Source organism: Ochotona princeps, chromosome 9 (assembly GCF_030435755.1).
Source record: "Ochotona princeps isolate mOchPri1 chromosome 9, mOchPri1.hap1, whole genome shotgun sequence".
Lineage (NCBI taxonomy): Eukaryota > Metazoa > Chordata > Mammalia > Lagomorpha > Ochotonidae > Ochotona > Ochotona princeps.
Window position 1 is genome coordinate 65353949 of NC_080840.1, and position 72089 is coordinate 65426037.

Here is a 72089-nt window from a genome sequence, read left to right on the forward strand (position 1 = left end):
GATTTGCTCTGAAGATAGAAAAGCTCGAGATGATATTTTAAAACCCAGCTTTAGAGGAATTTGAACCATTTTCACACACGTTTGTTTGCTGAAGAGCTTCGCTGGCAGGCGCTGGAGCGCTCTGCCGGAGCCAAGGGCTCCCGGGGCTGCCATGCTTGGAGTCCCCTGCAAACTTCAAAGCACAGTGTAGCTTGACTGGTAACACAGACACTCCTGGCTGCCCCGAGGGTCATCATGAGCTCAGGAACTCCTTTTTTTGCTTTTTTCTCTCCAAAGCATCTTGCCTTTTTGGGTGTCTGTAAATATTTAGTATAGTGACCCAGGGACGCCGTGGCTCAGATTCGTGTTTAAGGAGATCTGACTGTGAAATGAAGAGCCCTGCATGAATTCCCTTCAATAGAGTTCAACCAAGCAAAGAATGATTGGTGAGCGAGGCAGTCCTCAAGAACCAGCAGGTCCTGTGTGCTGGGGCTTCAGAAGGCCTCTGTGCACACAACAGAAAGGAGGAGCGGCAAGAGCCCACGGATGGCTTTGCACCTGCCCAGCTGGAGCACCGTCTCAGCACCTGGCCACCTGTGACTCACTGAGACAGGTGCATTCATTGGAAGAGTATAGTCCCCAGTTAGATTTTCTGTTCGATTTTTGCCTTCATTTCGATGTTGTTTCTCACGGAGTCTTCTTCGGGCTAAGGTCAGCCTAATACATTGTTAAAATTTGGAGTTTTAAAAAAATATCCATGATTAAGAAACCAAGTTTAGGATTTTTATGTATCATTCGGAATGTGCTTATCATTTGTTGGCTCGATCCTAAAACTATGAGTCTCATGATTTATCTGTTCCGTCATGGGCAATAGGTTCTGAACTAATTGAGGGCAAGAATTATAAACACACTATCCCACCCCATCCTACTAACTCCACCCCTCAAAGCAGGGGGAATGGTGAACTGACGGCTGCTCGGTGAGCCCTGTGCTTTGGAACTTGGAGTCTGGTTTCCCATAGGCGGTGGTGAGGAACGACAGGTCAGGAGCTGCACTGCTGCCTTGCGGTGTCTGCTCACAGACTGGCTCCGGGAGTGTGCAACTCAGATCCCAAGGAAGCAGGCTGTGCATGGCCAGTGGAAGGCAGAATGTCTTTTTAAAGAATTTCCCTACCTTTTGCTCGATTTAAAAAATTGCTACTATCTTCCATGTTACAGTTTTTCCATGGTAAAGTTCATTCAGGACCAGAGAGTGAGAAGAAATCCAACCCAACCAAAACAAAAACCCAAAAAGGTGGTGCCAGAATTCCTAACACCCGGGAGTAACAGACACATTGCAGCACGAAGTTTGCATTCCTACTGTGTGAGGGCGAAGAAGAAAAAACCCCCAAATATCCCACAGTAAACGACTGCAGTCCAATGGTGGCTGTTTGAGATCTGGTTCGGGTCTGGCCCTGGCTGGGGCTGCGCATTTGGGTGGGGCAAGCATTGGCGCTGAGCCCTCACGGTGTGCCACCTGTAGCTTTCCTGACCGCTCCACAGAACGAGGCTTTGTGAAGCGCTACCCCTCGTCGTGCCCACCAGGCGGCACTCTAAGCTCATCGCAAACGCCAAGACGGCGCAAACCAAAATTTGCAGTTGGAAGCCTTAGCATTGAAAAATGATTTATAATCGAGGGGAAACCTGGTCTCAGGAGTCTGAGAGCAGACTCCTCAGAAACCTTGCTTTGCTTTCTGTCGCTCTCTGATGCATTCCTACCGACCGTCAAGGCCAGGTGCCGGTGACAGTAACAGTGGTCTTCCAGGTGGTTTGGGGTCGCCAGGCCTGGGAGTGGGATGCCTCAGACAGCCGCGGGGTTTGCTCTTGCTGCTTCTGAGCGGTTTGTAAGACTCGGCAGTCTTGCTCCTCCCTCACCCAGCAGCCTCACAATGCAGCAGTGACGGGGAGGGCTCCCTTGCGATGAATTCAGGGTCAGAGCTCTTCCTTCTGCAGTCGTAGGCATTGTTACACCACTACGTCAGCCTCTCTGCTTTCCTAAATCAGAGACAGAAGCTCCGAGAGCTTCATTGCAGCTTGAGATCGCCTAGGATTCAGTCATGTTCCTTCGGTGCTGTGCCCAGGGACCAGCAAGGAAGTGGTTTGAAATGACGCATTTCTCACCTTTCATTTCTCCAGGTCACATGTCCTGCCCGGTTCTCCTGGCTCCCTGTGGGGCCGTGCTCGCCAAGGGAAGAACCTGTCCCCAGTCGTTTCCAGCTCCTGGGAGCCACCCGGGCTGCCTGTTCAGGGTCGCCTTTGTAACCCTTAAAGCCAGCTCTCAGACCCTTCTTTCCTCCTCATGCCACTTACCGGTCGCAAGCGGGAAGTGTTCTCAGCTATGATGGACCTATGTAACACGGCCCTCACAGGCAGACCACGACCACCTCCCCACCTCAAGCCCTCACTGCAACACAGCTGCCAGTTTCCTTTTGTCCTATGGTTACTGCAGACTTTGACAAGGTCACCTTGCGGCGGATGGGGATGGGCATTAGTGTGGCCGCAGCAGGGAAATTTACATAGACACTGTAATCTATTTTTAATGATACCAAGTTTGGTATTTTGTTTTATATAATGATGGAGATGGATGTAAGAAATTCATCTTTTTTAAAAAAAGTATCTCCATTTTATCTGAAAGGCAGACAGACGCCATCTTCCATCTACTGATTCACTCTCTAAAGGCTCCCCAGCAGCCAAGGCCAGGACAAGCTGAAGCCAAGCGCCTGCAGCTCCCTGTGGGTCTCCCTTGCAGGTGCAGGGACCCCAGCTACCGGGCAGCATCAGCACCGCCTGCTGCCTCCCTGAGGGCACGGTTGTGGGGGGCTGGACAGGGAGAGGAGCCAGGACAGGAATGAGGCGCTGGCACACAGGGCACAGGCAACCCAGGCCGTGACCTAATCATGGAACCAAGTGTCCTCTCCGGAACGGTTAGATCATGTAAGAAAGCTGCGCAAGGGCCCGGCGGCGTAGCCTAGCGGCTAAAGTCCTCGCCTTGAACACCCCGGGATCCCATATGGGCGCCGGTTCTAATCCCGGCAGCTCCACTTCCCATCCAGCTCCCTGCTTGTGGCCTGGGAAAGCAGTTGAGGAGGGCCCAATGCATTGGGACCCTGCACCCACGTGGGAGACCTGGAAGAGGTTCCAGGTTCCCGGCTTAGGATCGGCGCGCAGCGGCCCGTTGAGGCTCACTTGGGGAGTGAATCATCGGATGGAAGATCTTCCTCTCTGTCTCTCCTCCTCTCTCTGTATATCTGACTTTGTGATAAAAATAAATCTTTAAAAAAAATAAAAAAAAGAAAGCTGCGCAATAATTTCCAGAAGATGATCATGCAGGCACCGTGCAATGGTTTAAGCCGGGATTGTTGGCGTTATGATGCTGCCGCAGCGTGAAGCTGGCAGTAAAAACCGCATCTCCAGTGCTCCATTTTGTTCTGTTTCCAGACTAGCTGTGTGCAGTCCGAGAGTCTCTCTGGAGCTGGCTGTGTGGCGCGCTGCTAAGCCATGGTGTTTTTTAGGGTAGACGCCTCTCCCACCAACTCACACTGGTTTTAAGAGGACCTACCTGCACCGCAAGAGGAGGAGCATCTACGCAGAAAGAAATGAAGTGTCATGAAGTAGTACTGACACCTTGAGAGAAAACCGCACTAAATAAAGTGACCTTGTGGATGCGTTTAAAACTAACATTTTCCAAGTTCTAAAATAACCAGGAACTCGCTCTGCTTAGCTGAATTTTCAGGGGTAGCCCTGAGACACAGAGGAACAAATCTTCCTAGAACATCTCACATCCACAATGACCTGAATTCATTTTTGAGAGGAGATATGAGATCACTTTACTGTTACATCTGATGATGTTTTCACACTGACATTTTTTGCTACTGCCTCACCCTAAACTCCTGGTCCCATTGCAGCCTATTGAGAGTCTGTGGCGAAACCCTAGCAAGTGAGAAGACAGAGTAGGGGCATGCAGATACGTCTTCATTTTATGAACTGGAGGGCCAGAGTGATTGTGTGTGTGAGAGAGTCAGATAAAGAGAAATAGAGAGAGAAAATGAAAGCAGGGTCAGGGAAGGGGGCGGTGGCTTTCATTTGCTACTTCATTTCTTGAGCGTCTGCCGCAGCCAGGGCTGGAGCGGCCCTGGACTCACAAGCTGTGAACACAGTCTCTAAGGGTGCCGGGAGCCCTCGTGACTGCCTCCCAGGCTCTGCACTGATGAGCACAGCCGAGTCAGGAGCCAGGGCTGGGAAGCAAATGCAGATACTCTCCTGTGGGGCGCAGGCATCTTATTCGCCAGGCTAAATGGCTGACCTGAGAGAGCTCACTTTTATTGCAAAGCCATTCCCTGGATAGTCACTAACCCATTCACAAGGGCAGAACCCTAATGATTCCAATCATCTCCGAAGATTCCACCTCCACATAGCGTTGGCACATGAATTTGATGAAGTTTGCAACACTGACATTTTGGGGATGTGTTCACCTAGGACCTAAACCACAGCAAGATGAATTATGGAAATCCTTGTCATGGCAGTACATGTTAAACACATGTGCAATCATGGAGCAGAATGGCAGTAATAATTGTTGATTAAATGCCCAACGCATGTAAGTTATAAAATGTTAGGTAATTGAGAGCAACTCCTGAAATGTTTCTGAGATCCTTCTGTAAGCAGAATCCAGGATCACAGCACGTTATGTCTTTATTGTCACCATGGCCCCAGCAATTCCACAGTCATGGACAAAAATCTCAGCCAAGGACAAGTGGATTGGTTGACCTGAAGGAAATTCCAGTTCCATATCTCTGGATTCAACTGGCATTCTTACAGCATACCCTCTCACTCCTGCAGCGGCTGCTGAATAGCTTACTCCTGTTTAGTTTCAAGCATTAAAAAAACTCCATCATTTATTTGTATGAATGCCACCGAAGCGAGCGCATTTATTTATTTGTAAGGTGGAGTTAGAGAGAGGAGAGGCAGAGACTGGGAGATCTTGCATGTGCTAGTTCACTCCTTAAATGGCTGGAGGTCCCGGGCTGGGCCAGGCGGAAGCCAGGAGCTAGGAGTTCCATCAGGGTCCCCCACATGGGTGTAGGCAGACACTCGTGTCTAGTGCTGCTGCTTTCCCGGACACATTAGCAGGGAGCTAGACTGGAACTGGAGCAGCTGCTGGCTCCCAGTTTTCAATATTTTTAACAGTTTAAAACTTTCTGTGAGACCGAGTTAAGGAAACACGCATCACACAAAGGCACTTGTTTAGTTACAGTGACCATTTTGTACTTTGAAAATAAATTGAGGAAGTGTCTCTGTATCAGTTTTTTACGCTTTGACAGTACAGAAAATCAATACTGCTCCCCTGACATATTTGAAAAATGACATTGAGCCAGAAGAAAATGGTCTCTAGAAAAAATTTAAAGAAACCGAACACCTGGTCACAAATAGTTCTACTTTCTTAATTTCTCTATTTCTTTGTCTTAAATAACCTATTCCTGGGCCTGGGCCTAAGAGGATAAGCTATTCCACTGCAGTCCCAGCTCCTTGCTGATGGGAGTGGCTTGGGTCCCTGGACCCACATCTGACGTCCAGACAAAGCTTCTGGCTCCTGGCTAGCCCAGCTCAGGTCATGTCAGCCATTTAGGGGACAAGCCGGTGGATGGAAGGTCTGTCTGTCTCTCCTCTAAAACTCTTTCAAATAAAAATACATAAACCTTTAAAAAAAATACTATTTCAAGTCAGTAGATAAAAAAAAAATTGACCTATTTCTTTGATGCCTTTACGGCATCAAATTAAAGTGTCACTTTAATTTTGTGTTTGTAAGACTATTTGCAAACACCTCTTGAAATTTCCTGGAAAGGCACCAGGAGCAGGAAGCTGGGATTTCCCAAGGTAAGTACCGACTTCACTCCTCCACAGAAAGAAAATGTTGTGCTGCAGGGTTCGGAGGTGGAAAATGTTTGGAACTCCCAGTGAACTGTAAAAGGCCGGGATGGCCAGTGGTTCGGGAGAGTGAGGGGAGATGCGGTTGTAGAGGTGAGCTTCAATCCACTGTTAAGTTGGATACATTCAAAATGTATTTCCTTGATAATATTTATTCAAAGGTTCTATCCTTTTTAAATAGGCTTACAAAAGTCAGAAATATAGATGGTTCAGCATTGGAGGTAGCTTTTTTTTTTTTTTTTTCGGATCTTCATACCGTAACTAAAATTGTTCTCATTTTGTAACACAGCTTAGTAGGTCTAGGCGAGGCATGAGGTCTTGGTGGGAAAAAAAGAATGTACCTTTACACAGGCACAGAGGATGGCACACGCCCGGGCCCCCACAGAAGCCAAGCACTCCGTGGAGTCCACCATATATTCCTCACATGCTTCCAATACGGCAAGCCAGACTGCTGGCACCGATGGTCTCCGTTGGCACGGATCCTGAGGCTGAGCAATGCTAAGCAATTTATCCTGCCTGGTAAGAAGCAGAGTCCCAACTCCAAGCTAGGTCTGTCCAATTTTAAAATATATCCTGAATCACAATTAAAGATGGAAAGGCAGGTGAGCTGAGAACATTTGGGGAATGTAAAAACTGGCGAAAGAAACATTTGGCAGACATGAAGGCTCAGAACAGCAAATCCAACAGACTTCTGAAAAATATTTTGAGCAAGGTATTGTAAACACCAGAATATATCCATCAACCCTTAATCAGTAATTACCATCTGGCTGGAAAATGAGACCGCTCTAATGTCCTTTATGTCACACCTTTCAACACACACAATAAAGGAGTTTCAAATATATTTCTTTCAAGATTTATTTTTATTTGAAAGGCCAAATTAAAGCAGAGACAAAAAGACTTCCATCCACTTGTTCACTCCTCAAATGGCTGTCAATGGCCACAGCTGAAATGACCCAAAGCCAGGAGCCAGGAGCTTCTTTTGGGTCTCCCATGTGGGTGCAAGGGCCCAAGGACTTGGGCCATCCTCCCCTGCTTTCCCAGGCCACAATCAGGGAGGCTAGGTGGAAAATGGAGCAGCTGGGACTTGAAGCAGTGCTCATAAGAAATGCTGGCACCGCAGATGGAGGCTTAGCCTACATGCCACAGCACTGGTCTGAAGGTGCTTAATGCAGTTTTCTAAGAACCTACTCAATAAATCACCAGCCAAGCGTTTGAAGGCTGGGTGCTAGGCTGGGTGCCCTTCCCCTTTGGTCTGGCTATTTGTCATAATCCTCTGTTATTTGTCTTCTCAGATGCTTGAGTCTGCACATTGCTGTAATGTTTTGAAATCATGCTGAAGTTAATTCAGATGGAGGCCAACTCTTACTTCCCGTTTCTCTCCTGTCCAGCTACCACAGGCCCATTTTTATTCCCTTGAGGAAAAACATGACCCTTATTTTTGATGGTTTTGCCTAATATTAGAGTTAAGGACTGACAGACTAATAATGCCAAACAAGTGAGTGCAGTCAGCCATAAGTGCTTGGACGAAAAGGTCATGACCCAGCCTACTCCAAGTACAAAGGTGCTTAACAATAGAATTACTAGGTACTTGTAGCCCTGCAAGGACTTCTCTGACACAGTAGCAGACACGCCCTTTAGGGTCGAGGTGGCCTCACTCACGCGTGACAGCACACAGAACAGGGAAGGGCCAGAGGCTTCTCTCTCTGCTCTGCTGATCTGATGCACTCACTCACTGCCCAGTGTACCCTGCGTGAAGCCCCAAGCCCCCGCTGGCCTCCACCACCCGGCTTGGTAAGCCATTTCTCCACTTGTATCCTGAAGGCACACAGCTTCTGCCCTGCTAATCGGCTTGTTTAGTGGAGTTGTCAACTTTCAGCAGATTTAAGATCTCGACCGATTCTTTCTGTTTGACCCAGCTCACTCTGAAGGCTCCCATCGGAGTCTTTGTAAAAGTTTCTATTTACCTTTCGTCTCCAATTGCTTCCCTGAAGCTGGACGCATCTAATAAGGATCTGCCATTACATTATTTTTGTTTAATGAATGCTTTCAACGATTGTGTGCCATTGAAAGCAAACGTTTTCAATCTTATGTAGATGAAAAAGATATTTTACGTCGCTTATCATCATTTTTCAAATGCATTATTTGGAAATGCAAACAGAACAAAAACTGCTTGTAAACTGGATAGCCCCTATTCAATCCCTTGAAATGTAAAACATAGGGTAAATGACTAGCAATGTGGCTGGTTAATGAATGCTATAAAGCCTGTCATCAATATCAGCTCAGTAAGGTGTTTTTACACATGGCTGTGTCTGAGCTGTCAATGGCAGTGGTACTCAGCGAAGGTTGGGATATCTACTTCTCCTGGTTTCTGAGCGCCTCTGATGAGGTAACCTACCCTGAGCATCCTTACCCTTCAGTGAGGCTACAAGGCAGGCACAGTTTAGGTTGCACTGTCTTCCTCTACAGGACACACATAGGCTAAAGAATTTGCTGTAAATTCAAAACACGGTGGGACAACATGTATGAGCTATTAGTTTAGATCGCTCTATTCAGAATAGATTTTTTAAACATGCAAATACATGTTTGTGCTAAAGAACTAAGGAAGTACAACTTCATGAAAAAAATTTCTGGTAAGTCTGCTTAGTAGAGATCATCTTGACTATTTTACTGTTTCTATTCTTTCCATATGTAAATCCACCTGACTTATAAACCACACTGCTTTGTAACCCGCTTCTTTTAATTAGTGGTATGTTATGAATGTTTTTAATACTCTTCTGCAATATACCAGTTTCAAAAAACACTTTTCTTCCCCCTTTCGCAAACAGTATTTAAGAAATCTCCGTAACACTGGAAACTTTGTGTTGAAGTTTTTGTAATAACTTGCCTGTGTATTTGTTGAGCTAAATCCTTACGTATCACGTCTGCATTTTGTTTACAGAAATGACAGCACTGCTGAGTTCATTTCCACATGCCATAATGAAAGTGCCAAGAAGAAAAATCCTGACTCCATATAGTGCCTTCTAATAGCTAGAATTATTTTTTTCTTGATTACTGGTGACAAGGAAAAATGACATTAAACTTTTTCATTGTATAGTCTGAATTTTCCTTCCACTTTTGCTTTAAATATTAAATGTTACTGAAATAAGAACAAAACTCTAGGATGACAAAAACATAATTAATTGTCTGTGGTAACAAATGACTTACAGAATGAAAAACAAATTAACTGGCTGAGGCACCCAGGGCCATCAGATCTACCTCCATGGTGCTTGTCTCCATGGCACATACAATCAGGAGGTTCTGGTCTTCTAAACCTATTTCTTTTCAAGGCTGCATTTTATTTATTTAAAAAACAGAGTTCCAGAGAGAGATAGATTTTCCATTCACTGTTTCACTCCGCCCAAATGCCACAACAGTTGGAGGTGGTCAGCATGAAGCCAGGAGCCAAAAGCCTCTTGAGGGTCTCCCACATGGGTGCAGTGACCTGAGCACTCTGGCCATTCTGCACTGCGTTCCTGGGTACATGAGCTGGGAGCTGGTTAGGAAGTGGAGCGGCTGGGACTCACACCAGCACCCACAGGCGATGTGGGCATTACAGGCAGCCCCTTTGCCAGCGATGCACAATACCTACTCTAATTTTCTTGTCTAAGCCTGTCTCCTTCTCAGTAACCTAGGGAGTGGTGTTGGGGAGTACTGATCCCCCGGGTGGCTGCATTTCGAAATGGGACCAGAGAAGGGTCACAGGGTGAGGCCTTTATCTGATCGAACAGAGACATGCCTGGCGTGATGGCTCAATGGCTATATACTCACCTTGCAAGTGCTGGCATCTTTTTTTTTTTTTTTATTATTATTTAACTTCATTAATTACATTGTATTATGTGACACAGTTACATAGATACTTGGGTTCTCCCACCCCTGCCCAAACCCTCCCACCATGGTGGATTCCTCCACCTTGTTGCATAACCACAGCTCAAGTTCAGTTGAGATTCCCCCATTGCAAGCATACACCAAACATAGTAGTGCTGGCATCTTATATGGGTGCCGGTTGTGTCCTGGTTGCTCCACTTCCCATCCAGCTCCCTGCTTGTGGCCTGGGAAACTAGCAGAGGGCAGCCCAGAGCCTTGGACCCTGCACCCGTGTGGGAGACTCAAAAGCTCCTGGCTCTGGATGGGCGCAGCTCTGGCCATTGAGGCCATTTGGGGAGTGAACCTGCGGATGGAAATCTGACTTTCCTTCTCTTTGCAATTCTGATCTGCCTTTCAAATAAAAAATAAAGAATTAAAAAAAGAAAAACCTACTAGCATGTCTAAGCTAACACAAAAAAGAGATGATCTGAATACACAGTAAGATGGCAATTTCCCCAGGCCAGAAGAGGCTTCTGAAGGAACCTACCTTGCCAGCACCTTGATTCTGATTTCCTAGGCTTCATACTTTTAAGAAAATAATTTTAATCCACTCAATTTGTGGCATTTTATTCTAGCAGTTCCCCCCCGTAGTTAACTCTCCAAATGGCCACAATGGCTGAAATTGGAAACCAACTCAAATGTTGAGGGGAAGCAGACACCCAAAACCTTAAGACCTTAAGCCATCACTATTACCCTCCTGCCTTCTTGGGTCTGCACTAACAGGAGCCTGGAGTCAATACTGAACTCAGGTATTCTGATGTGGGATACAGGCATTTTAATGGGTAGGCTATATGCCCTTTCCTGTGCTTGTCTTCTTATAGGAAATTTTTCCTAAATGACTTCTGTATATGTCATTGGCTGTAATTATGACTCAGGCTCAAATTTAACTGTGAGGGAAGCTGAGAAAACAAACATTTAGGAGCTGGCATTGCGGTACAGCGGGTTAAGTCACTGCCTCCAGTGCTGGCATTCCATATGAGCACAGGCTGGATTCTATATCGCTTCACTGTCAATCCAACTCTGTACTAATGTGCCTGGGAAAACAGCAGAGTCCCACATACTTGGTCCTTTGTCATCCACATAGGATATTCAGATGGAGCTCCTGGCTCCTGACTTCCACATGGCCCGGCTCCAGTCATTGTGATCATCTGTGGCATGGACCAGTAGACTCTCTCTCTATATAACTGTCTTTGACATATATAAGTAAATTAAGAAAAACAAAAAGGAAACCAAGAATTTAGTTTTTCCAAATTTTCTCTTGGAGGTGACAAAACAGAAAAGGAATGCAAACACCTGTTGGGTTAGCCAGTGAAGAATCCGATCCCTGCAGGAACTCCAAGCGTGGATCGGCAGGTTAGCCAGTGAAGAATCCGATGCCTGCAGGAACTCCAAGCGTGGATCAGCAGGCCAGCTAATCTGAAGGACCCTGCTGAGGCCCAGGCTTCATAACCCAACTGGGCTTCACAGTTCACATTTTAGTGACCGACTGTAGCTACTCATGGACCAACACTATCTACCTGGATTACCATGCTAAGGTTGCAAATGCTGTATTACGGTATTTAAGGTTTATACCGATTTCCACCAGCACTTATGACAACAAAGCACTACTTTATGTTTTTATTGAGTATATATTAGCTGCATTTTGCATTTTGTTTTGTGCAGGGAAGACACTGGTCTACTTTTCTGTAAACATTAACTCTAAGAAAGTGGCACATAAGGTCTGACTTAAAGTGAGGCTTTTGATGGAACCTGACTTTATTTGCAACTGCTCTGGAATAGTTTTATACCTTGTATCATTTTAAAGTCTCAGCCCATGTTCACTGGTCTTATTTCAAGGTTTTTGTTTTTTCATATACATATACATAGCACGTTTAAAATAAGAACAAGTCAACTGTTTTACTGCTTTGGAGATCAAAGAAAATGTTCTCCTGTGAGGTACTGTACCATGTAGTAGCTATGAGCCTTAAAAATACACCTATTGAAACACAAGTTACTGACGCATGCCCTCTGTTCCCTACTGGAAGCACTGCCAGTTGAAACAGATCACACAGACGATTCATCCGAGGCACACTTCCCTAAGTCACCGTGTGCTAAGAGGCTAATCTCAGCCAATAGGCAAATAAAATAAATCTTACATGCTAACTTCCACAGTTGTACTACCTATATATATGAACTTAAGAAAAGTTAAAAGTCATCCACAAAGTGTTTTCCGCTTCTGTTACATCCTATATTTTATTAATGTTGGTCACATTTGAAGTGCACTGCCTCTATTCACAAAAGCTTTAAAAATGGTAAAATGTAAACTTAAAAAGATCACAGACTCACTTCACGTTTGTGAAATGCAGTACACTGATCGTCATGGAAGCCAGGGAGGACACTGAAACAGGAGGGGAAAGATGGTATGCAACATGGGAACAACACAGCTACTGCTGCACTGAAAAATAATTTATTAACTGGATAGAACAGTGAGAGTAAAATGCATTATAAAAGTAAAAAAAGCTGAGTTCTTTCTCTGTATATATATATGTGTGTGTGTGGTTTGCCTAATCAGCACAGTTTTCTTTGCTCATTCAGAACTTTAAATACAATCCGAAAATCCAGATTTTAAAAGCATGTGACTCATTAGAAAACAGACTCACAGCACAATCTGGAATTTGACAAATCCTTGTTCCATTAGCATCAAGATGGTATTGATTTAAATGACCTTTCTTTATGAGCCTTCTGTGAAGCCTAGAATAATTTCAAAATGGATAAGCAGACCATTATAATATATTTATTTTTGTCAATAAGGACACTAAACACATTTTCAGGACATTATGTGAAAAAGTTTTTTTTTTTTTTGGTCAGGATGTTCCTGTACATTTTGGCAAAGACTTAGAAACTGTTGATGCTTTGTAAAAAGCTGTCTGTTTTTAGAATAAAGGTTACCAGAAGCCAATGAATCCACTGACCTTCGTCAGCAGAATTTTGAACAATGCACATGCTCACATGCATGCTGAGACACTGACAGGCTCTTAAGTAATAAAGAAAAAAAAGGAGATTGTTATTCTAGCTCCTCAGTTAAGTTTTGCTCACATTTTAAAAAGCATATCAACTGGGATTTAAAAATGCCACTGCAATTATAATGCATTTTAGTAGTAATATGCAAAACAGTAGAAATTGAAAATGAGTAACTTCATACTATAACAATGAAACAAGGCACTTTAACTGCACACATAGAGCTGAAAGAAGTATAATCATTTATTTTTCATAAAGCTGACTTAGAAGCCTGAGGAGACTTCTGTAAAATGGTAAAGGCACTACAGAATCCATTCTCCAATTCCATTTATTAAAAAATTCCACCAATTCCACTTGGCACAAACAAGTTTAATTATCATAAAGTGCATCACTTGGATAAATATATTTAAAAAAATTAGCCACAACACAATATTAACAACACCATCACATATACAGAAATAAAAATGCAATACAAGGAGTCAAGCTAGTATGGAACTTTGCAGTACGTGTGGCTCACTGGTTTTCGTGTAACTTTTGATTTGCCTTGATGTTATGATATATATTTAAAATAATATGCCTTGATTAGCAAAAAGAGGTAGTGTTCTCAAAGAGGCAAACTCGCTGAATTTGCAGGCAGAGAGCTAGGAGAAAGACTATGTGGCTCTACAGAATATTAATAAACTGGGACACATAGGATCTTGATATGAACAAGTCAGTTTTTAAAGTCCAGGCTAGTTGATCACATTAGCTACGTTGTTACAGGTCTTTCAAATAGTTTCCCTTTGGTGCTGCAGAGTCATCTCTTTTAAAATAACATTAATATTTCAAATAATCAATTTTTATTTAGAGGTGATAAACATTTAAAACACTATTCATCTTTATCTTTACTATGATGTTCACTGAATTCAACCATTAATAAGAATGCCATGTGAAAGCTATAAAAACACATGTATCACCCAGACAGCAACATGCAATTTCTAATATAACTGGTGATTTAACGTGTACACGTGTACACACACGAACTCATTTATGCACAAATGGGTTTTGAACAATATACAGGCAAAATACGATAATAATTTATGTACAATATTGAAGAATCTGGGCCATGGTAACAGAATTCTAAGTACATGTATTTCTTAGTGTATTAAATATGGGCCGGACAAAAAACAGCAGTGAATATATTTCCTATTTCGATAATTTAAAAGTGTTTCTTTATGTACAGTTATACGTATACATCCTTACTCTCGTAAGTAGCTCACAGTCCTTTTTCCGCTGTTTGCCGCTGGCTCCCAGGCTTGCCGAAGCGATACAACGGAGCAGCTGCGTGTGACCTCAGTCCTCTGCAGCGTTGTACGCCACTTCCGCCACTTCTATCTCTGATACTGCACTGTCAGGCTGACCAAGAGTTAAGCTCGGCTTACTGCCAGCTCTACAAAAAAAGACGAAAAAGGAAAAAGAAAAGAGGGAGAGAATATGTCAATCAATGAACTGAGTGCATGCATGCAATATACTATCTTTTCAAATCTTTTACGTAAAAAATACTTAATCAGAAATTTATTATTTTTGAGTTATTGTTAGTCAACACCTTTAGCAACATGTTTTTTTAACTTTTAGTTCTTCAAAACTACTATTCAACTTTCAAATCCAGTATATAAAAATATTTACCAACATGCAACTTGTTCTCATACTTAAAACTCAACCGTCACTGAACTAACAACTATCACGAATTATATGCAATAAAAATTTTATGTGCTGTCAAATACATTTTCTCTTGAATAAGTTGCAATTTTGTGTCCTACTTTTTGAATGGAATAATCTTGGTACTAAGGGAGCTTAGAGTAATTTAAGATTAAAAAAAAAAATTCAGTGAAATAACAAGGTGAGAGCCGAGTTACTTCAGACACGGCTTCCAAGTAATAACAAAATGGCCGACATCACATTCTTAGGGAGAACCTAGAACAGCTATAGTTCTTTTCCGATTCACAACACATTAACACTGATTTCACACAAACACATTCTATGGAGTATTAGAAACCCTTCCCTCCAATTATGTCAAAGCTAAAGCTCTAATAAACTAAGCATTACGTACCTAGGCTCTTCATCTAAGGCATCCTGACCACCCTTCAATGCAGAGGCCTCCAGCTTCAGGATCTGACTGCCTTCTGTTGTTGAAAGGTACAGCAGTGACTTTTCATGGTCTAGAGACAAAGTTCTAGAAGCATGGTAGAGCAAAGTTATTTTTTATGAATAAAAGAGGAATATGCTTAAGGTTGTAAATACTTGTACCTTCAGTAGTCTTTTGCTATTAAATGTAGTCAGACAGCTAATAAACAGTTAAGTCTGGAAATTAACAAATTTTATCTACCATTGTTATAAAATGGTTTTTAGCTTCAATTTCATATCTTTTGCTGACAAGGCAAACTATAGCTTTCAAATGTAAAAAGATGGTTTAAGGGAGGGAGACGCAGTTACCATTTTGTCAGGTTAAAACAAATGAGGTTGATGCTGTTGAATATCCAGAGGCTTATTTTTCTTAAGATTCCCATCCTTCCACTGCCTAGCATTCTAAGTAATCCAAAGATAATTTTCCCAGTTTACAGGAGGTATGTCAGCGTGTACAACTTTCAGAATCTGAGATTTCCTAAATCATATAAAAAGGTAAAGAGGATGTTTCCCCGAGTACTGAGAGTCTGGCTAGTTAGACGCAGGCATCACAGCACACCCACCTGACCCTGCTTGCTAGCGTGTCTATGTGAAGCTGCTGCTCATGGACCAGTTTCCTCAGCGACTCTATCTCCTTCTGTTTCTCAAGTAGTTCTTTCTGTAAATGGTAGTTAGTCTCTTCTAAAGTTTCACAGAAAGCCTTAAAGGAAAAGACAATGCAGAAAAATAAAGTTATTTATGCAATATCTTTCTGACTCTAGAAACAAAGAGAATTAAAATACATATACAGCAGAAAAGACTTGCTCTACTCTTTTCTTTTTAAAAGATTAATTTCATTTTTACTTGAAAGGCAGACTGCTACATACAAAGGGGAGACAAATCTTCCATCTGCTGATTCATTCCCCAAATGGCTATATTAGTCAGAGCTGAGTTGACACCAGGAAAACCAGGAGTTAGGAGCTTCCCCTGGGTCTCCCATGTAGGTGCAGGGCCCAAGGACCTGAGCCTTCTTCCACTGCTTTTGCATGCCATAAGCAGGGAGCCGGAATGGAAGTGAAGCAGCTGGAACATGAACCAGTGGCCATATGCAATGCTGCCACCACAGACAGGCTTAGTCTATTATGCCACAGCTCCCTAACCTCATCTTTAAGTCCTTGCCTTAGCTCTTGCAGTCCACACATACAAGCAGGACTTATATCTACAGGTGTTTTCTGTCGAGAATTAGTTCAGTAGTAAGCTGCCATGACTGAAGTCTGTATGTTACAGTCATCCCCTAAATACAGAACTGGCAAGAAAATAATTCCCCTTACCCTATTTTTGCTCAGTTCTGTATGGCTACATTTAAAACAGCTGAGACCATGTGTTAGCTCAGTGTTGGAAGGCTGCAAAAGAGTTCTTTGACCCCATTCAACAGTGCTGCTAAATTATCACTCAAAACTAAAATCTTATTTTTTTTTTTTACCCTGGAAGATAACTAGTTAGTTCAGTAACTAAATGCAAAATCATAGTATCACAAAGAAAGATCCATGGAAATATCTGACCACTTACCCTGAAAAAGCTTTCTGATCTATGTAGTCAGTTAATTATTCCAAGTTACCCCACTAAAGGCCGTGAGCGAAGCCTTGCTGTTTCCTCTACTTGAAGCCCTCACCCTGTGAAAATCTTCTACACTATGATGCTACCGCTGCCCCTAAGCCAGCAGGTGATCTGTGATTCCTACACACACACACACACACACACACACACACACACACACACACACACACACACTCACCCCTACCACTGCCCCTAAGCCAGCAGGTGATCTGTTATTCCTACACACACACACACACACACTTCCTCACTTCCAAAATCCCAGCTGCATTTGTATGTGTTAGGTTAAGCTCGATCTCCTGAAAGTGTATCTTATTACCTAATACTCTTTCCCCCTCTTCTTCTGACCTTTATATTTCTAAACTTGTTTGAAGTAAACCTTAAAAGTATAAATTACCTTCACCACCCACTTGATCATGTCCCTGTAGCTCCTGATTCATCTTTATCCTTCTAAAATGAATCAAATTTAGGACAGAGCTCCACTGTTCTTGTTAATCTCCAGCTTAGCTCCTTCCTGATTACACAGACATTATGCAAATACCTATTGATCCTCCTGAACTGAATGGGCTAACAGTAAACACAAACAAAACAAAACAAAAACACAACCCACATTCCTAAGGGATGAGATGTTTTGCTGTAGTGCTCAAGATGCAGCAGGGAGATGACACCCCATCCAGGTACTCCTGGACCTGGCTCCAGCTCTGCCTGACTTGAGCACGCCCCCGCCCCCGTGTGCACTCTGGGAAGCAGCAGCTTTCCCACACGGGAGCCCCAGGATTGAGTATTCCTGCCTATGGACGTTGGCCTTGGCTGCTGTGGGTGTCTGGAGAGAGAGCCAGTAGATGGGAAAAAAAAATCTCTGCTTCTTTCTTTCAAATAATACAGTGAATCAAACAGAAATGCAAATAAAGTAAAAAACAAACAAACAAACCACACACACACACACAAACCCCAAAAATCCCTTCCAAGGGAGCATGGGATCTGTTATCCAATCCTTGAGGCATGCCGCTGACTCCTCCTATTTTCCTGCTTTGCATAGTGCAAGGGTAACTCAGCTTTTCTATTGTCCATTTCTCTCCTTCATAACACACTGATGCTGTTTTTTTTGTCATTTTCTGTGTCCACTTCCATCGTAATGAAGTCTTTCTAAACCATCAGGAAACTAACTGGTTTACCTCTATTCTCACTGGCGCTTTGCTAATCCAAGTTGGGACTCTAACAGTGAATCTGAGCATGTCACTGGTGACTCATCCCTGCGTACAGGACAAGGTCAAGCACCCGACCTGGGTAAAAACATCCCTTTATAATGTGATACAGGTTTTTCACCCCAGCTACACAGCTTGCTCCATTATGTGCCTTCTTCAGGTCCTTCACACACCCCATGTTCCAACAAAACTTCTTCTAATATCACTAATATTTTTACATTGGACAGCAGTATGCTACTTGAATTACTTTGTGACTGGTTCTCTCACCTAAACATACAAGATCTTAAACATTCCCTCATTAAAAGATATGAACATATTCCCATCTTTATGGGAAAAAAATGGTTTTCATACATTTGATCTACCATCATAGCAAAAAAAGAATAACTGACATCAATAAAATTACACTAAAGTAAATATTAAAATGGTGTGGGCATTAAAGACTCAAATATCAAAACATATTTACTGGAAGAACGATTAAATTGCATTTTAGGAAAAAATTTAACTGAATCATAAAAGAATGAGATGGAAGAAGAGATGGCAGATAAAGGGAAAGTGTTAAACACCAAGGTCAATGAAGAGGAGACTGACTGTACGGGATGTCATGACAGCTAATCTCAGGGAGAGCTGTAAACAACTTGATTCTAAAATACTAAATCACTATGGCCATTAGATAAAGGATGATAACTACAGAATTTAGAAACCATGAGTAGAAGAAAATGGGAAAAAGACTTGTAAAGTAACATAAGGAAAGGAATGAGAAAAAATCAGTATTAGACTCAAGTGGGAAGGGGAAGTGTTGAAGTGTAGAAGTTGCCACTTTTATGATTCACTCCCCAAGTGACTGCAATGGGCAGTGCTGCACCGATCCAAAGCCGGGAACCAGGAACCTCTTCCAGCTCTCCCACACGGGTGCAGGGTCCCAAAGCTTTGGGCCGTCCTCGACTGCTTTCCCAGGCTACAAGCAGGGAGCTGGATGGGAAGCGGAGCTGCCGGGATTAGAGTCAGCGCCCATATGGGATCCCGGGGCGTTCAAGGCTAGGACTTTAGCCGCTAGGCCACGCCGCCGGGCCCGAAGTTGCCACTTGTAACACTGACATCTGTATCAGCGTGCCAGTGAAGTTCTGATCTAGCTTCCTGATAAGACATTGGAAGATGGCTTATGTAGTTGGGTTCCCTGCCCTGTAGGAAAATGGGTGGAGCTCCTGACTCCTGGTTTTAGCCTGGCTAAACCTGGCTGTTGTGGCAATCTGGGAATGAACCAGCAGCTAGAAGCTCTCTTGCTTGCTTGCTTGCTCTCTGTCTCTCCCTCACTCTGCCTTTCAAAAAAAAAAAAGTTGAGGTGGGAGAGGATGTTTAGCTTACTGGGAAAGATGGCAGTGAGGATGTAAGCAGCCCACATAGGAGTGCCTACTTCCAATGCCAACTGCACATTGGACTCTGTTTCCTGCTGTGCAGACTGTGGGCAACTTGGGTGGGTTCCTGCCACCCATGTCAGGAACCCAGACTGCATTCCTGCCTCATTAGCCAGAGGTCATTTCCGGCATTTTGGGAATGAACCAATACAGATTCTAGTCAAATGAATAAATAATGCATTTTCAAAAAGTGGGGTAACTGACAGGCATAAAGTGGCAGAAATGAACACAAATATGCTTGGAATTCCTATCAGATTAACCCACCAATGAGAAACACCTTTTCCCCACACCTGTCTCAAAGACCAAAAATACAATTCTATGATATTTACAGAAGACATATTTAAAATATAAACATTAACTTACATTTGTCAGGCAAATGTTTTCACCTCCTCCCCATGCAGAGTTTTAATTGTCTTAATAGCTGATCCCTGCACCTCAAGGTGCCTGGCAGGTGGACACCAAGGATGCTGTTTCCACAATGTACAAGTCTATTTTCCAACCGAAGAATAACTCAGCACAAATACCAATACTATGGAGGCTAGGAAACCTTAACTTAAACCAACTTCCTTTCTCTTATTTTGGGGTTGGGGGCAGAGGATGGTATGTGAGCAAGAGGCCCACAGTAGACAAAGAGATGGGAGAGTATACAGCAGAAACCAAAAGTTGCTTGATACATGACACATATTTGAAAATGATCTTAATCTTCAAAGCATTCGTTGGCCATGACCAGAGTAAATTTTTTCTTAAAAGATTTCTTTTACTTATTTGAAAGACCCAAAGCCAGAGGTCAGAAGCTTTACTGGGTAAAGCTTCAGAAGATTTACTGGGGCCCAAGGATTTGGGTCATATTCTGCTGCACATGAGCAAGGAGCTGGATCAGAAGTGGAGCAGCCGGGGGTCAAACCTGTGCCCATATGGGATGTCAGCATTGCAGGCGTCAGCTTAACACATTATGCGACATCATAGACAAACCTTACTAAATTGAGGTATTTAAGTAAAAATTCTGAGCAAATATTAGCTAAAAATTAAGCTGTGCAAAAATAGAAAATTTGAAAGGCAAATTTGCAAAAAGAAAGCAAGTAGACAATTTTGTATATATACTTAATTTATTTGTGTGTGTGTGTGTATATATATGTATATATATATGAAATTTATTTGAAAAGGAGAGTTTTAAAGACAGATGGAAGGACAAAGACATATTCCATCTTCAGGCTGTAATGGCTGGGACCGAGGCTGGGCGAGGCCAAAGCCATGAGCCTGGAACGTGATCCAGGTCTGCCATTGGGGTAGCAGGGCTCAAGCACTTGCGTCATTTCCTGTTGCCTTCCCAGGTGCATAGATAAGGCACTGGGAGGGCAGCAGAACAGCTAAGACTTGGACAGGTGCTCCTAGGAGATGCCAGAAGTGCAGGTGGCAGTTTACCTCCCTGAGCCACAACACCTGAAGGAACTTAAAAACCAGACTTAAAGGACAATTATAACAATTAAGCAAATATAGAACTTCAGTAGAGAATGACCAAAAAAAAAAAAAAAAATGTGGGGGGTGGGTACCACACAATGACTCAATCGGCTAATCCTTATTCGCAAGCGCTGGCATTCCACTTGGGTATAGGTTTGAGCCCCAGCTGCTCCACTTCCCATGCAGCTCCATGTTTATTGCCTGGAAAAGCAGAAGAGGTTGGGCCAAAGCCTTGGGACCCTGCATCCGTGTGGGAGACCCAGAAGAAGCTCCTGGCTCCTACTTTGGATGAGCCCAGCTCCAGCTGCTGCAGCCATTTGGAGAGTGACCCATTAGAGGGATGCTACACTACATTAGATCTGACAGAAAAATCAGTCACTTAACACAAAGAAAGAAATTATCCAATATGCAGAACAGAGGAAAACATAATTGAAAAATGAAAAGCATTTCATACATGATGCAACTCTTCTGTTGTGCCAGAAAATCCTAGAAGGGAAAGAAAAAGAGATTGGGAAAAAAGGTGAAAGAAATAGTGACTAACAAATTTCCCAAGATGATGATAAGCATTAATCTACCAAGTCCAAAAGGCTCAATGAAGCCAAGCATGAAAATATGAGAGCCTCACATCACCCCAAAGACAGAAGATGCTGAAAGAGGCTAAGGCAAAATGACTGACCGCATACACAGAAATCGTAACACATTTAGTGATTACTTTTCATCAGAAATAGTGGAAGGCAAAAGGCAATGAGATGACTTATTCAAAGTGCTAGAAAAAAATTGGAATGCGTTGCCAGCATGCCTGCCTTGTAGGAAGTACTAAAGGAGGACCCTGATCCTGAAAGGAAGTGGTACTTATGATAACAACAATCCACTGGGAGGAATAAAGAGCCAGAAATAGTAAATAGGCAGATTAATATAAAAGCTTATGAATCCCTTTTTCTTCATTGTTTCTTATGCTCTTTAAAAGACAAAGGATTGGGGCTCGGTCTGAGCACAGTAAGCTAAGATTCTGCCTGTGGTACCAGTATCCCATGTGGTGCTGGTCCCTGTCCCAGCTGCTCTAGCTCCGAGCCAGCTCCCTGCACATAGCTGGGAAAGCAGCGGAAAACTGGCCAAGTCCTTGGGCCTTTGAACCCAAATGGGAGACCTGGAACAAGCTCCTGACTCCTGGCATCAGATTGGCTTAGTTCTGACGGTTGTGGCCATTTGGTGAGTGAACCAGTGTACGTATTTTTTACCTATTCTTATATTTTCTTGGATGAATTATCTATTCAAATTAATTGGGGATTATTTGTCTCTGTATTCCTTCTTTTTGCAAATTTGCCTTTCAAAAAATAAAATAGACCTTTTTTAAAAAAGACAAAGGATTGTATAATCCAAATAAATAACCATTACAACTATAATTTTGGGCCTATATAAGGATGTAGCATATATAATGACGCTGATACACACAAAAGAAGCAGGGAGGGAAGGTCATATTTGAACCAGGCTTATATTGCAATGAAATGAGATACTATTCTAGTAAACTAAGTATCACACTGACAGAAAGGCCAGCAGAAACATGGATTAGAATTCAGATTCTGGAACTAAACTTTCTTTTAGGATCATTTGATTTTTTAAAAAGATTTATTTTTTATTGGAAAGACAGATATACAGAGAGGAGGAGAGACACGGAGGAAGAGCTGTATGCTGGTTCACTTCCAAAGTGGACGCATCGGCTGGAGCTGAGCCAATCCAAAGCCAGGAGCCAGGAGCTTCTTCCAGGTCTCCCACTCAGGGGCATGGTTCCAGGCTTTGGGCCGTCCTCAACTGCTTTCCCAGGCCAGAGGCAGGGAGCTGGATGGGAAGTGCGGCTGCCAAGATTAGAACCAGCGCCCACATGAGTTCCCAGTGCATGCAAGGTGAGGACTTTAGCCGCTAGGATACCGCACCAGGCCAGGGTCATTTGATTTTGAAAACTGTGTCATCACAATGGTTCTAGAACATTAGGCATAGATAGGAAACTATAGCTTCTTTGCTGCTTTATAAGAAAGGTAACTCAACAGGATCACAAATTTAAAAATAAGAGCAGAAAATTTAAAACTTTGAGAAAAAAGTTATATGGAAAAAAATCACTATGATCATGAATAAAGGGCAGCTTTCTTAAGGTAGAGCACCAAATACATAAGCCATGTGATAAAATGAACTTTATTAAAATTAAAAATGCATTTCATAAAATATTATTTAGAAGATGGGGCCCAGTGTAGTAGCTTAGTGACCAAAGTCCTTACCTTGCATGCACCAGGATCCCATATGGGCACTGGTCCTAATCCTGGTGGCCCCAGTTCCCATCCAGGTCCCTGCTTGTGGCCTGGAAAAGCAGTCAAAGACGGCCCAAAGCCTTGGGACCCTGCATCTGCCTGGAGACCTGGAGGAGGCTCTGGGTTCCTGGTTTCAGATCAGCTCGGCTCCAGGCATTATGGCTGCTAGGGGAATGAATCAGCAGATGCAAAATCTTCCTGTCTTTCCTCCTCTCTGTTTATCTGACTTTCCAATAATAAATAAATCTTTAAAAAAATATATTATTTAGAATATGAAAAGAATCAGAGTAGGAGAAAATATAAACCTGATAAAGGACTTATATCCAAAATAAGTAAGTTTTATATATCAATTAGACAAATAACCCCAACTAATTTGAATAGATCATGCATCAAAGAAAACATAAGAATAGCTAAAAAATACATGGAAAGGTGATTTTTTGATTAGTGGTTTTTAAGATGGTAGAATAGGGTGGGGATACGTTTAAACAGATGGAGAAGGATTAGCCGAGTTGAAGTAGAGAGGGCACAGATCTCAAGAATAGGATAGGACAGGGCCACTGCAGAGGGCCACCTGCACACCCGTGGACACATGGAAGCAGCAAAGACAGTGCGACAATGCTGCAGTGAACAGCTCTCCAATGGCGACTGGAGCTCCACGGCCCTAGAACTGCAGGTCCTGCTGACGTGCCTTCAACCACCATGAGCAGAGGTGGAGTGGAGAGTCCAAGTAGTTGCATAAGGGAACAGGGTGAATTTCATGAGTCAGACCCCCACAAGTGACATGTTGGGCCTCCTTTTGTTACCTGGGGCAAAGGCTCTGGTGGTGGGGCACGGGCGGGACAACAGCAAGTTGTGCATGTGCTGGGCCAGGAGAGAACTCACTTCTGCTTCAACGCATTGCAAGGGTACAACCAGGAAAACAATATTGACTTGGCATCCCCTGGGCTCCATCAAAATAGAAGCAGGCTGCACCCAAACCTAACTGCCAGCAGGTTTGGGCAAGAGGAGGAAAGAAAAACCAATCTGTGCAACGGGCACCACTGCCAACCCTGTGATCCAGGTTAAAGTCCTGGCTGGTGTCTCCCTAAGCCTTGGCACTGCTATTATGTAAAGATGTCCCACTGACAGAAACAACAGTACCTACAAAAACCAAGAGCAAACATGGAGAACATCCCAATAAAATCACAAAAGTAGATTTAATCAAACGATGAAAAACTCATTGTTAAATGACAGGACCAAAATACTATCTATTGATATAAACCCCGAATGCAAATGACTCATTAATCAAATGTCATAGCTTTAGAAAACTGAATCAAACACCGAAATGCATCTATCAGTTATCTATAAGAAACACATCTACCTGGGCCCAGCAGTGTGGCCTAGAGGCTCAAGTCCTCTCCTTGAACGAGCAGGGATCCCATATGGGCGCCGGTTCTAATCCCGGCAGCTCCACTTCCCATCCAGCTCCCTGCCTCTGGCCTGGGAGGCCAGTAGAAGACAGCCCAAAGCCTTGGTACCCTGCACCCACATGGGAGACCCGGAAGAGGTTCCTGGTTCCCGGCTTTGGATCGGTGTAGCACCGGCCGTTGTAGTTACTTGGGGAGGGAATCATCGGACGGGATATCTTCCTCTCTGTCTCTCCTCCTCTCTGTATACCTGACTTTGTAATAAAATAAATAAATCTTTAAAAAAAAAACACATCCTACTGACAAAGATATGTGGAAACTGAAAGGGAAAGAAAAAGATTACATTATTTCCAGCTACTGGAAAGGAAAAATGAACTGGTATGGCTATTCTTACATCAGATAATGTAGACACTGATATTAAAAGCATAAAAACAAATGAAAAAGGACACCACATAGTGATCAAGAGATCCATTTAACAAGAAGAAATCACCATAAAAAATAATTATGCACCAAATGTCAGGACACCTAGCTACACACACACACACACACACACACACACACACACACACACAAATGGGGGCCTGGTGCAGTAGCCCAGTGGCTACAAGTCCTCGCCTTGCACACGCCAGGATCCCATATGGGCGCTGGTTCTAATCCTGGCAGCTGCACTTCCCATCCAGTTCCCTGCCTCTGGCCTGGGAAAGCAGCTGAGGACAGCCCAAAGCCTTGGTACCCTGCACCCACATGGCAGACCTGGAAGAGCTCCTGGCTTTGGATTGGTGCCACTCTGGTTATTGAGGTCACTTGGGGAATGAATCATTGGACAGAAAATCTTCCTCTCTGTATATCTAACTTTCCAATAAAAATAAAATAAATCTTAAAAAAAAAATCACACCATGCTTCTTTTTACACTACCATGGATTGAAACTGGAGACCCTCAAGTCAAGATACTCCAGAAGATATGCAAACTCCTGGGGATAGCAACATGCTGCTGAATGAAAAATGGGTATAGAAGAAATGAAAGAGGAAATAAAAAAATTGCTTTCAATGAATGAAGGCATCAACACAATGTATCAAAACTTATGGTATACAATCAAGGCAGGGTTAAGAAGAAAGTTCATTTCAATCAATGTTTATGTCAAGAAATTAGGAACATACCAAATAAAAGGGCTAGTCCTATATCTGAAGGAGCTAGAAAAACAGCAAGCAGTCCCAAGATTAGCAGGAAAAAATGAAGTAATTATAACAGGGGAGAAAATACACCAAATAGAGACCAAAACAACAATATATGTGATTAATCAAAGACGTGCTTCTTTGAGAAAGTCAACAAAACAAATTCCCTGCTTGCCTAACTGATCTGAAAAAAGGAGGGAGAAGATACAAAGAGAATCAGAGATGAAAAAGCAAATATAACATTAGATATCTTGGACATACATAGTATAATCAGGAGCTGTTACAAGCAAATATATGCCAACAGATCGGAAGACCCAGAAGAAATGAATAGATTTTGAATACAATCTACCAAATTGAATCATGAGGCAATTAATCTTTTTTTTTAAAAAGATTTATTTATTTTTATTACAAAGTCAGGTATACAGAGAGGAGGAGAGACAGAGAGGATGATATCCCGTCCGATGATTCACTCTCCAAGTAACTACAACGGCCAGTGCTGCGCCGATCTAAAGCCGGGAACCAGGAACCTCTTCCGGGTCTCCCATGCGGGTGCAGGGTACCAAGGCTTTGGGCTATCCTCGACTGGCCTCCCAGGCCAGAGGCAGGGAGCTGGATGGGAAGTGGAGTTGCTGGGATTAGAACCGGTGCTCATATGGGATCCCTGCTCGTTCAAGGCGAGGACTTGAGCCGCTAGGCCATGCAATTAATCCTAATAGACCTATAACAAGGCTGGAGTTTGAATCAGTAATTAAATCTCTCCCAAAAAAGAGAAGCGCTATACCAGATGGCTTACACTGCTGAATTCTACCAGACATTTCAATAACTTATCCCAATCCTTCACAGGCTATTCAAGACAGAGTTTAAAGCAATCCTTCCAAACTCCATGATGTCAATTTCACCTTAATATCAAAGCAAGATAGAAACAACAGAAATACAGAAGTTCAGACTAACATCCCTGATGACCATAGACGAAAAAATCCTCTAAAAAATACCAGCTAACAGATTCCAGCAGTACATCAGATCATTCATCCAGAAGAGTTGGGATTTATCTCTGGCATGTAGAGACGGTTTAACATATACAAATCAATAAATGTGATTCATCATATTAACACACTGCAAAATAAAAAAACATATAATCATCTCAGTAGATGTAGAGAAAGCATTTGATAAAATCCAATATATTTCATGCTAAAAACCCTTAACAAGATAGGCTTAAAAGGAACATTCTACACCTACATTCTACAACAAAGCAATTTAAGAAAAACCCAATGCCAGCATCATACCAAACGAGGGAAAGACTGAAAGCTTTCCACTAATATATGGAACTTGACAAGGATGTCCATTTTCACCAACTATCCAACATAGAACTGCAAGTCCTCACTAAATGTTCTAGGGAAGAAAAAGAAATTAAATGAATTCAAACTGAAAATGAGGAATTAAAATTATCTCTGTTTGCAGATGATATGATTCTAAACACAGGAGAACCAAACAACTCAATCAGGAGACTAGTGAAACTCCTAAGAGAGTCTGGCAGGGTACCGGGATGCAAAAATAATGAACATGAATCAATGACTGATGCATAAATAATTTCCTGGCTGAGAAGGAACTTGTAAGTACAGTCCTTTAAAATAATGGAGAAAAATATTAACTACCTTAGAATAAACCTAAACAAAGATGTGCAAGATCTGTATGATGAAAATTATAAAACATTAAAAATAGAAGAAAACATTAAAAGTTGGAGAAATTTATCTTGTTCTTGGATTGGTAGGATCCACATTATCAAAATGTCCATTTTACTGAAAGTAATACAGAGATTCAGTGTGATACCAATCAAAATCCCAATATTCTTATTAGAAATAGAAAAGATGATACAAAAGTTCATCTGAAGACACTAGAGACCATAAACAGCCAAAGCTATCCTGAAGAACTAAAATCAAGCTGGAGGAATCACAATTAGACCTCAAGACATACTAGTAGGCAGTGGTAACCAAACCAGTTTGGTAGCGGTACAGAAACAAAGAAGACCAATGGAAGAGAACAGAAATCCCAGAAGTGAGTCTGCACATGTATGGCCAACTAATCTTTGTCTAGAGAACTGAAAATAACAAAGGAAAAATTTTGGTCTCTTCAACACATGCTGATGAGACAATTAGATAGCAGCCTACCTGTCACCTTAGATAGCTCTAAATAAACCAAGGACCTAAATTGGTACCCAGAAACCAGCAAACTATAAGAGGAAAACATAGGAGGTAATCTCCAAGATAGAGGAATTGGGAAACTTCTTAGAAAAGTCACCAAAATCATAGGCAGTCAAAGCCAAAGTAAACAAACGGCATTACATGAAATTAAGAAACTTCTGTACAACAAAGGAGATGATCAACAAAGTGAAAAAGCAACCAAGAGAATGGGAGACAATCTTTGCACACTGCACAACTGATAGGGGACTAATATCCAGGATTTACAAACAGCTTCAGAAACTCAACAGTGAAACAGATAACTCTGTGAATAGGCAAAGCAAATGAGTAGGCATTTTTCAAAAGAACAAATTCAAACGGCTAATAGACATGAAAAAATGAAACTGTGCTACACACTATATGGAACTCTACTCAACCATTAAAAAGAATGAAATTCTGCCACTTGCAACAAAATGGTCCCAGCTGCTCAGTGAAGTAAGACAATCCTAAAAGGATTATAAATATCACATGTTCTTTCTAAGGTAAAGATACAAATACAAGATCAACAGGTCTATAGGTAACCATGTATATACATAAATTCACCTAGAGGAACTGTATAACAATGGAGACTAGCATACTGAGAAGACACATTACAGTATGTCCTGAATAAAAGATGGACTCCCAATGAAACTGTTAAGAATATCTTCGTAATAGGATGCTAGTTTTTCTACCATTGTCTAAACCTACAATGTCACGATACACTTAGATTGAAGAATGATGGACTTGTGACTGTTGTTGAAGGACTATACTATTGTAATAACGAAATCAATGGGGAAAGGGGAATTGGAAGTTTGGAAGGATAAATCCACGAACCTATGGAAATGTATTACAAAAAAATAAAACTAAAAAAAAAGGTGATTAGTGTAAATCATTAAGGAAATGAAAATTAAAACCATAATAAAACTACATACCCATGAGAATGGTTATAATATACAAAAACCAGATAATACCAAATGGGGACATGGAAAAACTGATTACTAGCAGGAATGTAAAATGATAAATCCGCTTTCAAAACAGTTTAGCCATTTCTTTAAACAGTTAAGCACAGAAGGCTGGTGCTGAGGTACAAAGTGTGAAGTTGCTGCCTGAGGCGATGCACCTATATGGGTTTGGGGTGGAATCTCAGCTGCTCCACTTCTAGTCTAGTTACCTGGTAGAGTTCCTGAGAAAGCAGTGGAGGATGACTCAAGTCCTTGGGCCCCGACCCATGTGGTAGATCAGGAAGAAGCTCCAGACTCCTGGCTCCAGACTGGCCTAGCTCTGCCCATTACTCCAATTTGGGGAATGAACCAGCTGATGGAAGATCTCTTCCAATGTGTCTCCCTCTCTTTATAACTCTGCCTTTCAAATAAATTAATTAGTCTTAAAAAAAAAGAGGCAAGCCTAAATGTGCTAGATAATTAAATAATTTCACAAGGATAACTCCAAGAGAAATGAAAACACATGTTACACACAATTTCCATAATACTCATATTCAAGGAATTCTGGCAGGCACCCAGTATACACCGCAAACTATGTACGTGAAACGCATATGTGAAAGATTAGTATTGTGTACTAATTGCATGCACATACATACAGTATGACTATTTATAAGAAGTATTCAAAGAAGGCAAAAAGTAGATTACTTATTACCTTTTATGAGTGTAGAGTAACTGAAAATGATTTATGGAAATTTTGTTTTTGAAGTAATGGGAATGTCCTAAAATTGAATTATGGTGATGTCAGTATAGCTCTATATATTTGCTAAAACTTAATAAATTGTATTTACAATAGATTAGCAAATACCCAATGGGTAAATTTTATGAGTATGAATTTGACTCCAAAAAAATTGCTTTAAAAAAGTTTTGGCATTCTCAATAGCGAAAGAACTGACCAGGCTCAACGGAAAACATCAGAGATCTATCTGTTCCATTAACACATAATAAATACTTGGAAGAAAACTCTCTACTCTAGTTAACCTATTATTACTAATCTGTTCTGTAAATCTAGACTACTATTTCAAGAAACAGTTCACCTTAGCACATCAATTAACGCAAGCTGAGGAGCATCAAACAAGCACTGAACTGCTAAGGAGACAATCAGTTTCAGCTCCAAAGCTAAGTTTTAAATTTGACTTTACTTGTTGGTGCCTTGACTTTACTTGTTGGTGCCTTGATACTTAACGTCAGCCCATAAATAGTTCTACTGGTTATTGTAAAAATAAGTTCACTTTATATTTGTGTAAATGGTAAAAATAAAGAATGTAGAGATTAATTTTAAAGCATCCCTGATTATATGACATGAATTTTTTCAGTGAACTAAGTCACTTTTTTTTTCAATGAAAGAAACCTTTGACTCAAAACCTAAAAGCTTTCTGGGTAAATGTACCACAGTCTGCAATTGTATTTTACATTTGCTATTTGATTCACGAAGCAAAGGGGTTACTGTACTACATCATGTGTTGCTTTTCATGTGACATAGAACACAGCACTTACCCTGCTTTCTTCTAGGCTATCAAATGGACCTGGGGGGTCATCCAGACAAAGAAATTCTCTCACTGCAAGGCTTTTCAAAGAAAAAAGAATTAGCTGGGACACAAGTGAGTTTACAAAAGAGAGCAAAAACCAAAAGTAACCCTGAAGCTATACAGTGTTTTAAACAAGTCGGTTTTGCTGACATGTCAAACTAGGTGGTTATGTGTTTTCACACAAGTAGCCCAATTATCAAAACTATGGAAATTATAATGATTTAAAGCTATTTTTTTCTAAGATGTTATGAACAGACTGTAAACTGATTGTTACGTATGAACCACAAGCCTAACCTTGCATTTTCACAGAAACATAAACCTGAACCACTTTAACAAAGTCATTATCCTTTTATGAATAAATAACACTTTTAAATAGTAATTTTTTTCTTCAGTGGATGCTTTTAAAATAAAAAGCATTTAGTATGAAACAAAGTATCTTTGAAATCATGCTTAGCATACTGATTTACTTAAATATTCCCTCAGTTCAAAAAAACCTGATCATCTCAAATTTTAAAACAAAAATTAAATAATATATTAGATATGCCTACACTTTCAAATTGTAAGACACTAGATAACTGTACTTCCTTTTAATAAAAATGCCCATTACCCAAAAACTCCATCAACTTGCTAAAAAGCAGTTTTGTACTATATAACAAAATATACCTGCTTTTAAAAAATTATTTTAAAAAGCTAGAGAAAATCTTGCATGCACACACATACTTGGTCATTTTGCAAATGATACTAAAGTTCAGAGAGGTAAAATGATTTGTCATACGTTGTCGTACAACGCAGTGGGAGAGCTGGGCCTTAGATCTGTCTTTTGAATGTAAATGTTATCTTATGTTTAGGTTCATTTGGATTCTTTTTTCCCTGCTGGACACTTCCCTCTGAACACATTCAACCTGTACATATCCCTATTTTGTAGTGTGGCCTCTAGAGTACTTCAACTGCTTAAAGGTTCAAAGAACAGAACTACCACACATTCTCTTGGTTCACTTATTAGACACTTCACCTATTCATTATTTATACGGAACACTTACTATTAGATAAAAATGAGCCACAGTGGGCTGAGGGGAGTGCAGGACAAAGCAAAGGAAATTAACTCATGAGATTTGGGTAGAACTTGAGAGAATCACAGTTTCGATTGAAACCCAAGTTCCAAGAAGTGCATGACAGGCTCTTATTTACTGTTCTCAATATATGACAGTTGAAGGTGACAAATTATTTTCTTATGGGCTTATATCCTTATATTTTAATAACACCCTAACACACACAGGTTAATCTATTTATTGGACAGCTGCTGTTAGGAAGAGTGAGTAAAGGCACACATAGGGAGATATTCCTTTTTGAACCTTTCGTTCCCAATGGAAAGATGGTCAAGATCAACAATGATGCCCACATGTACTCAGCTGAAGGAATCTTTCCCGAGTGCTATTCTAGTTCTTTAAAAATCTTTATGCTCTATGGTTCACTAGAATACTTCAGTGAAATGAGCGTTTACAAAGCACTTCTGCAAAGGCTCATCACGCTTCCTCTGCGGAAGGTGGAGGGCCAGACAACATCATCAGTTCCTACACAAGTAGAGGACACACAGCAATCTGCTAAACGGCAGCGTTGAGAAAATCATTTCTTTCTCCTCACAAATTGTGATTCACCTCCCCCACCGAGGAAAGAAAGCTCTTGTTCCTGCGTGACAGCATCTGATTCAGACTCAGTATTTATTGACTTTATATGTTTGCCAGTGCTCTGTTTACTTAAAAAAAAATTTATTTTATTGTTATTGGAAAGAGAGGAGGAGAGAAAGAGATCTTCTGTCTGTTTATTTACTCCCCAAGTGGCTGCAACAGCTGGAGCTGAGCCAATCCAAAGCCAGGAGCTTCTTCCAGGTCACTCATTTGGGTGCAGTGTTCCAAGGCCTCGGGCCGTCCTCGACTGCTTTTCCAGGCCACAAGCAGGGAGCTGGATGGGGAGTGGGGCCGTCAGGATCAGAACTGGTACCCATATGGGATCCCGGCACATGCAAGGTGAGGATTTTAGCTGCTAGGTTACCATGCCAGGCCCTCTGTTTACTTTTTCAAACATTTTAGTTGTTCATGGACAGATTTGTTCCACTTGACTGTGAACATGATTAAGTAAGAAAAAGGTTGAGCAGAGAAACCTAAGAGAAAGTCAAACTATCTAGAAGTAAAAGAAAATAAGCTAGTCAATTTCTTGTATCATCTAAAGGGTGTTTTTAGAGTATGTTCGGGAAAATAATTCCACATTAAAATTGCGATCATGGGAGTGGGTTTTTGGCTTAGCAATTAAGATACCTAAAGTGTGCATGCCCACATTCTATGTGCAAATGCCAGGCTTCATTCCCAGTGCCAGCTCTTGATTTCAGCTGCCTGCTGAAACAGACCCCAGTGTGTAGCAAATGATGGCTCCATTAACTGGGTTTCTGCCACTCATGTAAGCAGCCTGCATGAGTTCCCAGCTCCTGACTGTGGTTCCCCCATCTGTTGGGGGATTAAGCTGGTAGATGGTAGCGCTCTGTCTTGCTGCTTCTCAAATAAATAATAAAAAGTGGGATTAGTTGTTGACTTAAATTGCCTCACTCTAAGGAGACCACAGATGGTCTCCTTAGCACTGTTTTATCATCACAGGAAATCTGCACCAGGACTTCATTTCTTATTCTCCTGAAACAGTGTTCTGGAGAATTGTAACGCATTTTCAAACTCTGCTTTTCATTTCATCTAGTGAGCCTTTCCTATATGCTTATAGTTACCTTCCTGACTTCTTTCATATCTGTTTACACTTCACAAATCTTTTTGAAAAATAATTGATATACTTATATACACACACAAATATAAATTTTTACTGATTTTAGTGCGGGGTAGGGGAAGTAAGAATAAAAAAACCAGAGAGATACCTCCCATCTGGCTCACTCTTCAAATGCTACCACAGCTGGAGCCAAGCCTGATTTACCTCCTTCTGCTTCCCAGAGCATGTGTCAACAGGAAGCTGGAACCAGGCATGAACTCAGGCACTCTGATACAGGAAGTCGGTGCCCCAGTACAAAGTCTTAACCATCGTGCCCAACATCTACTTTCAAATTCATAGTTTAAAAGGAAACAAAGCACTCTGGAATAAAACTTGTGTGTAACTCATTAAAAAGACAATCTAGAACTAAGTCAAAAAAAAAAAAAGTCTATCAGAAACACCAGATACCAATTCTGTCAAAGCCAAACTGGGCACACATACACACACACAAATAAATAAATCATTGCATGAAAACATTACTGAGGGATTCAGATATAAATATTATGCCAGTTTATATTTCTCATTTGTATCCTCCATTAGATAAAATAATGAAAAACAAAAATGGAGAGGTTGCGGTGTTGTGAGATGGGCTGGACAGGTGTGAGGCTAATGGGTTTGTGCTAAGTTCCTGCGGTGGATGGGAAAGCCTGACAGCTGGAGACCGGAGGCATTTCTCACGTAGTACACTCACAGTACACTACGGTTTCATCCCGTCTAATACAGAATACTTCAAGAGTCTATCCATGGCTCTCCTAGCAAGAAAGAACAAAGCCCAGCTCTTCAAGTTGTACAAAGCACCTGCTTACACTGAAGTCTTACCTTCCCTTATTTGACACATTAACAACAGTGCGTGCTCCAGCCTACTGTGCTGTTCCATGCTTGCGTGCCTTTATTCATGTTTGCTGCTACTCTCCTTGGCCCACCTTTCCTACCTCTCGTTAACCTTTACTTCTCCTTCATGTCCCAGTCTGTCATCTTCGACTAAACTGCTTTTCTCTATTTTCTACAGGGTTCGTGTTCTACGCATCATCACAGTACTTGGAAAAAGATCCCATTCCTGGGACTTATCTGCTGTATTGTTAGTATTGTCTGTTTAACCAGCATTCCTTTCCCCCAAAAGGTAGATGTGCAGACCATATCTTAACCAAAGAGCATAGCACAAAATAGGTATTCAACCTACGAATGTACTTATTTGTAAGAATTATGCAATTAGAAAATCATTTATAAAACAATTGATACTATTGGGCCCGGCAGCGTGGCCTAGCGGCTAAAGTCCTCGCCTTGAAAGCCCCAGGATCCCATATGGGCGCTGGTTCTAATCCTGGCGGCTCCACTTCCCATCCAGCTCCCTGCTTGTGGCCTGGGAAAGCAGCTGAGGACGGCCCAATGCATTGGGACACTGCACCCGCGTGGGAGACCCGGAAGAGGTTCCAGGTTCCCGGCTTTGGATCGGCGCGCATCGGCCCGTTGCGGCTCACTTGGGGAGTGAATCATTGGACGGAAGATCTTCCTCTCTGTCTCTCCTCCTCTGTGTGTATCTGGCTGTAATAAAATGAATAAATCTTTAAAAAAAAATTTATACTATTTAGGAATATTTAGAACAAGTTTTTATCCAGTGATCTAGATAAAATTAGTAAAATCAGCAAATCTGAGATGGCATTTAGTTTTTAACACACTCCTACTTAACAAGAAAGCAGTATCAGGACAGCAGTAAGGAAGATTCAAAATCACAGCTATTTCTGATTCTATGACTTCGATTCATAAAGCTGCTAGACAACGACAAAAATAGGACACAAGAAATTTTGCAAGGAGAGAGACCTCGCAATGGTCTGAGAGACATGGAGGCCAATACCTTATTTTCCAAATGAGGACACTGATTAAAATCAGTTAAGCAATTTGCCTATAATTATTTTGCTATTAAGCACAGAAAACTAAGCTTTACATAAGGTCTCGGTGATCCAATTTCATTAGGTAAGAATTTGCCTGCATCTAAATAGGAAATATTTGGCTACTGGTGATAATTTAGCTCTTACCAGAACAAAATTCTGTGGCAAAGCTATTGAATCAGTCTTAGCAGCTGCACAGACTCTTAATGTAAGTTTTTATGAGCTACTGTATTAAAAAAAATTTCCTCTCATTTTATAAAAGTATTAACTCAACTGTTCTTGGTAATACCTTTAAATATCAAAACAATTTAGGGCTATTAAGAAAATTTTCTGCAAGAAGACAGTTCATGTCCCAAATAGTTGTCTTTAAGTATTCTTGTTTAAAAAGCATTGTAGTGAATTTTTATAACTAGAAGAATCCTGAAAGTTGTCCTTTAATCAAATTTATTCCATTTAATAGTTCTCTCTTCAAAACTACTGGATAGCCATCTATCCTCTGAAATACAAATGGGAAGAGAAACCCAGTTCAGGATTTTTATAGAGGACAACCTGAAATGATAATCAACTCTTTCCTGGGCACCTTCATGTAACTGTTCTTCTGAATTCTATGTGAGAGCCTTGCTATTCCAAATGAGGTCCCTTGGCCGGCAGCATCAGCATCACCTAGAAATCTGTTAGGAATGCATTATCTCCAGCTCTGACCTGCTGAATCAGGGTCAGTGTTAACAAGATCCCCAGACAATTCTCTGGCTCTGCACAGCTGGAGGAGCACAACTCTAAAGCTAATCTATCTGATTAATTCTTCATCCCGTTATAATCTTTGAAATATGTGAAGAGGGCTATCATATCCTCCAAGTACCTTCTCTTTTTAAAGGGTAAATGCTCTCCTTTCTTTCAATTGTTCCCTCATGTAAATGCTTGGATATTACTTCCCCTCCTTCCCCACAAAAATCCATGAGGTATGGTTAGTCCACACCCACCCTGAACTTTGTAACAAGTGTAGGACTTAAAATTTTCTTATGGAAGCCCTTTCAGAAGAATGGTAATGAGATGAAAAATTACATAAGTTTAACTACTTCGTGTCAAAGAATTAAAAAGGCATCCCACATGGACACAAGTTCCATTTCCCATCCATCTCTCTGCTAATGCACTGGGAACGCTGTGGAAAATGTCTCAAGTGTCCGGGCCCCTATCATTCACCTGGGAGACCCCGATGAAATGTCTGGTTCCTGGCTTTTGCCTTGTCCAGTCCCAGATGTTGAACTCATCTTGGAACTCTCCTTCTGAGTAACTCTTTTAAATTAATAAATAAATCTTTAAAAAAATCAAAAATTAGAAAAAAGCAGTTAATAGGATATATGTAGAACAATTCTAAACACAGAGAAACAACATCTGGGCCCGGTGTGGTAGCCTGGTGGCTGGAGTCCTTGTCTTGCATGCGCTGGGATCCCATATGGGTGCTGGTTCATGTCCCAGCAGCTCCACTTCCCTTCCAGCTCCCTGCTTGTGACCTGGGAAGGCTATAGAGGACAGCCCAAAGCTTTGGGACCCTGTTCCCACGTAGGAAACCTCAAAGAAGCTCCCGGCTTCTGGCTTTGGATCGACTCAACTCCAGCTATTGTGGCCACTGTAGGAGTGAACCAACAGATGTAAGATCTTTTTTTCTGTCTCTTCTCTCTGGAAATCTGGCTTTCCAATGAACATACATACATACATAAAAAAAAATAAGTAAACATCCTCTCTTTAAAAACAACATCTAATAAACAGGTCTATTTTAACTACGACAGATTATGTAAGACTATTTTTACATATCCTTCACCTTTACAAAGCTGGTACTGAATGTATACACTGCTACTTCTGAATTTTGATCTAAGGTATTCCTTTCTTCCAGAAAGTTCTTTTCCATCTTCCCTTTCCTGGTCTAAATATTGCCAATTCATATTTTGGCAGACAGACACAGAGAGCTCATTCTAAAATACCTCCAATACACAGTCTGAAGCAAGGAACTCCATCTGGGGCTCCACCTGGGTAGCGGGGATCAGAGCGTTTGAGCCTTTACTTTTTGCCTGACAGCTAGGCTGCATCAGAGTACAATTATGATTCTAACTGTTGACCAGGATATGGGATGTGGGTATCCCGAAAGTAACTTAACTTTGTAATTATCATGCCAAAAGCCTTTGCCCACAAGAACTATTTCAAGACCATTCTTCAAACTTCAACCTTTGGAAAGCCTTTTCCAACCCTCCCAGTCCAAAGTTCTCTTTCTCAAGTTTCAAAGGGATCTGACTCCACTGATCACCATGTCAGGGAGGTATGTCTTCAGTTACAATTGCTTCGGAAAGCATGAACTGCACCAAATTCATCTCCGTGCCGCCCTAGGTATTCACTGAATAAGCAAAATCTCTAGTATATTATTTTAATCAAAAAATTTGTTTTCAAGTTTGTATTTTCAATATATATCTGAAAACATTATGTTCTCTAAACATTCAAACTAACACTTTCTGTTCTTGTTTTCTTCCACTGCTCTGTCACAGTTGAACTTGTATGTTAAAAGCTCTCAGCCAACACACAGGTAAACAAATACCTGTGTTAAGAAGTGCTAAGGGCACCAGAAGGGGAAATGAAAGAAACAATTAAGAAATAATATTAATTTGTGTTGGTATAAAGCAACTTAACTCTACGCTGTCACTGCGGCTGAACAGGATGCCAATGGGCATCTCAAGCAAATACTGCACAATGAATCAATATTTTATGCAGCGATTCTTAAGAGAAGTTTTACATGTTTAGAAAGAAGAGCTGAGCTATGGTCTCTTTTTCAGGCTGGATGTATGTGTGTGTGTGTGTGTGTGTGTGTGTGTGTGTGTGTGTGTGTCTAGGTAATTGTAAGCAGTGACACAATCCTCATCCACTTGTCTACATTTTAGGTACCACTAAGCTTTTTGTTACTGAAGCACATAATAAGCCAACTACTGCCAGAATTTGGACTGTTGAGATGGTAAATCCTAGCTTTGTAGTACAAAAGTAAAAATTATGGTACAATGATTCAGCATAGTGCTTGATACATTGAGAATTAGACATCCATTTTTATAGAATAAATCATACGAAGGCATGAGAAGACATAATCCCAAGAAAGAGCAGCAAAATATTACAATAATTTTAGTGAGCTGATCATCAACTCACAGACAGCTACTGGGCAAGAGTCTCAGTCTCTGTACATATCTTCTAATTATCTGTATCTGAACTATATTCACCTTTCTGTCTACAATCTCAAACTATGCTTCTAGACCTTCAAATCCCACTTACTACTTCCAATATTTTACGCCATTATTGCAAACAGCACTGCTATTCTGCGTTTCTCATAGTTCTATCATCTATGTTACACAGCAGTAATTGATAAACTCCCTTACAGTTCTGAAACAAAAGCCTAATTTCCCTAAATGAATTTTAAGACAAGAGTATTTGTTTGCTCTTTTAGACCCGTCTTAGCGCGATATAGGGAAAACACTTAAGATACAGACAAATAACCCTTCATCTCCTCCTACACTCATGGTGTAAGCAATAATTTATTAAGAAACTTTTTACTAACCGAATGATGGACTTAGGACTGCTTGTGAAGTACTATACTACTATCATAATAAGAGGGAAATAAGTTGGGGGGATTATAGAGAGGGGGTAGGGGAAATCCCAGAGCCTATGGAGTTGTACCATAGAGGGGGGAAAAAAAAGAGAATTTTTACATTATAAAATAAAAAATGCAAATTATCACCTATGAAAAGGTAGTGAGTATTCTTCATTCAATGCATAAGCAACCTACTGCGAGTTGAATTTATGCTATCTTATTCTGTTCACTTAATGACTAATACTATGATACATCAAAAGGTAGGGATAAATGCATGTGAGATACATGAGATTCTTTCATGCCAACCTTTTTACAACCTTTACTTACTACTTGAAGAATATAAAATGTATATTGCCCAACTTATTTCACCAGGAGACTTTTCTTTTCCTTAAATATAAATTGAATCTCACTACTACCACTGTTCTGAGGCACGTTTCAGAAATGACTGGATCAGGCCTGGAGCTATGGCTCAGAAACTAAATCCTGGCCTTGCATGCACCAGGATCCTGCTCATGGGCACCTGCTCATGGACCAGCTACTACTCTTCCTATCCAGCTATTTATTTATTTTTTAAAGATTTATTTTATTTTTATTACAAAGTCAGATATACAGAGAGGAGGAGAGAGAGAGAGGAAGATCTTCCGTCCGATGATTCACTCCCCAAGTGACTGCAATGGCCGGTGCTGCGCCAATCCGAAGCCAGGAGCCAGGAGTTCTTCCGGGTCTCCCACGTGGGTGCAGGGTACCAAGACTTTGGGCCGTCCTTGACTGCTTTCCCAGGCCACAGCAGGGAGCTGGATGGGAAGTGGGGCAGCCAGAATACAAACCGGCGCCCATATGGGATCCTGGGGCTTTCAAGGTGAGGACTTTAGCCGCTAGGCCACGCTGCCGGGCCCCCAGTTCTCTATTTATGGCCTGGGAAAGCAGTTGAGGATGGCCCAGAGCCTTGGGACCTTTCCCCCACATGGGAGACCTGGGGTAGGCTCCTGGCTTCAGACTGGCTCAGCTTCGGCCATTGTGGCCACTTAGGCAGTGAACCAGTAGATGGAAGATCTGTCTGTCTTTCCTTCTCTCTGTAAACATGCCTTTCCAATAAAATAAATCTTTAAGAAAAAATGATTGGATTTTCAATATCCCTAGCAACTTACACATTAAAAACTAAGATGCTACCAGCGATTAAAAAACAAGAGCTATACATAAATATTTCTGTGAAGATACACTTTATTGAAAAACTAAGAAATCATAAGTTAACATGTTGTGTATTATTCACTACTTCATAAGATAAAATAGAACATATTCATTTATATAATAAATTTGATTTAAATTTAGCATTACTATTTAAACATGAAGACATAAAGGTTTACCATATATGGTACAAGAGAACAGAGATAGGATGTTAACTTCTTCATTGCCAAGTTTTCTTTTATGATACAGTACAAAATACATTTTCGTCAAAGGCTGCCTTTGCGACTTTAGTGTTTGTTGACTTTTTATTCCTGCTTTCTGTGTCTGAATTAACATTTTTTATTCTGCATGATGCAAAAAAATACAGGATAGCAGGTAGTATCTAAATTCTCACTTTCTGGAACAACAATTGGTAAGTCTGTGTTATCTGATTGATTTTTCTAATACACAGTGCAGCAGTGACTATCACTACCTCTGTCATTCATCCGAAGTGCTTCTTGAAGAATGACTGCCGGCACTGTGCTGAGCACCAAACAGTGGAAAAGCAGTCACATGAGCTACTGCTATGGGGAGAGACAATCAAATAATCACGGAAACAATTATAACCTGAAGTGTTATGAAAATAAAATATCAACCAGTCCTTTTTATTTAGGATTCCATGAAAGACGTGACTTCTGCTAATAATGATGTGATTATTTTCTCAATTCTTTTAAGACTAGTACACAGGGGGCTCGGCGGCGTGGCCTAGTGGCTAAGGTCCTCGCCTTGATCCCATATGGCCGCTGGTTCTAGTCCCGGCAGTTCCACTTCCTCTCTATCTCTCCTCCTCTCAGTATATCTGACTTTGTAATAAAAATAAAATAAATCTTAAAAAAAAAAAAGACTAGTACACAGACAATACCATCTTAGAAGTGCAGATGTTTGATTCATTATGAACAGCTAGCCAGATAGCATGAGAAAAAAACTGACTTAGTCTTTAGTGGTTGCAGGTGAGGAGTCAGTAGAGAAGGACAGTTACCTAAGGAAGTCGTATTTACACTGAAAGAAGATTTTGTAAATTTTTTGTAGGTCATGGCTGGGTGGCATAACAGTGTGAAATGCTGAAATGTTGCCTTTGCAGGAATAGCATACTTCAAGTTCCTCAAGGATACTGGAGCATGGCAATTATGGAGCATTAAGATGACCAATACTGCAAATATACACAGAGAACAAGGGTAGAGAGAAATAATAAAACCTTAGCTGGGAAAGACTGGCAGCTAGGCGGGGATCACAATGACTTAATATGATGGCATCACAAAGATCTCTGCGGCTGTAACAGGCTACAGAAATGTAAGAGGACAAGGAAGATCAACATGAGAAGCGATCATAGCTTGGATTAGGGCAATGATGGCACGGATGGAGAAACAGACAAATGCTCCTTAGAACATAAAGGAAGGGATAAGGTGGTCAGGAGTATGCCAGGACACCCTGTAAGTTTTGTAAGTTTGCTGCTGCTGAAAATGCTGGCAAGTCTGGAGACCATGCATTGCTTTTGCATTTGAGGTAGCCTTGAGATGCCAGAGTAGAATATTAAAAAAAAAAATAGCTGCTTATATGAATCTGGAGTAAGGAGAAGGGAGTTGACTTGAAGAAAATGTGGGGAAATAGGTAGGGATCCTTAGAAGCCATCAACCTTGGGCAGCACACAACAAACACATACACAATGTGCGTCTGAAACATAACACAAGATGACATACACAAAGGCTGAGAAGTAGGGTAGAAAAGTGATACAGAATGGCCTTAACTATTTTTCAGACTTACATGAAAAATTGCTAAAAATGAGTATAGGACATAATAATCTGTATAATGTGCTATCACTGCTGTATAAATGTCACCTCTTTTGTCTTAAGAGTTATAGTTCATCTGATAAAAGGATATAATCAATCACTAAGCAATTTTCTAATATTTTCAGACGCAAGATATCCATGTATATATTCTTTCCCTTTCTTTTTAATGGCATTAGGCATTTTTACGACTGGCCCAACTTCATAATTTTCCTATTTTTGCTTCACTTTGGAGAAACACACATAGTATTAGCAAATATGAGAAATCCACCACTTGTTTATATAATTACCAAAAACTAAATTCTAAATTACTTTATCATTGAATGGTTCAAGCATACAGAACACTAAATTTTCACTTCACTGATTTTAAAATTTTTGATGAAAATGAAACACCAAATAAAACCTTTACAGAAATTCCTTGTTATGCTTTACTAAAGAGGAAAAATGACTATGCATTTACTGTATATGTTTATACTTTAATAACTGTAGATTTATTCTTTAAATTAAGGCAGTTTTTGGAAGGTTTTCATTATCACTTATTTATTACATACCAGTTAGCAATGTCCTTGTGAGCTACCAAATTTTGAAGAAATGCTTGTAATCCTAATTGTCTATCTTCTAAAAAGTCAGCACTGTAGTTATTCTTAAACCAGCGCTTCGGTGGAAGTGCTAATCGAAAGCCTGGAAACATTTCTTTTAACTGGAAAAGAAACGAGAAAATGCAATGTTTAACACAATTTACATGACCTTTACAGAACTATCCAGTTGATTATGTGAAATCACTAAGCCTTTGTGTCTCCATTTTATTTCTTGATTTCTGTCAGTTGTATAAGAGTTTTAGGTGCTGTGTATCCTGGCCAAAACTTGGCATCTTCAATATTTTAGTGTTAACCATTAAAGTGAGTGTGTAGCAGCATTTCACTGCGGTTGTAATTTGTAAATTTCACACTTATTTGTAAAGGTATCACAATGCTTAGACAGTGTCTCAATGCCTACATTAGTCATCTGCCTTCATCTTTGCTTCCAGCAGGCATTATCTCACGTCACCACAATCAGACTGAGAACACTGCAATATGGTTATGTAAAAGAGAGGACACATTCGTAGAATTTTTAGTACAGCATATTGCTAAAACTCACATATTGTTTAATTGTTAAGTCCTTACTGTGCCTAATTTAAAAAACCAACTTTCGGGCCCGGCGGTGTGGCCTACTGGCTAAAGTCCTCGCCTTGAATGCCCCGGGATCCCATATGGGTGCCAGTTCTAATCCCGGCAGCTCCACTTCCCATCCAGCTCCCTGTTGTGGCCTGGGAAAGCAGTCGAGGACGGCCCAATGCATTGGGACCCTGCACCCGCGTAGGAGAGCTGGAAGAGGTTCCAGGTTCCCGGCTTCGGATTGGCGCGCATCGGCCCGTTGCGGCTCACTTGGGGAGTGAATCATCGGATGGAAGATCTTTCTCTCTGTCTCTCCTCCTCTCTGTATATCCGGCTTCCCAATAATAATAAAATCTTTAAAAAAAAAAAAAAAAACCCAACTTTCATGACAGATACGTCTGTAGAGGGTCTGTACTACCTGCAGTTTCAGGCACCCACTAGAGTTCTTGGAATCCATCTTCTGAGGATTCAAGGGATTTATCTGTGGTCAATGGTCAGAGACACTTATAATTTCAAGTGCCCAATTTAGATTACCCAGTGTATTTGCTGGATTTAAATCAAACTGTTACTAACCTCTTTCTTCCAAAACATTTAAGAAGCCCCTAAGAATTGGCAGCTGAGATCTGAGTTGTCCAAAGATTAAACAGCTCCAAACCAAAATTTTGTGAAATTAAACTGATAAAGAAAACCATTAAATTTTTATATAAAATTTCACTTAAGTATCTGGTATTTCCTTGATGCTGAAAGTAAATAAAATTCATATATATAGGTATATTAGAAACAACACTTTCTGTCTCTTTAAAAACTTAAAAAAAATTTATTTGAAAGGCAGAGTTACAGAGACAGGAGGAAGCACACAAGAGACCTTTCCATTTGCTGCTTCACTCTCCAAATGACTGCAACAGCCAGGGGGCTGGGCCAGGCAGAAGCCAGAAGCTAGGAGCTTCTCTTGGGTCTCCCATGTAGGTGTGGGGGCCCAAGCACTTGGGCCTTCTTCCACTGCTTTCTCAGGCGCATTAGCAGGGAGCTGGATTGGAAGCAGAGCATTCTGCTGTCATGCGTGGAGACTATGCCACAAAGCGAGATCCTAGAGCTATCACTTTCAATGTTATAGCATCCTTTACTGGAAATTTTTGCCTTCAGGAGTGTTATGGATTTTGCAATGTCTGCAGATGTAAGGGTACATTCTTTAAAAACTTAGGGAAAAGGCAAGATTAAAAGATTATTTATTTTGGTGAAAATTTGAAAATAATTTTTCATAATATGTGTTCTCAAAGCACTTTTTGAGAACCTATTATACATATAACGAGATATTTTGAGAATGAGACTCAAGTCTAAACATGAAATTCATTTACATTTCATAATCATCTTATTATGTATATTGCTTGATGGTAATTTTGCACAGTATTTTTAGTGTGTTTCTTCTGTGCACTATAATGCAGCATACTGGATGCTGTATGGGATTTTCCACTGGTTAGTGTTCTATCACTAATCAGAAAGTTTCAGATTCTGCAGCATTTTGCATCTGCTATTTTCCGATTACATGTTGCAATAATATATTACATAATACACTGTACTAAAGCATCTTAATCACAACTTAAAATAAAGGATAAGATAGCTTAAAATTCTGCAATTTGCTTTGTACCCTGGAATTTATTTGAGGAATTCAATAACAGTCTAGAAGATTGTATTTTAATGTTTCATATACATATCGTGGTGAGAAAGACAAACTATCACTAATATTGCAAAATCACATAAATGGGTTTCTAAACAGTGTACTTAAGTAACTTAAGTAGATCTAGGAAGGATAAAAGGGAAGGTTGTCAATGGGACAGAACAGGACCTGTGGTCTTTTATTAATCACGTGACAAAACTGGGGAGTAACTTTTGGATGTTCCAAGGTCATCTGACCTCTCAGAAGCGTCATAAACCAGCTGTTTTTTTTTGAGAAATGGTCCAACATGGTAATCACCTCCCACCGGCTCCACGTGATTTCCTCGAAAGTCTGCTCTTCATTCTCTATTTGAACTGTTATCACTTGGGCAGTTCCTCTTAGTTAGAAATTTAGGCTGTTTCTAGATTTTTCGTTGTTAAAATTAAGGGACACAGTAACAACAAATAAAACATTATGATAAATATCCTTACAACTAAGCCTCTGATTTGTGACTGCTGACATAGAAGTAGGATTATTGTGTCAAAATAATGCTAAATTTTATGTTTTCCTATGAGAAGACTTACATTTCTAAATACCAGGATATACCATGTAAATGTCTGCCAACCTGACAGGTGAAAAAAATGTTTCTTAACTTTCTAATATTTTTGGATATTAAATGTTTTGGATATTAAATGTTTTTCAGGTTCATTAGTGTTTTACACATTTTCCAAGAATTGCCCTATTCATATCATTTGTTGTTTTTAACTTCTGAGTTTATTGGTTTTGAAGAGTTCTTGGGGTTTATTATTATTTTCTTTGTTGCACACATGCAGTAGGTAGAATTTCAAATGATTCTACTACCTTTGACTCTGGTACTGTCTTTTGTCATCTTGTTATGTTAAAAGGCAAAAGGAATTTTGCAGCTATAACACATAAGTACTTTATAGTGATTCTGGCTGACAGCGATCTGTAGATAAGGAACAGAGAAGTCTCCATGAGGTAAAAGCAATCCTGGGTTGACAGTAAGGAAACTGTGATCTTGGTTCTATAATTTCAAGGAACTAAATTCTGCCCACAATCTGAATAAGCTTGGAAACTGATTATTCTCTAGGGACTCCAGATTAAGAATTCAGCCAAGCCAACAGCTTGATTTTGTGCAAAGCAAAAGAGCAATATAAAGACAGAGAGGTAGGTAAGATAGATTGACTGAGATCCTCCATCATCTGGTTCACTCGTCAAATGGCCAAAGCAGCCATGGTTGGGCCAGGCCAGGAAGCCAACCCTGGTTTTCACACGAGCTGGCAGAGGTCCAAACACCTTCATCATCTTCTGCTTCCTTCCTGGGAGCACTCAGATCTCTCCTTCCCTCTTCTGTCAGGACATGTACTGGTACTACGATATGGGACGCCAATGTTGCAAGCAGTGGCTTAACTCACCACACCATGATGGTCTTCCGTTATGTTCCACAGAAACTGAAATGCTAGGATCTTGTTCATTTTTAAGTAGTCATACAAGTTAAGGGAACTTATATGAACAGGTTTTTTTTTAAACTCATTACATAATCACTTATATTTCTATTAGCAACTTTAATTCTCTATTTTCACACTAAAATGTTTTTTTAACAAAAATAAAAGCTAATGTATAAAGATGAGAAATAAAGTATCAAAAGTGGAATTGTTTAATATTCTAAGAGTTAAAGTTACATTATTCCATATTCTTAATTACTTGAAGTCAAACAAGCAAAATGCTTGGAAAAAATTCAAATATAACTAATGTTGCAGAATACACAATAAGTCAAAACTGCAAAGTAAGTTTGGTATTTATGAAAACACTTACTTTGTCATTAAGCCTAGAGAAGTCAGTGTATCTTCTGAAAACCACCCAGCTTTCTTCTGCAGTTTTCTTTACTAGTATTTTATACACCTGGTAAGAGAGGCAAAAAAGGTGAAACCATCAAACCAGACATTTTAAGAATGAATACTGGTAAGCCAGACTACAGAAATCGTTATGTAACAAGCAGCAGCAATCACTGACATCGCCCATGTACACAAAGCGCGAGCACCAAGCCAGGATTTTTTCTTAACATCAACTTGACAAACTTAAGTTCCTTCTCTGTACAACAAAGAAATCACTAGCTAAGAAAAAAGTATTTTATACCAACAATTTCTGAAATTACAAAAAAATTCTGTGCAAGGAAGCTATGAAAAAGCTATATTTATTCTACAGAATTTCATTTTTAAATTTAATAACTATTGAGGAAAGTTTTCAAATAGGTTCATGTTTTAATCAAAGCTGAAATACAACGAAAACCTACACATTAGATAAAATTTTAATTTTCTTGATTATGTGGAATTATGTAGGTTATTAATAGGCACCGATTGAAACAAGTCCACATATGTAAAAATACATAGTAAGAAAAATTAGATTCTATTTTAAAAGGTATCATTTTAAAATTCACCCATGACAGAATCTCTACAACATTTTGCATTTACTGAAAATAAGAAATTCTTTTAAAAAATCCATTATTTGTAAGGGAGGAGAGAGGAAAGGTAGACATTGATTTTTTTATCCACTAACTCATTCTCTGAATGCTTCAGTGCTGGCAGGGCCAGGCGGAAGCCAGGAGGCAGGAGCTCCCCTGCTGCAGGAACCCGCGTCCCCGTGTCGTCATCTGCTTCCTCCCAAGGCACACACTATTAGCCAGCTGGAGTTGGAGGAGTCAGGACCCTAATTGGGCATGCCAACACAGGGGATGAGAGTCCCACGTGCTGTGCCAAATACATACAACAACTTCTAGCTCTGCAGCAAGAGACAAGGCATGTGCAGAACATATACGCATAGGGAACAAGATCATTTCCAAATCTTTTAAACAAGATTATTTACTTTGATAATGAAACTGTGGTACGTTTTTTTTTTCCTACAGAATACTACTCAGCCATAAAAAGAACGAAATCTTAACTGTTTACAATAAAATGGACCTGACTGCAAATCGTTACGCTTGGTGAAATCAGCCAGTCCTCACACACAAATATTATATGTTTTCTCTGATACGCGACAATTAATACACAGAACACACACACGTATACACACAAACTATAAACTCTACAAGGGAAATTAACACACTGGGAAATAATGAATGTATACAGTATGCATCTTTACTCTTGAATAATACAATTCTCACTACTATTTTTAATTAGTTTTATGTTACATTACTTTTATATCTCTTTTCTTATACCTGTCACACCATGAGACATTTATATTTCAGAATGTTAATCCTGCAACAGTGAAATGAATGACTAAACTACTGCAATAACTTTGGGGACAAATAATAGGAGATATAGGGAGGGGAGAGGGCAAGGGGGAAGAATAATCCCCTATACATGTAAATCGGTATTGTGGGGAAAGAAATAAACAAAAGAAAACCACAATACAGTTACTGAGAGAGATGGAGGCGGGGGCGAGGTAGAGGATGGGGGACAGGAGGGCGACAGAGAGCTCTTCTGCGCGCTGCACTGCCCGGATGCCTGCAATGGTTAGCGCAGGGCCTCACCGAAGCCAGGACCTTCACCTGTGTCTGCAATATCGGTGGTGGAGACCAGGACACTTGGGTCATCTTCTGTTGCTTTTCCCAGGGCAGCAGCAAGGAGCTGAAGCAGCTGGGACCCTTATGGGACACAGGCATACGTAGATGGTGGCTTTCCTCACTACACAACACGGATTCCTATTTCCCCATTCTCATACTTGGTCTTTGTAATATATAAGGCTGGGGAAACAAGATTAATTTGGATGCTCTTTATAAAGTCTGCAGAGAATCCTGACCTAACAAAGTCCTAATGGGTATAAAAAGAAACTGCTTTAGGACACTCAAAAAAAAAAAAAAAAAAAAAGAGTAACAGAAAGATAAGTGGACTTAAAATGTTTTGAGCATGAATAATGGATGTACTTTGAAATTAGGTTTATCTACAAATATTGACTTGCCTTTCCTGTTTCAGAAGATGAACTTCTAGCCCTACCCTCCTCCTCTCCGCTCTGGCCCCTTCACACTAGTTCTCCAGGAAGAAAAAGGTCATTTTGGTGTTTCATTTCTACAAGAAAGCATTCCCTCTACCTTGCCTCTTGTATAAATCATACTTTCACTAAACATCTGACATACAGCACACATCACTCCCTTTCCTATGCCCTAATAGCATTTATTGCTTCTATTCTCAAGATTTAGTACACATTATTTTGTACTTATTATTTAATTTTGTACTTATTATTTAATCAGTGCTTGTTTTGGGATACGTATGTGAATAAATGCAGAAGCATATGTCAAACTATAAATACATACAAAGCAGCGCACAAATTGTGAGAGCACGAACACAACCATGGGACTAGTACCAAGGGCAACAAAAAATGATCAGTTGAAGACACTCTCATGTCTCCTTCCCAATCCTAGTCACCACCTTTTTCAAAAATGTGCCACTGCATACCATTAGATATATAAACATACATTAAAATCCTTTTCAAAGACTTGGCATGCTATATGTTTTCAGATCTCCATTAATCCTAATATTTTCTTTAGCTAAGAGATTAATTCAAAGGGATATATGTAAGGAAAACTATTTTGCAAATCTATAATTCCCAAGCCCGAATTCCCAGTGTAGACTACTCCACTAAACTTTACTCTCTCTCTACAAACACACACATACATACACATACTTCACTAAGACTATGGACAAAGGAATTAAAAGGCAAAGGTAAACACAGTCTAGTGCCAAAAATTTAGACATCTATGTATGAGGTGTCTTCTAAAAATTAAAAACAAACCAAACCTATTTGAGAGGCAGAAAGAGAGCATTCTCCCCCGGTGGCTCACTCTCCGAACCCCTGCCGAGGCCGGCTGGAGCCAAAGCCAGCAGCTGGGGCTGGCTTCCGTGGGCGCAGGAACCCACCTGCCCGAGACAGCACAGCCTCCGTCAGAGACCGTCTCTGAGTCTGCGGTGGGGGGAGGCTGGGCTCAGGAGTTGGAGAGCTGCACCCTGGACTCCAGCCTGGGCCGTGGGCAGCTTAACAGCTGCCAGGCTAACTGCTTACTCCTCCAAGATCTTTTTGAAGCACCTTCATTTGCATATAGCATACGATTAATATGACTGATTTCATATCTTCCCTTTACTTCTTTCTTTCTAGTGTCTTGAAATATTTTGTTTACGTATCTCTGCATTAAACGTGGCTATAAACTTGTAACACATACCATCTGCCTTACTCAGTTTGGGCTACTACAATAAAATACTATAAACTAAGTAGTATTTAGTAAATAAATATAAGCAACAAAAATTTCTCACAGTTTGAGAGACTGGCAAGGCCCACGCCAGGACCCTGGCAGATTTTGGTGCCTGGAGAGGGTTGGCTTTTTGGTTCATAGGTGACACCTCACACTTTGGTCTTGCTAGAGGAAGGTGCATGACGGTTCCCTGGGGTTTTCCTGACAAGTGCAGTGATCCTATTCATGAAAGCGCTGCCCCTCTCCCTAAAATTCTCATCTCTGAGCATCATTACCTTCGAGATTAGGTTGCAATATGAATTCTAGATCTATAGCACTGCTTCAATGCATGCTTAAACAAAAAGAATACAGGCTAAGGAAGTGTCATGAGTTCACTAAAATTTCCAAAATGATTTTCATATGAGATAGCTTCAAACAGATTTCTCATCATCTCACCAAACTTATGATAACTTAATCCTAAAGACAGTGTCTTCATAAATTATGCCAGCAGTTGTTTTTTTTTTTTTCCCCTGGGAGCTCCTTCCTTCCTGTCACAAATCTATAGCATGAAATGCTGAAGTAAATGTAAAAATCCTATTGCAAGAAAATCCAAGAGAATGAACTCTAAACTTACTACAGGGGAGTTTAGCCAAGTCCAGCAAACATAAACAGACAAGGTCAAAACACATAAATTATCAATGAACAGATAAAAAGCAAAAAAGGTATTCTTCACAGAAGTGGGGAGTCTTTTCTGCCAAGGGCCATTTGGACATTTACATTTTACACCAACTTGTCAGCTGAAAATTTAGCCTGCCATCTGCTAGATTCGCCGACCACCAGGAAAAGCATAACTCAGCCAAATATACGAAAAGAATTTAGATGGTCTTTATTTCAGGGAACCACGGTCACGGGCTTCCCTTCCCCATGCAGCAGAAAGAACCGGCGTGAAGCAGTGAACTGCAGAGGAAGAAGAGCATGGAAGAGACAGGAAGGGCCCTTTTAGACTCTCCTTGACACAGAAGCAAGACAGCGGTCACCTCAGCCCTTTATTGGTGTGTGGGGGGTTATGGGTCTGTGCCCCTCATTGGTGCAATGGTGGTCTCATTGCCTGAGGGGCCCACCAGAATTCCGCCATCCATTTCGGGTTTGGTGGGTCTGGTTGGAGGCAAACTCCGCTCTTCCCCGGTTACCGTGGTAGCCATCACCATCAATTTACTGAACTTGCAGCCCCACCTGTTCTTGACAGACTAAATGATTCATGCAGCTTGCAGACAGGCCATTCCTCACCCCGCAGTCTACGCTATCAAACCACATGCATTACCTGATACTAAAGCCAATCAAAGCAACACCTATGCACCAACCCCCCCCCCGCCTCCAAAAAAACTAATGTTTTCAGAAGAAACTAAAGATGTTAAGTCAATGGGTAAGGTTCATGGATATGAAAATCAGTATTCTAAAACTACCAATTCTCCCAAGAATAATCCGTAGGTTTGACAAAAAGCCATTGTAAGGATACAAGAATAGGCATGTTATCAGTCTTGAAAAGCAACCAGGAAGTTAAAGTAAAACAATGAATATCAAGACCAACTCTAGAGTTTTACTACAAAGAATGGAAAACGGAACACAAAAGCAGACCCATGTATTCATGGTCAGTAGAAAGGCAATACTGCCAACGTAAAGGAGAGTTGTTTTTTTTTATCAGAAGCCAGATAAACTGATACAAGGTGGAGGAAAAACACCATTGATAAAAAAGTAAAACCAGGTAGCTTACAGATCTAAAGATGAAGGGACCAGCAATACAATGATTAGAAAAAATAATATCTTTGTAATGCTGGAATAGGCAAATATTTCAAAAACTGCTAGTCATAGAAGAAAAAATTAACAAATTAAACTATATTACAATGAATAACTTGCCTATCAAATGTATCCCCTAAGTAAAAGAGATAGAATCTGAAAAAGAACTTTTGTCCAATATGCATTAAAAAAAGTCAATATAATGAATACTATCCCAAAATAATGAAAAAAAAAAAAAAAAAAAAAAAAAGCAAAACCAAAAGATCTTAAACACATATTTCACAAGAGAATATCCCATTGGCCAAAAATCTCAAAAAATTTATTCAATTTAATTAGTCACTTAAAGCCACAAAGTGATATTACTCGTTACTAATTATGAAACATGGGGGCTCGGCACAGTACCCTGGAGATTAAGGTCCTCGCCTAGCTCGTGCATGAATGTCAGTTCGTGTCCCGGCAGCTCCACTTCCCATCCAGCTCTGCTTGTGGCCTGGGAAAGCAGCTGAGGACGGCCCAAAGCTTTGGGACCCTGCACCTGCGTGGGAGACCCGGAGAAGCTCCTGGATCCTGGCTTGGGATCAGCTCAGCTCTGTCCACTTGAGGAGTGAACTTACAGAGAGAAGATCATTTTCTGTCTTTCCTTTTCTCTGTAATTCTAATTAAAAAAAAAAAAAAGGAAAAAGATGGAAAGTATCATGTTGGAAATGCATGACAGAATTTGCATAAATAAACTGGTACAATCACTTGGGAATAGAATTCACGGTATCTTCTACAACTGGCCATACAATATAGCAATTTTACTCTAGATAGACCTAAAACAGAAATGTATGCATCTGTTTATCAAGCAAATAATGTGTACTAAAATGTTTAGAGCAGTGGTATCTGAAAGAATCTCAAAAAGCCAAGTTACGGCTTATTTATATAATGGAACAGTATCTAATAAAAATGAGCCACCTACAATTTATACAAGATCTAGGATGACTCTTACGATGCTGAAAGTCCAAAAAGCTCAAAACTAATCCGGTTATTATAAAAGAGCTGTGGCGAGTTGGTGCTGACTGGCAGAGAGAAAGGTGACCTTCGGAGTAGTGGATGGCCCTCCACCTAAGCGCCAGTTACACAGGTGAGTCTCGCTTACAGAGATTCAAGGAAAAACCAACGCTCATTACAGCATCAAAACCATCAGCAGTGTACAAACGATTAGCATTGGATGTTGAAGAAATTTAAGCACAGGCTTATGTCAACCCATTTCGCTTAATGGCTTAAACACCTGGTTCAGCCATTGTCTCCCTGTGCCCTGTTGGCTAGAAATCAGTACTCACAGTAAATTTAGCTCTTTCTTCCATCACCTCGTAACCCAGGATAGTTGGAGTGGATGGTCTCTCTTCCCAATTCACTGTTTCAGGATTTTGTTCTTCAGTTTCTTTAGGTCGAGCAGAATATTCAATGGAAGACTCTGCACCTGTAAATTTAGTCTTAATGAGGGGACTCCGACAGACAGATGGAGTACTGTCCATTTCATCAGGAAGAGTTGTCTGTCTGAAATTACCCATATTCGTGTCTTCTGTCTGGCCTTTGGAAGAACTTGAACTTGTTGAGATACTGCCAAAAGAAGAACTTCTCTGATTCCTGTTGGCTGAGAAACTGGGAGCGGAGTTTCCCAGCGGCATGGGAACCGGGACGTAAGGGGTGGCCATCTTCTTCTGGCCGCTGCAGCACACAGCCAGCACGCTGCTGAGTCCCAGCACTCAGACGTCAACCAAGAAGCAAGCCATTACATCTTCTCAGCAGTTCACTATCTAGAGTTAGAACACATTAAAAAATCAGTTTTTAATCTGCAACATAATCCACAAGAAAACAAAATATTTTTAAATTTGTGACAGGCTATTTGCCGGAAAATATGCTGGAAACGCCTTCCTTTAACATCAATCCTAAGAGCTCCATTTGCGAGGTAAAAAGGGAACCAAACTGTTCAAAACCCTTACTCTTGACTTTCATGTTATGTGTTAACCTTGCTGCCCACTTACTACTTTGCGAGGGAGCAAAAGAATGAGAGAATAATTATTCCCACTATCTTTTAATTAGTGAAGCCCTAAAGACACAGATGAACTGAATCAGAAACTTACATACTATGTGGTATCCAACATTCTTCAGGGAACATTAAATACAAGTCACAGATCGGATGTGTTTTCCAGCCCACGCTATGGGGTAGCAGGTTATCCAGCCACTGTGGTGCTGGTTCCCATGTGGGCACGGATCAGAGTCCCAGCCGCTCCACACACAAAGCAGCTGCTCCCTGCCAGCGTGCCTCGGAAAACAGCGGAGGAGAGCCCAGCCTTGCACCACCACACCCGATCACGTTCCTGGCTCCGGCCTTGGCTTGGCCAAGACCCAGCTGTTGAAGCAGTTGGGGAAATGAACCAGCAGATGGAAGATCTCGCTCCCTGTCTCTCCGCCTTCAAATAAATAATCTTTTAAAGCAAATGCATTTTTAAAAGATGTATTTTTTTTATTGTAAAGCCAGATATACAGAGAGAAGGAGGGACAGAGAGGAAGATCTTCCCTCCGATGATTCACTCCCCAAGTGAGCACAATGGCTGGTGCTATGCCGATCCGGAAGCCAGGAGCCAGGAGCCAGGAACTTCTAGGTCTCCCACATGGATGCTGGGTCCCAAGGCTTTGGGCTGTCCTCAACTGCTTTCCCACGCCACATGCAGGGAGCTGGATGGGAAGCGGAGCTGCTTGGGATTAGAACCGGCACCCATATGGGATCCTGGTGCGTTCAAGATGAGGATTTTAGCTACTACGCTATCGTGGCAGGCCCAAATCAAGTGTATTTTAAAAAAATGTACTTGAGAAGTAACAAAACCGATTGAACATTAAACTAATACCTAGTAAGATTAAGCGATTTAAAGGTTATTACTCACATTTCCAGGTTAATGCTGCTTTGCAAACAAAACAAACCAGTATTCTTAAAAAACCTTCCTCATACTCAACCTATTACCAAAAAGACTAGTACAGCTTCCATCAGAAAATATCTTCCATCACAACTAAAAATTGGTAATTCCCCATAAAGACGCCCAGTACTAAACACATAAGGAATTGTAAGGACCAAGACTAACAAAATGACAGAATTTGCCACAATGGGTCCAACCACCTAACTTCATCTGCATTCGCCCAAACCGGTGAGAAAGGGAAGACAGGTGTCCCAGGACTAGGAAAGATGTTGAAACAGGACTTCTCACTCAGCACGTGGCTCTGGACAACCCTCCCCATTACAACACTCAAGAAACTTGAACTGCTGATTCACCACTCCTCGGTTCAGCCTGACGGCTTTTCAAAGAAAAAAAAAGTAAATAAAAGTTGAGGCTTGAACCTTCTCTAGGCCTGCGGGATCGCCCTGCCCTTGGTCACTCAACTACCTGAGGCCGCCAGGTAAGGGACACCTGGAGGAGGGTGGCCTGTCCACACCGCCGCCCAGGGCTCGGTGCTCACGCCGGGGTGGCCAGCCGCCCAGGGCAACCTGCTTAGGGGCACCGCGGGCTGCGGGAGACCGCGGCGGCCGGAGGGAACGGAGAAAGCCGGGCGCAGCTCCCTCCACCCGAGCACGCGAAGGGCAACGGGCTTGGGCTCCATGGGCTCCCGGGGCGCCTTCCCGGCGTCTGGGGCGCCTTCCCGCTCGCCCGCGGATTCTTCCCGCCGCCCCGCAGGCAGGTGTCCCCCGCACTGCCCTGCACACTTACCGACGTCCCCTCGGCGATCCCGCGCCAGCGCATTTCCCGCTGACGACTCCTCAGGACGCCCTCCGGCCGCAGCCCGTCCTCTCCGCCCACAGCACGGCGCCGGCCCCGTGACTCGGTGCTCACAGCCCAGCTCTGCCCGCCTCCCCGGGGCCGCCGGGCGCAGGAACCCCGCGAGGAGGAGGAGGGCGGAGCGGCCTCCCGGCAGTGACGTCGCGGCCTCGGCACCAGCCCCCGGAGCCGCTGACTGCAAGGGTTCGCCTTCAGCTGTCTGGGAGCGGGAAACGGAATCTAGTTCTGAGGGAGAAAGTCCATTTTCTCTGCCCTGGCTTCACGTCTGAAGTCAGGCTCTTGCGAAATAGAGGCTGTGGTACGGTTTGTTCGGCGGGTAGTGAGAAGACTACAATTACCAGGAGACACTACGAATCAACGTGCTCCGGATTGCCGCTTTGCATCCTGGAACTTGAGCCGGAATATAGATTTCTAAAATCTAAAATTTCTAAAATTAGCAGCGCTGTGGGGATTACAATCGATTTGAAGAGGAGAGGTGAGAACACACGGTCTATCTGCCCCACATAATTCACGAGTCCTCTTTGGCAGAGAGCCCCTGAAGTTCTTTAGAATGTTCCACTCATCCGGGGAGCAATTTTATCCCAAGTGAGGCAATATTGAGCCCGTTACACTTGGGCAGCTGAAGACCTATAGAGAAGACAGTGAGGAAGACCATACCTTAATATTTAGATACTGAAATTCAGGCCTGTGTTCAGGCCTACTGACCATCAGAACGGTGCTATCTATTGACTATGGAATTTGTGAATTGATGTAGGAATTTCAGTGTAATCAAAAGGAGATAATATCAGATGTGCTGCAATGACGGTTTTGATTTGAGGGAAATTATGGACATTAAATTCACATAAAAATAGATTTTATAGGAAGAGTGGTCTTAGAAGCATGAGTCGCTGTCAGTAGCTTGCCGTTTGGATCTTGTGGTGCCAGTTCTGTCACTGAGTCCTGTAGGTTAATAACGGTCAGAGAGAGGAAACCCAAGGCAAGAAAAATAAGTCTTGGGATGTAGCCTGTTTGGGAACAGGGCTGCAGGTGACAGCAAAGAGCCCTCTTAGGAGAAAAACTTGAAGGTCGGGAGACCAAGGAACATTAAACCTTTAAGAAGTAAGGATGGGGGCTGGCACAGTAGCCTATCCCGGCAGTTCCACTTTCCATCCAGCTCCCTGCTTGTGGCCTGGGAAAGCAGTCCAGGACACCCAAGGCCTTGGGGTCCTGCACCTGTGTGGGGGACCCGGAAGAGGCTCTGGGCTCCTGGCTTAGGATCGGTGCAGCACCAGCCGTTGCGGTGACTTGGGGAATGATCCAGCAAACAAAAGAGCCTTCTCTCGGTATCTCCTTCTCTGTGTAATTCTGACTTTCCCATACAAATAAGTAAATCCTTTTTTTTAAAAAACAGAGGATGTATCATTTGTAGGAGGAGATAAGATTATTTCACTTAGTGTAATGAGATGAGGTCATTGAAATTTATGAATCATCCATTCCTTTGCTGACTGGAGAATGACAGAGGACGCATAATACACCTTTGCTTTGTTTCCTGTAGTACCTTATGCCAATAAATGTCTAGATCTGACTTCTGAAACATTAACTCATAGTGTACTACTTCAAGACATTGATGTAATCGTAAAATATTTTTGTCTTTATTTTTAAATATTTAGAATAATACAGAAAAATTTAAGGAAAAAATCCGAGGAACACACGCACACTTAGCAGTGTTTTTAGCGTTTTGCTGTATTTGCCTCATATCTGAACAATATATACATATACACACTATGTTTTGGAAGTAAGGGCATATGTATTGATATTATATAATGTGAGATTCGTGACACAGGTCATGAAATTAAGAAAGAAGGGCACACTATTAGGTAAAGAGTATAATTCAGTGAAGAAAATATGTGTAAATATATCGCGAATAATATGGCATCCACACATTTGAAAAGTGTATTCCATAAATGAGAGAACTGTAATATTTGTCTTTCTGTGTCTGGTTTGTTTGACTTAGTGGAGCGGTCTTCCATTCCATCTATTTTGTTGCCGATGTCAATATTTCATTCTTCTTTGGCTGAACAATATTCTATTGAATATTTATATTCTATGTATACTGCGTCTTATATCTGTTTATGAACATTAGGTGACTCCACGTGTTTACTGTTGTGAATTTATTATTTTTTAAGATTTATTTATTTTTATTGGAAAGTCAGATATACAGAGAGGAGGAGAGACAGAGAGGAAGATCTTCCGTCCGATGTTTCACTCCCCAAGTGAGCCGCAACGGCGGTGCGCGCCGATCCGAAGCCGGGAACCTGGAACCTCTTCCGGGTCTCCCATGCGGGTGCAGTGTCCCAATGCATTGGGCCGTCCTCTCCTGCTTTCCCAGGCCACAAGCAGGGAGCTGGATGGGAAGTGGAGCTGCCGGGACCAGAACCGGCGCCCATATGGGATGGACCAGAACTGGCGCCCATATGGGATCCCGGGGCGTTCAAGGCGAGGACTTTAGCCACTAGGCCACGCTGCCGGGCCCTACTGTTGTGAATTTAAATGCAATAAATATGGGAGTACAGATATATCATATGTTGATTTCATTTCCTTTGGATGTATTCCTAGAAATGACTGGGTTTTAGGAGAAGCCTATTTTTAGCTTTTCGAGGCATTTTTGAAGTGCTTTCCATAGTTGTTGCTTTGCTTTCCCAACAGCATGGTACCCTGTTCTTCACATCCTTCCAATATTTGGTGGTTTTTTTTTTTTTTGGCTTTTTTGGTAGTAGCCATTTTAGCTGTGTTGAGATTTGTGGTTTGTTTACGTTTTTCCTGATGGCTAGTGATACTATTTTTCTACTTTCTACTTGTTTGTTGGTCATTTGTGTGAAAGACAGACTATTTTGTGGTTCATCAGAGTAAAATTGATGACATTATCATAATTTGTATTTGATGCCTAGCTTTTTGTTAATGGACTGTTGTGATTTAGTTCTGGATGCCTCTGTATAGTTCTCACAAATTGAATTGTTTACATTTGAATTTTATATCCTTTTTATTAATTCAATTTAATTTGATATAATGTATAGATCCCTGAAAGGACATTTTGATCTCACCAAAGACGTAATTGTATACAAAATGATATATGTATCTGGGTAACTGAATGCGGAAAATGGATTTGCATCTGGGAGGCAACTCTTTAACAGGCTTCTTCAATTACAGCATTTTTCGCTTCTCAGAAGTAGCTCTTGTAACATAGGTGGTTTATTTATTATTTTGGGGTCATAGTTGGTTGTGCTTGAAGAGGACATCTGACCTATATTATGTCCAACAAATGTTCGTTCCTAGAATTAAACTGTAGGGGGCAAAGGAAGGATCCAGGTTGAGAGTCGCTGGAGCTAAAGGCAGACTAAATTCTGTGGTGTGAAAGCTTGGGGCGTTTTTATTTTTGAAGATTTTGGAACTGATCTGGCCCTTTCATCTCCACTTCCCCAGGAAACCCACACGATACCCCATTATCCATGAACTAGATAAGTGTTCTTTCCCCTTATGTGTTGCCACAGTTGGTTCTATTGCCCCAAACCAGAAGTAAAACTAACACAGCAAGTTGACGGGGCAAACCTAAAATGAATAGGAGACGCTAATGAAATGCCTCCCTGGCTTTTGCAAATAGCTGTTAATAATTTCTGATCTAACTTGCTGTCTGCTTATAATGTAAAGAAACAACTCAGTAATTTATAACTAAAATGGCACATAAAACCTTCATTAATTATTTTGATTTCATGCATTTAATTATTAATGTACATTGGTTTCTATTGCCAAATGTTTCTTTAATCATACTATTTGGGATTTGTATTTCCCCTGCCCTCTATTTTCTCACTGCTATGAAATTGTGAATCCAGAGAAAAATAAAAGATAATCTTGTTTTTGGAGTAATGGGAAGTGATTAAAGTGGCAGTAGGGTAACATGACACCTGAATTTATCACAAATGATCCCCTGACTGGTGAAATTTCCTAAGTCCAGTGTGGGACATAAGTGACATTTATAATGTCACAGAGATGACACTCTTTTTTCTTCTTATTGTTATTTATATTGTAAAGTGAAATCTACAAAGAAAAGGAGAGAGAAAGATTTTCTGTCCGTTGGCTCATTCCCCAAATGGTTGCAATGGCAAGAGCTAAGCTGATCTGAAGCCAGGAACCAGGAGCCTCTTCTGAGTCTCCCACGTGTGCATGTGGAGTCCCAAGGTTTTGGGCCATCCTCGACTGCTTTCGCAGGCCAAGGCACGGAGCTGGATGGGAAGTGGGGTGGCCGGAACACAAACCTGTGCTCGTATGGGATGCAGGCTCATGCAAGGCAAGGATTTTAGCTACTAGGCTTTCATGCCAGGTCCATTGACAATCTTTAGTACAGTTAGCACTGACTAGTGATTTTCCTCACATTATGAAAGTTTTGCAAGCAGATAAGGATATGCTACTAAGAACAAGAAGAACAAATTCTTCCTGAGATTACAGAGAGGATCATGGAACTCAATGTACGCGATGAGCTTGAAGATAAGCCCACATGTGATAGCTAAGAATCAAAGACTGGACAACTGGCCTGAGAATTGTCATTCTTAAGTCCCAGACTAGTAACTTTCTTGCTGTGTACTGTAAGACATCATGGTCGGAACACTGCTATACATTGTTGTACCTGTGAATCCTGCAACTTTCCAGAATATGTAGTCACTGATATGTCTTTAATTAGCATTGGTTTGTCAGAAGCCTATAAGGAGTTAGCGCATGGCGATGAGCTGCGCTGGACCTGATGGAGCTGAGAGCTTGTGGATATGTAACGGAGGAAGGCAGGACACATGAGGCAAAAGAGAAAACTTGAGAGAGCACCTGGTAAAGTGTGGGACATTATGGGCAGGTAGGAGACACACCTTGCTCGACCGGAGGTAGTGCTGAAAATAGATGAGCTCCTGTATATCACTCAAGTCTGCCTTCAATAGAATCTTAGCAGTAATACTTGCCTACTCTGCTCGGATAGAATTAATCCACTCCTTTATGATTGAATTCAATTTGGTATATGTGACAGTCATTGCACTTTATTGTGAGTTCTTATTTATTTATGCTTTCTGAGGACCAGGATCTTATACTAGATCTATCTGCTTATCTATAAATGTATGTATGTATGCATGTATGTATCTATCTATTTTGCTGAGACTACTTAGTTTTTAGCTTAAATTAAAATTGTACAAATTTATGGATACCAAGTGATGCTTTTTTTTTTGTTTGTTTGTTTTCAGTGAGCAAAACAAGAGTTATGAAGTCTGAAACTTCCTGCTGCCATGATCAGGAGGGAGACTTTCAAGAAAGAAAGACTGAAAATCTGGTCCAAGTGGAACAGCAAAGGTAGAGCAGTGTCGAGTAGGGAGGGTGGGTAGAAGGCTGGCTTTTGCCTCAAAGCGGCTGTTGGGCAGCTGAGAAGTGCCGCTCCTCATTATGGTTTTCTGGTTTTATTATGAAAATAGCAAGGACGCAGTCATTCCTCCTTTCTGAGCTCTGAGCTTATCAAGAGAATGTAAAGTTACCTATGCCACCCCTGTAATAGGTTCGTAGCTCTTAGAAAAATATATAGGCAAGCTAGGCAGGACTGTAATTTCAGCATTTTGATAGATTTTGCCTTCATCCTTTGGTCGCAGCTGTTCCATTTCTCCCCTCCAACTGAGGTTAAAAGATTTTATGTGATGTTCTGACATATGTATACATTGTGATGCTCAATCAAGGTAAACATGTCTAGTACCATGAACATTTAAAATTTCTGCATAGTTAAAATTCCTTCTTGGAGTTAAATTTTAGAGAAATGTACAGTCCATTATTGTAGTCATCCTGTTATGCAATAGAATACTGGAACTGACAATCTGAAGAAGCACCTATGCGAACTGACATTTATGTGGTTTTTACAAATGTGTCTTCGTTTTGTTTTGTTCTGAAAGGCAGAACAAACAAAAAGCAAGGTGGGGGAAAGAGAGGTAGAGATAGAGAAGGAAAGGAAAAGATCTTCCACCTGCTGGTTTATTGTACAAGCCTGCAACAGCCAGGCTGAGTCAGGCTGAAGCCAGAAACTAGGAATCTGTGTCTTGTATGTAGATGGCATGAAGTCAAGTACCTGAGCCATGATATGCTGCTTTCCAGGGTATGTGGTAAGGAAGGCAGACCTGAAATAGACGCAAAGCATAGGCCCTCTGACAGGACATATGGGCACTCTAAGTGCTGGTTTAAACTGCAATGCCTAACACACTTTTCACAGTATTATTTCTTCCCAAATAATTATTTGCTTAGTCCATTCATTAGAATTGTTTTGCATTTTGAGCTGTTGGTTTTCTTCTCTATCATTCACTGTGTTTGTTTTGCCTCTAAGTCTTCCATTTCCCTCATTCTGTGTATGCGAGATTATCTCCGCTTCAGGAAGTTATCCCAATCTCCCTCTCCAATGTGCTCACAGCCCCACCCACGGCCTCTGCTGCGACTGACACCTATTGGATGTGTTATCTGTGTGTTTGCTGCCATGACTACATCATAGGAGCCTCAAGCCAAGACAGTGTTTTTTTTTTTCCTGGGTGGAAAAACCCTGGCAGATAATAGGGGTAACCTAAATGAGTAAATCAATAAAAGTGAATTTGGTGGTTTAATATCAGTAAAACCATGCATTCACAGTGTGATTTTGCTTTGAAGAAGCTTGAATGGAAGCTTACGCTACAAAGTAATTGGAAGTGTGGTTAGACAGAAGGAGTTCCTTGATTACTCAGAGTAATTCGTTGACCACTAGACTAGATAACACTTCCTAATGTCAACTTCAGATCTTACACTGTGAGAGTTTATCTCTATTACTAGAAATAAATAAGTATTGCTACCTGGTTAGCAGGATTCAAACTTATAAAAGACATTTGACAGTGCAAAAATGAAGTTCAAACATCAAAGAAAGCATAACTGAAATTCAGCAGACCACTGAATTAGAGATTATGATATAGTTTAATTCTTTGTCTTAAGTAATTTTAAGATGTACTTAATTCTTGGCATGCACGGGCAATGAAATTCCTTCCGAGTTCCTCGAGCAAAGATACTTCAACATTCTTGTTTGTAAGAGATTTTTTCCAACAATTTTTTCCAGGGAAATAAACGAAACCCTTGTTTGCTAGCACGAGGTCTCCTGCCCATCTTCTTGCGGAGCTTGATGCCCATTTGGGTTGTTCCTAAGTCTACTTATAACTTTAGCTTTTATCTGCAATATAAGAACTGTAATTGTCTCTCATGATGAATTTATTGTGAAAAATAAAAGTGGCCATGCTTACTGTTAGCACAGTGACTGGTGAAAGGGAGAATAGTGACTGTCATTAATTTCTGACTTCACAAGAATGTTCACCTATTTGAAAAAGATGTAAATAGCATTACTAAAATATATATGATTATTTGTTGAATTAATAGCAATTGACTGGCGAGAGAACTGAATTATTGAACTTATGTACGTTAATTCACCATTTTTGACCCAAATTTCTCTGTAGTTTTTCTTTGTTGACTTGCATTTGCTTATTTATTTTCCAGCTTTGATGCAGTACTAATGATAACATGGTATAAACTTAAGGTGTATACCGTGATGCTTTGATATTTGCTTGTGTTGTAAATGATTACCAGAATAAAGTTGATACCTTGCATTGATTTATTTACTCCTCACAATAATCCCATGAGGGAGTTCTGTTAATGTAATTGCTAATTTACAGGTCGAATCTCTGAAAGCTTGATTAGCTTGCCCTTTTTCTACAGGAAAATTATTCTGAGAGACAGTGTTGTTTTGACTCAGGCCACATTCTGTCTGTGAAACTGGTACTCAGATTTCCTCTCCAGCATACTTTTTGGGTTTGCTCACTAAAGGGACTAGAGTCTGGACCTTCAAATACCCACAAAGAAAAATGACATTTGTTGACAAGTCTGGATTTGGTTTCAGGAACTCCTGGGTTCCTCTTGCTGTTTAATACGCACAGTATTTAGTCCAAATTGTTTCATTTCTTTCTTTCTCTGGCTATGTGCGTACTGCAGATTACTATATGAAACCCAACTTAGATCCCCAAAAAGATTTGTCTTGATAAATTTGATATTATCGTGTGGCTATTCTGTCCCCAGTGTTTCTACTGTTATGCTGACTTACTCTCTTATATTAGATCTGATGTCATTTCCTTAATTTTGCTTGTTGAAAGACTGAATGAACTGGAAAGATCGGATTAAGTTGATCAGGCGCAGTGTAATTTTGGAGACTAGACAAAGGGCATAGATGGGTAGTGGAGCACCTGAGGCAGAATGGTGTATAGGCTCATATATAGAAATGTCCCAGCCACAAGAATAGTGTAAAGGTTCATATGTAGGAATGCCATAGCTACGCAAATTTTTTTTAAAATTGAAATGAAGGCTTGCAGAATGAAATTTGAAACTGTATATCACCATGGTTGTGTCAAATTACCGCAGCTCTGTAAGGAGCCACATTTCAATACTCATTTGCCAAATATTTGTTTTGTGCCTACCAGGTGCCAGGCATTTTTCTAAACCTACATGAATTTAGCAGCAACAAGGTATGCAAGGTCACTCTTTTTATGGAGTTCACATTCTGTGAGTGTTTATGGAGGGACAGTCAATAAAGGTAGGAAATAAGTTTTGACAATTTAGCTGGTTTTATATTCCATGAATGATAAAATAGAGTAATATGGGCAGAGCGGCTGGGGCGGGGGAAGTGAAGCAATTATAGACTGGGTCATTAAATCAGGTGCCTCTGAGAATGTGTCTAGAATTGCCGAGATTTTTATGTTTAGAGAAAACAACCTTGCAAAAATATGGTGCCTGAACGTTCCAGGAGAGCTGCCTCACATGTTCCATAGGAGAACAAAAAGGAAATTAGTCAGCAAAAGTACTCACCTTTCCTTCCCCGAAGTGTTCTGATTCCAGAAAATAAGGGGCCAGATGTTTTTCTAATCACATTTGTGATCCATATAACACTGAGACACTGGATTTTTAAACATTCATATTGAATTCCTGCTTACTTTAAACCCTGACTTTCTTGTTAAGAAATTCTTATTTATGATCATTTTCTCTTTTCTAAAAATTTGTGGTGTCCCCAGTAGATATCTGCAGTGATCCAGTGAAACTCTTCTGGGAATTGTTCACTTCTGTTGCTGCAGGATCTGCTGCCACTGCCTTGATCACTGGCTGAGTCACCTCTTGCCTTGACAGCTCTGCTAGCCTCTGTTCCAGCAGAGATTAGATACGCAGGGTCTCTTGAGGTAAACTTTGACACTGTGGCTGCAAGCTGGAGATCTTCCAGTAGCGCCACCTGCCTCAGCTGAACTGGAGACCCTCTAGGCAATGGTCTTTTGCCAACTGCAATGGAGAATCTGCTTGACCTTCTGCTTGGATCTTAAAGCGTTCTGGAGTGCAGAGGGCCAGCTCTTTCAGTTTTGCTTGCCGTCTTCTTTTCTGCAGAGCATACCATACTGTGTGGGTGGCTGAGTTGGCAGAAATTCCTTGAACAACTCTGGGGTGCACGTGTTGGTTGCCAACTTTCTTAATCTCTTTCTGCAACTGGGAAATTCCTGCCCTGTGAACCTTGGTAAGAGGTCAGGGTCTACTTCCCGCTATAAAATTTTAAATGGCTGTGCACTTTCATTTTAGCTTCTCTCATGACTAATGTATACATATGTATCCTAGGAACTGCATTCAGGATCAGAGGTACATTTCTCATGTTTGCCAGGTTGGTGTCTGAGGTACAGGTTCCAGTGCTCAGCGGTGATGGCATCTTCCTGAGAATAATTTTGTGGGATAGTCTTTTTTTTTAAAGATGGATTTATTTATTTGAAGGGGGTGGGGAGAGAGAAGAAAGAGGGAGAGAAAGAAAAAGAGAGAGAGAGAGAGACAGAGAGAGAGAGATCTTCTATCTGTTGGTTCACTTCTCAAATGCCCAGAAACAGCCAAGGCTGGGTCAGCCTGTAGTCAGTACCCTGGAACTCCATCAAGATGTTCCATGTGGATGGCAGGAACTCATCACCTGTTACCTCGCAAGGGCATGAACAAGAAACTGGATCAGAAGCCTGGAGTAACTGGGACTTGAATCAGGCTCTCCAACATGGGATGCCACTCTCTGAAGCAGTGGCTTAGCTCACTGTGCCACAGTGCCTGACACTGTGGTTTGGTTTTAAGCTTTGTCCTGGCTGTAATTTAAGCTTTGTTCAGGCTCCTTAGAATTTCTGTGAGTTGTCAGAATGTTGGGGTGGAGTCCTGCCTCTGCTTCTGACTGCTGCTTGCTCCTAATGAACACCCTAAGAGGCAGCAGGTGATGGTTGAAGTCTTTGGGTCCCTACCAGCCAGGTTTCTGACTTCAGCTTGGCCCGTCTTGGATTGTTGTGGACCTGTGACAAGTAAAGCAGCTAATGAGAATTCTCTTTTGCTTTCAAACAAATTTTAAAAATACCTTTTAAAAACTTAAATAGAACAGAATCATTTTTGGCTGTTTGACACATAGATAGGTGAAGAACAGGGTCAAAGGGATGGAGAAATTATTTTCTTGTGTTTGTGAGAAAATATTTTCTTCACTTTAATTGCACGTGAACAGGAAAGCAGAAACTCTTGATGGCCTTTAGGAGTCATCTTGCAACTACAAAGGGTTCACGTTGGAATGACTGGTCCAGGGAAGAGTGTGAAACATTTAAACGACACCATTTATCTATTAATTGCATTGTGTCTAGAGTCCACTGTACTTCTGAGCTTGAGATTCCTGAGATAATAAATATTTGATTGAAAAGGAAGTTTAAACATGCATTTTTGGTGATCGATTCTTTTCCTACAATAAATATAAATAGTGCTATCTTTATTGAGAACTTGAAAGGCTACAGAAGCTGTATTGGGCAAAAATATTTACTGAACATTTATATTTATCAATTCATTTCAATAACTCTAATGTTATATTATAGTGTGTGTATGCAGCTAGATCTATGCAAATAAATACATATATGTGTTTTCTATATAACCATCCACTTGTGTTGTCATAGGTATAGGTATGGCTATTGTCATGCATTGTAGACAGATGTGTAAACAAAGACTTGGGGTTGGGTGTTTAGCATAGTGATTAAGATGCCACGTGGAGCTCCCACATTGCGTATCAGAATGTCTGCATTCAATTTCTAGATTGGCGCTTGATTCCAGCTGCCTGTGAATGAGCATCCTTGGAGACAGCAGGTGTGAAGGTTCACATTCTCGGGTCTTTATCACCTATGTGGGATGGCTCGATTGAGTTTCAGGCTCTTGGTTTCAGCCTGGAAGAGCTTTGGCTGTTGTGGACATAGGGGGAATGAAACAGTAGAAGTTCTCTGTCTCTCAAATAAATAAAACAAAATTTAAAAATTAAAAAAAAAATTGGGGGCCATTGCCATGGTACAGTAAGCTAAGCCACTGCCTATAGAGCCAGCATCTGTTATGGGCTCCTGTTAGTGTCCTGGCTGCTCCACTTCCAATCCTGCTTCCTATTAATGATCTGGAGACTCAAAAGAAGCTCTTGTCTCCTGGGTTTGGATTGATTCAGTCAATGAGACCATTTGGGGAGTGAATCAGCAGGTGGAAGATCTCCCAGCCTTCCATCCTTCTCTCACTGCAAATCTGCCTTTCAAATTAAAAAAAAAAAGAAAGAAAAGAAAATCTTAAAACAAAAAAATAGAGTATGTAGCAAAGTAGCAAATGTCCTAAAATGACATCTAAATGGCAAAGATGAAGATGGGCTACAAATTGGCAAGGACATCACATTGTAAAGATACACTGTAAAAGCAGGTGGAGCCAGTCACACTCTCTAAAATTCTTCTTGAGGGGTGTCTGTTTTGATAAGTGACTCGATCACTAACGTTGCCCAGGTGGTGTTAAAGGAGGTTCAAAAAGAGAGGGTGGTGCCCTTTTGAAAAATGGAATGTTTGTGAGGAGAGGCTGTTTCTTTCCATTCACGGAAGTTAGCAGCTCAGCCAACATGTTTCTAATGTTATAGAGCAGATGACCAATCATTTACCCTGGGATGTTGCCTTACAACATGGTTTTCTTACTAACCCTATCTTGTATTTTAATACCAGAATCTGAATTAGATAATATGCTTTAGGCATGTAAGCAGTAGAACCAAATTACTGCTGAAGCTTGTTACAACACTAATAAAAACATTATCATCTCAATTACTTGAAAATCCAGTAGGACAGATTTCAAGTTTGGGTGATTATAAAACTTAAGAGTTCTGTTTGCGTGGTTTTAGCCTAATTAGTCCCATGAGTATAGGACGACTTTTAGTAGTAATTATGTGGGAGGGCACTCAAAATGTTCATGAAAAGCAGAATTCGGACATGCTTATTTTGGTACAAAATTTTTTGAAATCCTCACATAATCTGCCTTTTCCGTTAATTTTTTGAAGGCTCCTCTTTTATGCCTTGGTTTCCATTTTTTTCATCAAAATAAACTTCTTTTTCAATTCCATATTCTATAAACTTTAAGCAGTAGCTTCACATATGATTGATCTTTTTGTTTTAATGAGAGAGAAAATCTCTGGGTTCCTAGTGCTACAATCCTTTGTCATATGCTCAACAGGCCGTGACTAAGGTCAGGGAAATAGAATGTATTGGATTTCTTAAATCAATCAAGGTCTACCCTGAGAATGGGAACTTTGAATCAATTTCCCTCAAAGTACACAGGCTACGTGGGACATGGATAGTGGTATCTTTATTAAAATATGGAAACCATTAGGAAGGGAGCATGGAATGTGGATACTGGAAAACAAATAGTGTTCTCCTTAAGAAAAGTTAGCGATTTCATGAGCAGAGATGAACAATGGAGCTATCTCACGAAGCCCAGCTAAAAACCCAAATACTATACTGGTTACTCAAAACCATGTCAATTCCATAATATTGCAAACTGCTGTTGATGTTATTTTGGGACTCTTAATTGACTGGGATGATATTGTACCAGCTCTAACTTCGGACCAGAAATGGTCTCCCCAAGAAACTGTTCAACCCATCTGGACAATAAGTAGCTGGACTCTATACTTGGTATATGTTTGCAAGGAAAGAATCTTGATTGAATTTGAACTGTAATACTGCATCAAGGTGGAGGAATCCACCAGGGGGGAGGGGAGGGGGAGGGGGAGGGGTGGGGGGATTCCCAGAGCCTATGAAACTGTCACATAATGCAAAATAATTAATAATAATAAAAAAACCCCAAATGTTAGAATGTCCCCAAAGCTGGGTAAGTGTGCAACTTTTAGAGAAAGGTTAAGGTAGTGCTGAAGAATTATTTTATGATACTCCATTCTGTTATAGATGAAACTTCCACATACTGAATATAAGTTTTCCAGGCTTTTAAATGTAGTCCTTCACTGCATATTTCAGTGAATAACTTAGATACCTTCCCATGGAAACAGCAGTGGATGCCTTCAGTTGACAGGTTGCCTGTTTAACTACAAAGCTATGATGGCAGCATATGTCTAAGCTGATCATCTCAGTGAAAAGCATTTGTATATTATATAAGTGAAATGACAAATAATTTGCATCATCTTGCTGAGATCTCAGTTTTTATCCAATCAGTAAGAAATAGATTGGAAATAATTCCTCAGCACTGTTTTTTCTTAAATTTTCCCTGAAAGAAATCTTAGTGGTTTTTCTCATTTAATACAACTTATTATCCTGAATATTGCTATGTCTCAGTTATCTAAACTTTTTGCTCTGGTTCAGGCATGTTGTGTGTGAATATATTAATCTAAGTAGAAAGAATCTATGTCTCTCTTTAGTGAAATGCACAAGTTACAAAATAAAAGGGATGACTTTGAAGAACTTAATTTTGAAGATTTTTTGAAAAGATTTGTTTATCTTTATTTGAAAGGCAGAGTTACAAAGAGGAGAGACAGAGAGAGATATTTTCCATCCAGTGGTTAACTCACCAAATGGCTACCTAGGCCAGAGCTGAGCCAATCCAAAACCAGGAGCCAGGAGGCAGGAGCCAGGAAGCAGGAGCTGGGAGCTGGGAGCTGGGATCCTCCTCTTGGTCTCCCACATGGATGCAGGGGCCCAAGGCCTTTGGCCATCCTCTGTTTTCCCGGGCCATAAGCAAGGTGCAAATCAGAAGTGGGGCAGTCAGGACACATTCCAGTATCCACTCAGAATGGCTCACTGCAGGCTGAGGCTTATCCTACTATATTACCGTGCTGCCACCTAGAAGCTTTCTATGAAGGCAAGAAATATGACTTATATCACTTAATCTGAAGTTATATATATTGTATTTTAATTCTGTAGTACCCTATTACTTAGAGCAAACACCTTTTGCTTTATCATATCTGTTATACACAAGTCTACTTTTTTATAAAAAACAAAATCTATAATTAATGAAGAAAGAGCTTTGTTCATAACTGATGTGATGCTTTAAAATATACCTAATACTCTCAGAAACATAAAAAGAGTTCTTTTACAACAAAGGTTTCCTTACACTTATATTTTAAATCTTCCACGCAGTTTTTCATAACTTTCCCAAACTTGGTTGACATTCCTTTCTTTATGCTCCTGTTTGTTCTTTGTATAGATTTTGGCTTTTATCCCACTGTATTGGAATTGTTTCCATGCTTCTTTTTCCCATTCAGTCAGTCCAGTTTTCCTAAGCACCTTGCAAGTGTGAAGAGTAATTTCAAGTGCTAACCATAGAAAAATAAATACTTTATATTTATTGACTTCTGTTAGCAGTTAGGAAGGACAAGCATTTGAATCAATAAATGTGCAAGTGTTCTAGATGCCAGGATGGCTTTCTCAGCATGGTACTTTATCAGCAAAAACAAAAGTGGGGCAATTTATTCACTTGATGTTGAGAATTGTGGTCAGATGCAATTTTATGCGGTTTATGTGTGGCTGGAACATGGTTTGTTCCTATAAAAGCTTATGTTGAATTTTTTATTTCTCATGAGTCTCTTGTTGTGGTATAGCATATTAAAATTCATCCTGTGACACCTGTATCCCAGATGAACACAGGTATGTGACCCCACTTCGCCACTTCAAATCCAGCTCACTGTTAGTGGCCTGGAACAAGCAGTGGATGATAGCCCAAGATTTTGGGCCCCTGCCACCTGTGTGGAGACCTGGATGGAGCTCCTGGCTTTGGTTTGGCTCACTGCTGGCTGTTGTGGCCATTTAGGAGTGAACCAGTGATTAAAGACATCTCTCTCTCTCTCTCTCTTTTTCTCTCTCTCTCTCTGGTAACTCTTAGAAAAATAAAAAGAATCTTAAAAAAGAGTTCAATTATGCAATGTGGCAGTGTCAGGACCTGGAACATAATAGAGGTCTTTAAGTCATAGGGCTGGATCCCTCATGCATGATTCTGCTTTTTAAAAAGATTTTATTTATTTGCTTATTTCAATGGTAGAGTTATAGAGAGAAGAAGAGGCAGAGGGGGAGCTCTTCTGTCTGCTGGTTTATTCCCCAAATGGCTTCAATGGTTGGAGATGAGTTGATCCAAAACCAGGAGCCAGGAGCTTCTTCCAAGTCCCCATGTGGCTCAAGTCCAAGGACCTGAGCCATCCTTAGATGCTTTCTCAGGACATAAGACTGGGATCCCTCATGCATGATTCTGCTTTTTAAAAAGATTTTATTTATTTGCTTATTTCAATGGTAGAGTTATAGAGAGAAGAAGAGGCAGAGGGGGAGATCTTCTGTCTGCTGGTTTATTCCCCAAATGGCTTCAATGGTTGGAGATGAGTTGATCCAAAACCAGGAGCCAGGAGCTTCTTCCAAGTCCCCATGTGGCTCAAGTCCAAGGACCTGAGCCATCCTTAGATGCTTTCTCAGGGCATAAGACTGGAGCTGGATCATAAGTGGAGCAGCCGGGACATGCACTGGTGCACATATGGGATGCCAGCACTAAGCCATGGCATGAGAACTGATTCTCACAGGAATATTAGCTGTATTTTCTCTCTTCCTTATATATTTGCCTTCCCTCCTGCTTTTCACCATGAATTGAAAGCACAGGAAGCCCTTGTCTGAAGCCAAGCAGATGACAATGACACAGTTTTACACTTTTTGGCATTCTGAACCCTAAGTCAAAATCAACTGCTTTTGCATGGTCCATGCCTGCAATGAAGGAATCATGACTGGATATGAACTGTACTACTGTAACAATATGGAGGAATTCAATTTGGGGGGAGGGCTTTTTGGAGGGGTTGGGGGGAATCCCAGAGCCAATGAAACTGTGTCGTAAAATGAAATTTAAAAAAATTTAAAAACCCTGCTTTTCCGTATAAATGTTTTCATTTTAGGTGGTGTGTTACAGCAACAGCAAACTGCTCTGTCATAAATTCTTTAGCTAACAACACACATATTAATTAACAGTTATGCTTGCCACACTTCGAACTAATAGACATCATGGTAACCCAATCAGAATTAATTGTTTCTCTCCAGGCATTTACAGTTTTATGAGCAGGAGACAGGTCTAGCAGGCACTCCCAGTACAGGGCAGTAAACACCATCATTGGGAAAAGTAGAGGACATTCACACAGAGGTGTGCCAATCCAGGTGGTAGGGCAGGTGGATAGTAAAAGACACTTGAAGAAAACTCTGTAAGTTCAAATTAAAAGTATGAGAACAGAGGCAGGTGAAAGGGACAGAAGGAGGTGGTAGACATAGATTGTTCCTGGTAGGACAGCAGTCCCCAAGGTCTGGAAGTGAAAACCAGCAGAGTAGAATATTAGTAGCATATTAGTGGGATTATGAATATATGATTACTTGTAATTTTCTACACACCCTTGACTTTTAAAAAGTTTACTCACTTGAAAGGCGTAACAACATAT

General features: G+C 40.9%; 1 protein-coding gene across 4 annotated transcripts; it reads right to left on the bottom strand.

The window, feature by feature from the left end:
- Positions 1 to 14164: 14164 nt before the first annotated feature.
- Positions 14165 to 55295, bottom strand: SNX16 (sorting nexin 16). 4 transcript variants are annotated; one of them, XM_036498438.2, is made up of 9 exons: positions 54374 to 54710; positions 52996 to 53245; positions 52769 to 52908; positions 46247 to 46333; positions 42154 to 42302; positions 30256 to 30325; positions 15564 to 15700; positions 14927 to 15049; positions 14165 to 14266 (listed from the first exon to the last, which is right to left on the bottom strand). In XM_036498438.2, exons 2-9 carry the CDS (start codon positions 53141 to 53143, stop codon positions 14170 to 14172), a joined length of 951 nt encoding a protein of 316 aa, XP_036354331.2. In that variant the 5' UTR covers positions 53144 to 53245; positions 54374 to 54710; the 3' UTR covers positions 14165 to 14169. The 4 variants fall into 4 exon arrangements, with proteins under 4 accessions (XP_036354331.2, XP_058524748.1, XP_058524749.1 ...); XM_058668765.1 differs by lacking the exon at positions 54374 to 54710 and adding an exon at positions 55186 to 55295 and having other exon boundaries at positions 52769 to 53241; XM_058668766.1 differs by lacking the exon at positions 54374 to 54710 and adding an exon at positions 54869 to 55012 and having other exon boundaries at positions 52769 to 53245.
- Positions 55296 to 72089: the final 16794 nt, after the last annotated feature.

Bases quoted from the DNA above. Each gene is read 5' to 3' on its own strand.
- SNX16 (XM_058668765.1), bottom strand. From the start codon at position 53,143: ATGGCCACCCCTTACGTCCCGGTTCCCATGCCGCTGGGAAACTCCGCT. The intron at 30,326-42,153 runs GTATGTAATAAA...TTCTTTGAAAAG, and splicing joins CACAAGGACATTGCTAACTG to CCTTGCAGTGAGAGAATTTC. The intron at 15,701-30,255 runs GTAAGTGCTGTG...TTTTCCTTTAAG, and splicing joins ATAGCCTAGAAGAAAGCAGG to GCTTTCTGTGAAACTTTAGA.